This window comes from Lynx rufus, unplaced genomic scaffold, assembly GCF_022079265.1.
Source record: "Lynx rufus isolate CCGP_SWC_20201006 ecotype Redwood Valley unplaced genomic scaffold, mLynRuf1.p SCAF_24, whole genome shotgun sequence".
NCBI lineage: Eukaryota > Metazoa > Chordata > Mammalia > Carnivora > Felidae > Lynx > Lynx rufus.
In genome coordinates, this window is record NW_025814839.1 from 7044375 (window position 1) to 7116101 (window position 71727).

The following is a 71727-nucleotide window of genomic DNA, read 5'->3' on the forward strand; positions in this document are numbered from 1 at the left end:
ACGCAGCAGGTTAGGACATGATAAGACGGTGGCATAGATCAGGGGGCAAGAGGGTTTGTTCAAGAACAAAACGAAGACATCGCTTGCACCTGCCTCATGGAATTGCATGGAAATGATTTCATATAGGTGAAGGTCTGAGGACAGTTCTGGAACACGGCCCGTGCTCACTATCTACTATCAGATATTTTTATCATAGTCAAACCAGGCATATGTTAAATAGTCTACAGATATGATTATCAAGAACAATTCTTGATATTATTAGTAGTAATGATGTGTTTTTATTATGTTAGTATTTAATATTTATTATTATTTATAACTGTGTTTTTAAGTGTATTTATTCTGAGAGAGAGAGAGTGAGAGGGACAGAGAGAGAGAGGGAGAGAGAATCCCAAGCAGGCTGTGCACTCTCAGCACAGAGCCCGATGTAGGGCTCGAACTCACGAACCGTGAGATCATGACCTGAGACGAATCCAAGAGTCAGACACTTAACTGACTGAGCCACCCAGGCGCCCTTACGATTGTTTTTTGGTTTTTGTTTGTTTGTTGTACCTAACACACTGATCTCCACGCTGAGCAGATTTCTGTGTTGTTTTGTTGCAAACGTTCAGGTTCCCAGTGGCAGCCAATAGAGACAGAAGCTTCTTGGGGCTTCTCTTCCCTTTCCGATTGGCTTTCCACCTCCCAAACCCTAGATTTCAAAATGCCATGCAAAGAACTTCCCAAGCACTCACCAAGCCAGGTCTTCTAGGGTGTTTAGTCAAGAATCCGCCCACCTATTGGAGCAAAGATACCTTGGAGGACATGATAGCCTGTGAGGCGGCAATCTCAAGCAGAGAGCTCTGCTGTGTTTGGAAATGAGAAGGAAGACAATAGTAACTCACGGGTAATGTACTCATAACCGACAAGCCCCCCCCCGCACCCCCCACCCCGCGTTCCCACCGTATCTTCACCCCAGCTAACGACATGGTCTGCTTTTCAGGTTAATTTGAGACCAATGCTTTCCACACCAAGTGCTAGAAGAAGGAAGGTGATGGCTTCCTACCCTATTTCTTGGTGACCTACTTTCCACTGACCCAAGGGGTCCACATCTTTCAGCCATGGGTGAAGGCAGCAGAAGGGAGTAGCCTAAGTAAGCTTTTACCATCGCTTTATCCATGGGACCCTCCAAAATATATATATATATATATATATATATATATATATATATATCCCATTGAAAGGAAACCTTGGGTCCTCAACATGATCAGGGCCTCCAAACTGGTCTGTTAAAATCATTCCCACAGCAGAATGCCCTAGAATAGGGAAACACGTCTTACTCGCCAATTAGTCTATCTGCCGTGTATTGCCCCAGAAACACAATCGGAGAGAGAGCTACCTTCTGAGATACCGCAGGGTTTCTGGAAATAAGGGGGATAAAACCATCCCAGTGAAGACTTCAGGGTCTCCTTGTCTTCCAAAAAACGGCCTCTCAGGGCTGGACATTTCCATCCAATGGCTTCATTAGCGCTTCTCTCCTTTGAGAAAATGCTCCAGAGGGATTGGATTTCAGGCAGTGAAACGAGCAAGTGGCCAAAATTAGCTTGAGGCCTTCGTGTGATAGGCTAGGGGAAAAAAAGATCGAGAGAGGTAACAGAGAGCTCCCCAGGATGCAGGGGCCATTCCTCACCGACTCTCCAGGCCAAAGTAAACGTGAAACCTGATGCTCACAAAACCCGAAATGCCTGATCATTTCTCAGAGGGAAAAATACAACTGGTCTGGAAAAAGATAGCCTTCATGTTCCGGGGAGGGGGGGGGGAACTTGTAGATCCAAGGAGCTCTCACCGGGGCCCTGCTGTGTGTTAGATGTCTGCAATTGCTTTTCACGACCTCTCAGTGAGACACCGGCTACTTTCCTCCTTTGACAGATGGAACGCAGAAGTCAGCGTGCCCCAGATGGTCTCTCTGTTTTATCCGATGCCAAGATCGATGCGGAACGTGGCCACCTGCGACAAAAGCATCTGTGAGCCGTGGAGATTTTACTGAAGGTCCCACAGGGCAAAAGGAGGAGGGCATTTATATCAACTCCCAAAAAACGACCGAAATCTTCCCATCAGGCGCGTCCTCTCTCAAGTTGGTCCTCCCATTGGTGCCAATCCTTCGTCCTTTGTCAGTGTGCTTCGCGGCTCCTTTTTCCTCCCTTCCGCCTTTCCTCTGGTGGAGACTCAAATGCCTTCTCCCTCCCCATAGCGGACCTGCCCCCAAGCATGTACACCTACACTCACCACAATGGTCAGCCAACCCCTCACTCCCAGAACGTTCTCCCACCTTCCTTGGATAGTATGGGTGGGGGTGGGGGGCGCAGAGTAGAGCAAGTTCTCCTCTCGTCAATCTGAGCAAACAAAACCCAGGAAGAGTGATGCAATTTCCTTACTGTTGCCATAAGGAATGTTTGCAAAGTCAGACGTTTTCACTTCTAGATCAGCCTCTGCCTCCCACCGCCCCCCCCCACCGCCCCCTCCGCCCCACCACCCATAGTTTTGTGAAGTTAAGCGTTGGTTACGTAGAGATAAGGCACGTGAGCTGGAGAACCAAAAGCTTGGAGACACCAAGAGTCAGAGATCTGAAATGGGAGTCAGAAGTCAACGCTTGTCCACAGCGCCTCCAGTTCCCTTTGAAACATCCAAGAACATGGGCTCGTGTGCCTTGTCTTCGATACTTGGGTGAGAGAGAGCTGAGTCTCTCCCGACACAACCCAGCCCGTTGTCGGACATTTGTGGGAAGTGTTTCCTTTGCATTGAGTCAAAGTCCATCTTCTTATAACTTTTTGTCCCACCACTGTTGACTGTTCCTCCTGGATCTATCTGGAATAAGCCAAGCATCGCTTTGGCATTATGTCTTCTGAATGCTGGGGGCCAGCCACGCATCATCTCACTCAGAAGCTTCCTGACGTCAAGTGAGGGAGTGGACTTTTTCACCCCGTTTTACAGATGGGAGACTCATCTGTTGGAGGTGGAGAGCCCAGGCAAAGACATAGAGAGGGTCACAGGCTGGGCTTCAACTCAGCACCTGGAAAGTTGGGTCTCGCGGCGAGAGGCAGGTTGAATGGATTCTCTGTGCACCCTTGGAATTGGGTTTTGCCTACTTTTTAAAGTGTTTTTAATGTCTATTTATTTTTGAAGGAGAGAGAGAGAGAGAGACAGAGCATGAGTGGGGGAGGGGCAGAGAGAGAGGGAGCCACAGAATCCGAAGCAGGCTCCAGGCTCCGAGCTGTCAGCACAGAGCCCGACGCGGGGCTCGAACTCACGGACCGGGTGATCGTGACCTGAGCCGAAGTCGGACGCTCAACCGACTGAGCCACCCAGGCCCCCCCAGGGTTTTGCCTACTTTATGAGCACCTCCTGATGTCAGAAGAACGGATCCACAAAGGGATGCCCTTGAGAGCATTCAAATGAGAGAAGAAATAAAAGAACAAAATGGAAGGGAAAAGAAAAGGAGCAAGGCAGAGAAAGAAAGAAAGTCCAGGAGGTATAACATGAGGAGGAAGAACAGAGGAGGGAAAGGAGGGCCCCTGGGTGCCTCAGTCGGCTGAGGATCCAACTCTTGGTTTCAGTTCAGGTCACGATCTCACGGTTCATGGGTTCGAGCCCCACCCCGGGCTCCGCGCTGACAGTGCGGAACCTGCTTGGGATTCTCTCTCTCCCTCTCTCTCTGCCCCTCCCCTGCTTGTGTGCGCTTTTTCTCTCTCTCTCAAAATAAATAAATAAACTTTAAAAAAAAAAGAATAAAAAAAAGAGAGAGAGAAATATGATGCCTATGACCCGAATGCAGCTAGCTGCCTCTCTCTGTGGGATTCGGAATGGAACTCAGAGATGCTGGTCCGTAGACACTGGTTGGTTATACTGAACCGTTAGAGACGCCCAAGTTGTGAGTTAGCCACGTTCGGCCCTGGGAACGGGGATTCGGCCAAAGGGAACTGTCTTAGGAGTGGAAGGGAAGAATGCAAAGGAGGCGAGGACAGGGTGAGACCTAGAAGGTAGAGGTGGGGCGGGGGGAGGGGTAGAAAGAAAAGCAGAGAGAGACGGAAAGGTAACACAGCCAAATAACAAAAGTTCCCCGGGCTGGTGAGATCGCGTGCTTTCTCCTCACTTCCCCGTATTTCTCTGTCTCGTCTGCATTTTTTTTTTTCTAACAGCGGTCACAGATTAATTTTACCATCAGCACGCACGATGAATCTATTTCCATTTGGGGAAAATTTCCTTTAAGAAGAATGCATCTGGGGACACTAGCGTTTTCCCCCTGCAAAGCCCGAGGGAGAGACGGAGCTGGTGCTCGGGCCTTTGTAGTAAATATCTCCAGACCACACTAAATCCAATCTTCTCATTTGGGGTTATTTGCTTTCCGGACGGCAGCGCCGTGATGGATCCCAGATTCGGCACTCGTGGCATCTCAATCAGCTGTGTTTAGATGCCGCTGTGACACAAGATTATGACGTTTTGATGGGATTAGGAGATAACTTCGCTTTAATCTATAAAGCCCTGGATGCCTTGGGCTCTGATTACCCTGGCAATTCCCTTTCTCAGCCCCAGCAATTAAGATTAGCCAGAATGCTCCTGTTAATGATCCCCATATTGAAAGCTCAGGAAATCAGAAATGGGTGGCTTTGTGTTGTGTTTCTTTTTCTTTTTCTTTTCTTTCTTTTTTCTGGTTCTGCCCCTGCTTTTCCTTTTTTTTTTTTTTTTCCGCTGAAGGCTCTGGCTCTCCCTAAGGCCCTTGTCTTCAGGACGCCACGTTGGGTGTGCCTCTTTCTCCTTTAATCCAACGGAGTTTGCTTCTGTTTAATTTAATCAGCGATGCTTGTGCTTGGTACCATCAGTCCCCGCAGCGATGAGTGGATTTTTAAATCTGTCCAAGAAATGAGGGAGCTTAGAGTTACAAAGACTTTAATGAAACTCCTACTGCCTGAGGAAGTTTGGTTGGTTCCACCATAACCACATTGGCTCGAGGTCATATTTTCCAGAGAGATCTGCTCCCAGAATCCTTCAGCTGCAGAAATTTATGGTCTGTGGTCGCAACGTCGTTACATTCGCTCATGCTTTTATTCCCACTAAAATACAGTTGCATGAATACAGTACAAAGAAACAACCAAGGTTATTGGAAAGTACACAATCCATCTACCATCATTTAAATTAGCTGCATGGGAGAAATAATAGATCATTATGCTGGATGTTCCGGCTCACCCTGCCAGCCCAGCTCTCCACACTGACTTCTGCCCTGGAAGGCTGACATGGATGGTTAGCATCAACTGACCCCCTTGCCTTTGGGATTCCAGTTGGGTTGGACCAATGGGAGGCATCTGCAAGAGACATAAAGGGATGGAGGAGAGAGAGGTGGGGTGATTTAACCTCTCCATCCTTTCCTGCGGGGCCTGGGTTTGGCAATGACCCAGTCCCTGTACCAAGGCCACGTCTCCTGTCTGGAGGTCTTTTCTTACACCTACAGCTCCTTTCACCTTCTGGTAATTTCTCCCTCGCCATGCTTACCTCTTCTGCCCTATGGTGGGGAACACTTCAAGCTATTTTGCCAGTCTCGGGGTATTTCACTAGGCTCATTGGCTCCCTTGAACTCTGCTGACGCTTCTGCAAATGGCCCCTTGTTACACTTTCCTCCATTCTTCCGGTGGAGTGAGCCTTCTCTCTCCTGCGGGGACCCTGAACCAATACCAGCGCTGTGGTTGACAACTGGGTTTCTGGAGTCAGGGGCTCTATCCCTTCCTTGGTACGTGAACTTAGCAAGTATTCCGCCTCCCTGAAACTTCACCGCCTCACCGATAAAATAAACACATAAATAATACCCAATTCATACGGTTGTCGTGATGGTTAAGTCTTTTAAAATGGGACGGTGAGTTTGGCACATAGCGATCACTCGATAAACGTCAGGTTCCTTCCTCTGCCCCCCATGGCCAACGTTGACTTCGTAATAGGCCTCGTGTGCATTGTTTTTAAGGCTATTCTTCTCTGAGCCATTTTTCCCCCCAGTGGTTGACATGATTACGACTGGCACGGTTGAGTAGCACAGGATAAAAAATGAGGTGAAAAAGAGAGACTCCATAGCAAGGCGGGCCACCCAGAAGGCTATCGATTGTCCTGCCATCTTTGCGAGGCTTGTCAGGATAAACCCAGGTCTGGTAGAACAACAATGGCTGTTATTTATTGAATACCGCCCTTCCCAAACTGGATCATTGATCCCTATCTGTGTTCCCACAGCCTTATGGGGCATTGATTACAATGGGCCGTGATGTGTAGTTTTTGTTCTATTTGTCTTACCACGCTTTTATGATGGAGTGTGGCCTGGGAGTTTTCCTCTTGTGAGTGCTCAACAGAGTCCCTGACATTCATGAAAATGCTCACAAAGTATATTAAGAGAATGAGTCAACGAATGAATGAATGAATGAGGGCAAGAGATACTATGGGTCTCTTTTTTAAAAAAAATGTTTAATGTTTATTTATTTTTGAGAGAGAGAGTGCAAGCAGGGGAGGGGCAGAGAGAGAGGGAGACACAGAATCCGAAGCAGGATCCAGGCTCTGAGCTGTCAGCACGGAGCACAAACTCAACTCATGGCTCAACTCAACTCAAACTCAACTCAAGCTCAACTCAACACGCGGCTCAAACTCATGGTCCACAAGATCATGATCTGAGCCAAAGTCAGACGCTTAACCAACCGAGTCACCCAGGCGCCCTGATACTGTGGGTCTCTTGAAGCCTGTGGGAATGTTTCACCAAAGAGATGGGACTTAGGCTTTAAAGACGAACATAGCTTAAAATAGGAAGGAAATAACTCAGACTGTTCCAGACCGAGGACACACAAGCAGGGATGGGGGAGAGAGGACGAATGCAAATTTGTTGGACCAGAATAGAGATGTTGGGAACCAGAGTCAAGCAACAGGCAACTCAGTTCCAAGAGGTGATTCTGGAACCAGGTTTCTCCCATCTTGTGGTGCTCACGTCTGGGAAAGGCAGCCTAGGTGCCGACCAGGAGGAAGAGGAAATGTATTTGGAGATCCTGGCACAGATAAGGAAGGTTGGAAGACATCCTGGAGAGCCATACGTGCCAGACCGAATTCTGAGTATATTCCATGGCTGGATCCCATCAAATGAGTCCGTTGCTCCCAACGTAAGGTGACATTTTGGAAAATGGAAGATGATCTATGAAACACGATTATAGGTCGAGAGACTGCCAGGGAGGGGCTAGAGAAGGTTCTGGGGAGACGCTAAGCCCACCGAGGAGTCAGTCAGGTCCTGTGCATCTCAGACATTGTCAGTCTTCATCAGACCTGGATCGTCAGACCAAAAAAAAAAAGGCGCTGGTAGCCCAGCCCCTTCTGCAGTCGACCATGCAGGAAAGGAAAAGGAAGGAAAGAGAAGGGGGAAATCTTGTTCTTCAAAGCCGTTCAGAATTTGTAGTATGAGGGTTGGCCTCATTGCTTCCTCTGATGACAGGCCATGATGGGTCTCCCAGGCCTGAGGGCTTTCCCAGGGCTCTGCCCTTGTAGCACTAAAACCAGGAGAGGCCCAGGCAAACTGGGACCAGTCAGTCACGGGAGCTCTGGCATCTGAGAAGCCTGGGTTCGAATCCCAGCTCTGCCACCAGGTGAACCTGTGACTTGGGGCAAGTCCGTTTATCTCCATGAGCTTGGACTTCATCATCTTTAATACGGGAACAATGAAACAGCCAAGGCCTTGGGTTGGGTGCGAGGGTTGAATGCGATCGTGCCTGGGAAAACACTTAGCAATATGTCGGTGCATAGAGCACGCCTGGTCAAGGTGGAGTGGGGCTCTCTTCCTTGACTTACAAGGGACTGGTTTACCACAGAGCCCCCGAGAGGGTGGAGGTTCTTGCTGGCGGCGGTAGGGGTGAGGGAGCGAGGCGGGAGCGAGGCAGGAGCGCACGCCCAGGGTGGGAGACTCACTCCCCACTCTGGTCCCGCGGGCAGGGCTGGCCAGGTGGTGCTCAGATGCGTGGGGCAGGAGGGACTGCTTGATAAGACCAGGGCCATCGGGAGTCAGAGGAGCGAGGAGGGCGGCCCGCCCAGGGATCTGCGATCCCCAACTCTTGCCACCAAAGGAGGAAAGGCAAGGGGGTGAGGGGGAAGTGATAAGAAGGCCCCGAGGAGCGTTTTATTCCGGAGCTTTTCAAAGCTCACCCCTTCCTCTCACAGGAACCGAAGTTTAATAACCAGAGCCAGGGGGTGAAAGAGAAAGAAACCAGACAAGCAAACCGTCCCCTGGAAACAGGTCACGTTGTGTTCAGAAGTAGGCTTTGAAATTGCGCATGGGTAACCACAGCAGAGAGAGCTTGGGCCCCTCCGTTCCCGCCTGAGGGTGAGCTGGAAAAAAAAAGAGAAGAAATAAAAGGGAGGAAGAAAAGCGAGGAATTAAAGCAAAAGGAAGGGGACCCGTTGAGACCATCAGGAGAGACGAGAGAGGAAACAAAACCATTTTCCTGCACTTACGCAGGGCACAGAAAGGAGCCCGCCGTGGACCCCCGGCTTCGAGGACTTCATGGTCTTCCTGAGGTGGTTGGGATGGTGGGAATGCACAATTGTTTTTGAAGTGGTCCTCGGGGCTCTCCTTCCTGTGCCTGCTCATCCGTACCCTCAAAACCGGCCTTTGATTTCAGAGATGAGGACACCGAGGCTCAGAGAGGTCAAGTAACTCATCCGAGGGCACACAGCCAGTAGGGGGCAATGCCAGGGTTTGGACCCATTTCTAATGAGCATGGAGATGTGACCAATAACTGCTCCCCAGTGTCATCTGAAGGCGAAAGGGAATGAGGACCCCAAGCATAGTACGGGAATGCCAAGGAGGAGGACGTACAGACTGAAGAACGAGCCTGCTCGGCCTCAGCGCTGTTGAAACGTGCTGGTGGGGGCTGTCCTGTGCACGGTGGGGTGCTGACCAGCATCCTTGGCTTCTCCCTACCGGATGTCAGTAGTGCCACCCCAGTGGGGACAAAAACCCAAAAATGCCTCCAGACATTGGCAAACACCTCCGAGGGACAAACTCACCTCCCTGTTGAGAACACGGGTGTAGACAAAGGTGTAAAAACTAGTAGTTACTACGAACCGAGGCCCAACTGAATGCACCGTGGGAGACACTTGAGCTCCTTGAATTTCTCCGGGAGTCCCCAGAAGAACCCGACTCGGCGGGCGGGAGCACGTCCGTTTCACGGACGAGGCATCTTGGGTCTCAGAGAGCTTAGGCGAGACCCAGAGCTGGGACTTGAACTCAAGTCTGTAAACCGCTCTCCCCGACACCGTTCAGAGAGGGAAACAGCAGATGGGGAGGGGAGGAGCAGAGGAGAGACACAGAGCACCCCGCTGTGGAAAATGGGTCCACCATGTGGCCTGGCGGCATCCTGCCACGGCTGGGTGGGGATCCCCTTAAGCTGCTCTGTCCCAGACAGCCCCCAGGTGCTGACCTCCTCCCCCTGACGCGTTCCTTCCTGTGAGAGTGCCCTGCACGTGAGCCCAGCCTCTCTCTCTCCTCTCTCTCTCTCTCTCTGTCTCTCATATCTCATAACGAGAGACAACACATTCCAAATGCACAGTGATTTATGGGACAAAGCCACTTCCCTTGACCAAGCATCTCTCTTCACAGGAACGCATATGTTGGGGAGCATCTATTCTAGAAACGACCCACATTCATTGTCTGCCAGGAGCCACTGGCCTCGGGGAATTCCAGAAATGCCCCTAAATTACAAACGAACTGGGGGGGGGGAACCTTCTCCCAGAAACCTTTACCCAAAGCCTGAGCAGAGCTATAAATCACCCGCCCAGCAGCACATACTGCCGTAAACCACAGATGTGTGGAGAACGGCAAGGTGAGTGTCTGAAGACAGAAGGCAAGGTTGGCCAAGAACTTGGAAAGGGTGGCTGGTTGTTTGAGGAACTCATCCTGACCTTTCCCACTTGCAGCAGCTTTTAGCCTGACGTTTCATGGCCGATACCTTTAGAGCAGGAAGCAAATTTCTCCCAAGGAGTTTTCTTTTTTCTTTTTTTTTTAATAATCACCCCCCTCCCCCACCCTCCCCCCACCTTGCCCACCTCTCCTGCAAAATAGCACAGCTTTTGTTCTTAATCTTCCAGGGGGTGAAGATTCCCTTTGAAAATGTGATGACAGGCACGGGCTCCTCCCTTCGTTAAATAAATGATTATTTACTTGCACCAAAGGCTTCACAAATGGTTAAGACGGGTTTATGGGGAGGGGGGTTCTTTTTTCTTTTTTTTCCTAGAAAGATAAAGGGCTTTTTCTCTCCTGTCATATTAAAAAAAAAAAAACTTTTTTTTTTTGAGTATTGATTTTTTTTTGAACTTTTACGGACTATCGCATACCTGCCGAAGAGCGCACAAATCCTAAGTGTTCCGCTTAGTTTCACAAACAAACTGGTGTAACGTGTGCCCAGATCAAGAAAAAGAGCAGCGCTGTGGGTAGCTGGGGTTTGTTTCTTCCCATTAGCATAGAGAGTTCCAGTCTGCCCACGGGCCCCAGTTTATTTCCATCCTCCTCTCGAGAGGCCCTTGGGATTTGTTCATTCTTACCGAAGTTGACTGAAATCCTGTCCTTTCGCGCTGGAGCGTTAACCTTCCCTGTGTGTGTGTGTGTGTGTGTGTGTGTGCGCCTCACTCTCCAGTTGACGATAGGAATGCGTAATATATTCTTGTGGCAAAAAATAAATTCCATCATTTCAGGTGAGGACAAGCAGCGAAGGTTCTTTTGCCTTCCTTTCTCCTTCCCATCCCAGCTTAACTCAGCTCCGTTCTTCCTGGTTTGCTGAGTTTCGTTCAAGACATTTCTCTCTGCATCGGTGCACAGATCTAGGCAATGCACAAGGGGAAGCTTTTAAATTGTGTTTTTACACGGATGCAACTGCTGTGCCATTTGGTTTGGGGTTTTTTTTTTCCCCTCACTTATCAACATATCCTGGAGATCCTTCCCCAGATCACCTCTTTAAACTGCTGAACGCTTTTCCTGTGCGTGGGCAATGCCATGATTAACTTGACCAGTGTCCCACCGATGAGCATTTAGGCCGTCTCATGTTTTGTGCTCTTGCAAATACGATGGCAGCGACCATCTTTTTTTTTTTTTTAATGTGCTTCTTCACGACCATTTGCAAGTAGTTCTCTAGGAGAGAAACAGAGAGGTAGAATTCCTAGGCGCACACATTTGCCTTTAAGTGGTTTTTAGGAGGTCTGATGGACCGTCCAAGCCACCATGAATTCTGGGTAGAGCTCACGATATCTGTGAAGGCATTTGGCAGAATGACCCGAATTTACTCGGCTTTTTAAAGACTGGCAGATGCCCACTTTGGGAGGGAACAGAGGAGGAATTTCACGTAGATTCCATCTAGTGACAGTTTCCCCGCACCTTGGGCCCTCGGGATGGGACACCGTCCACAGACCCCATCAGGGGAAGAATCTTCTTACTGTCTGCCTGGGGTGGGGCTGGTTCGAAACGAATATGCCTGAGATTCAAGGGGGCAGCCCTTCAGGGACAACCACAATAGTTATGGTAATAACACGACGAACATGTGCTGAATACTTACCCCGTGTCCAGCGGTGTGCCTGGATTGCCCATTCAATTCTTGCCATTCTCTTAGGGGGAGAGTACTAACCTTTGAATCTCATCTCTCCAGCTGGATAAACGGAGCCTCGGACAGTCGCTTGCCCAAAGTCACGCGGATGCAGATTACTGGGAGACTATACCGTGGGGCTCTTGCCTACAGAAAGCTCACGAACTGGTGGGAGAAACAAAATAAACAACCAGGGGATGACAGTACCATTGGATGGGTCGTATGCAGCGTGCTTCACAGACCATCTCGAAGGCTGCCGAAGAAAGACCCCTTCTAGAAACAGGGAACCTAGAATCAGCCCCTGGACGAGAAAACCCCTCGGTCTCTCCGGGCCCTCCATGCTGCGGGACCAAGTGCTGACACCCTCTGAGGTTCAATCCAGATCTAACACAAATCTTTCCCCCGATCCAAAACCTCCGGGGGTCCGTGGGGCCGGATGTGCTTTGGTGGTGGATGGGGCCGAGAGCTCCTTTGGTTCCAACCCCCCCCCCCACCTTCCAGTCCCTCCCTTAACAATTAAAACTCTAAACTCATTGGCCCTCTGTTGGGTTGATGGATTGCAACTTTCTCCTTTGGGATTGATGCCTCCTGACTTTTGGACGCGGGAACAATTGATTATTACCCTTTTTAATTTTACGCCCCACCCCCCAAGTCTGCTAACCAGGCAATCGCTGACACGGTCCATACATTATGGGCCTAATTCAGCAGAGGTCTGACACACCCGCCCGGGGGCAGAAGATTAAGCTCTTCCAAATTGCATAGATCAAGGCGAGCCCAGACTGGGTGCTTGGAGACAGGGGTGGGGGTGGGGGTGGGGGGCACCCTTTCATTCCTGCCCTTTGGAGGCCTCCAAGACTAAACAGTTTAGGCCACATCTTGAAGAAAATTGCTTTATCCTTTCACCTTTAAGTGGATTCAGGCGCAATCGGTTGACTCAGGAGCGTGCGGAGGTCAGCACACACGCACGCCAGGATGGGAGGGGGGCGTGGGGGTTGTGGGCAGAGCTTCGGGAAGAGGGGAGGCGAATAAAATAAAGGAAGATGTGAACGCGAGGGGGGTCGGTGTCTAACCTCTAACATCTGGTGCCCAAATAAGAGTGCGGTGAGGGACAGCATCCAGGCTGGGGCCGGGAGAGTGCGTCGGGAAGGAGGCGCGGTGCAGGAAGCTTTCAAAGACGGTAACTGGGACGCACGAGGCCTCCTGCCCCTCTCAGATGTCACGGGAGGAAGTAGAGGGGGGTGGGAGGAGGAAGACGGTGGGAGGAAGAGGTCAGGTCTCCCATCCCCAGAGACAGGGGACACGCAAATGTTTTGCAGATGGAGGCAATGGGGAGCAGAGAACAAATCGCATCTCGTTGCCTGGGAGCACAGCACAGAGGCAACGGGGGTTACTGGAACTGGGACCCCTTTTTGCAGGAGGAGGAATGCACGGCTACGTCCCCTTGACCGAGAGCATCCTACCGCCGGCGGGCTGGTGCGGAGGGGCCCCGAACGCAGGGAGCTCCCCCTACCCAAGTTCCCAGTCTGAGCTGCGCTGGCCACGAATCCGCGGCCACTTCCTCCTCAGTGGGACCTGCCTGCCACCCCGGAATCAGACCTTGGGGAAAGACACCCAGAGAGAGACGGTTAGCTCCCAAGTTGCACAATTTGGCCTCCCGGGCACAGCAGGAAGGGTGCCTGTGCGGGAGCCAGAGGACCAGCTTCGAAAGCGCCATCCGCCAGGAGAGCTGTATGTGCTCAGAGCCCTCGTAGCTCTCTGTTCCAGCAAACGCATTCACCCCTTCTCGCTCCGTCCTCCCAGTACCACCAAATACAACTTCGTTGCCACATCTCTCCTTCTTCCTTTGTCGTTCTCAGGAAGTGTGCCGAGAGACCTCCCGGACGCTGAAGGGCCCAGGCGCTAAACTTAGCAGGGACACCAGTCAGGAACAGAAGGAACAGAAAAGCCCACTCGCCATGCACTAAACCTTAAAGATACTTCATTTGGGCATATTTTGGACATCCGTAGACAAGTGGTTATTTTCCAGGTGCGAGCAGCCAGTCAGCTGGGCACCAAAACAAGCTGTGCCCATCTGTCCTTTCTGGGGCTCAGTATGTTGACTTTTCCTGCTGAGCCACTCCTGCTTACAAGATGGCGGTCACAAGTCCAGGCGTCGTGACCTCAGCCAAAGGCACAAAGTGTAGGGGGGGTGGGGGTGGGAGTCTTTTCCTGGAATTACCTTTTCCTTTGATCAGTGTTTGTAGGCAATGTTTCCAGTCATCGTTGTTGCCCCATCCAAGTCTCATGGACAAGAATTGGGTCACGTGACCACCACTAGCCCACAGGCCAAAACACGAACAAAATCTACTGGTAGGAAATACAGGAAATGGCTCCTGGCTGGTCTGTCTCACCATCTCGCCCAGATTTTTCCTTCAGTGCCCTAATCTGGTGATTGGTTCCACCATCTACCCCATCACCCAAGCCAGATACGTGGGTCTACATCATCTCATAATCAAACCATCCCTGGGTCTGCTCTCCCCCTCACCTACTCTTCTCTCGAGCCCTGTCCTCTACACTGCTCTTTGACTCTAAGGAATCCCTCATACGGTGCTAGGCATATCACAAGCACTCGATAAATGCCAAGATTCACTTCGGTGGCTCTACAGTTCTGCAGCTGTGGGACCAACTTCATGAACAAGGAAGCTCCCACTGGAAAACTCAGGTTCCTGGGGTCCAGTTATTACTTAAGAACAGATTTGTGGTTGAATGTCCAGATATTGGAGTCACAGAGCCTGGATTCGAATTCCTCCTCCACTCCACCTCAGCTCGTGGGGCCCTGGGCAACCTGCTAAAGCACTGCGGACCTCAGTTTTCTCATCTGTGAAATGGAAATGATAATACAATTCATACATCCTAGGACGAAGCTATGGTTAAGCACGCTAATACATTTAGGCGCTTAGCACAGCATAAACAAAGGGTGTGACGGTTATAACAGGTATTTGTTTATGCAGCAGGACCCTTCGGCCAACATCTCCCCATGGCCCCGGCCTCCCTGCCCCTGGTGACCTGCCCACTTTCTGCTTCTACGGATTCGACTTTTTTAGATTCCGCACATCAGTGAGATCGTGTAGTATATTTCTTTCTGTGTCTGGCTTATCTCACTTAGCATTGCGTCCTCCAGTTCCATCCGTGTTGTCTTCAATGGCGGCGAGATCTCCTTCTTTTTTAAGGCTGAATACCGTAATGTCTTGATTCATCTGTCCCTTGACAGGTGGGTATCTCGGCTGTTGTGAGTAATGCTGAAGTGACCAACGCAGGCTTTTCTCCCCAGCCGGCCCTCGGGACACACGCTAGAGGGGCGCCGGCTCCCCGCCGCAGAGTGGGGATCACAATTCCACACTCGCCAGCCCTGGGGGCCGGTGGGGGGGCTCGGTGACCGAGGCTCACTTCCATTGCTTTAGACGGAAATGGGGCAAGAGAGCTCTCGACAGCTTTGCTGATATTTATTTCTGGCCAGATCAAAGGTCCTGTCGGCAACCTGTCCTGATGTCTTGATTCCTGTTTTTCTTAGCAAAAATTTTTTTTCCGGATGGTGTTCACTCCAAATAAGCTACTAAGAGGCCCCCAGGGAGCGAGAGAGAGAAAGAGAGAGAGGAGAGAGATGGGGCAAGTGGGACCGGATGGGTAGAATTTAGTTGTGTCTTGCATTAAATAAGACTGGTACAGATCCCCCTGGCCTGAGATCAATCAGCCACTGTCCTCCGTGGTGGGGATAAGACAAAGCTCGGGGTTCTTTCTGGGTTCCTGGTGGGAGGCACACAGCTTACAGGGCACCCAGGAAAGACTGGATGAGTAGAATTTTAACAGGGATCTTTTACTGAAAGGGAGCGTTACCTAATGGTTAAGGACGCACGACCCGGAGCCAGGCAACGTTTGAATGTCCATTCCACCACTTAACTAAGTGACCTTGGGAAAGTCTTCACCTCTCTGTCTCTTTCTCCATCTGTAAGATGGAGAGGCTAACAGCTCTTACCTTAGGCGGTGGGAAGAGGAGAGAAATTTATGAAGGTAGAGTGTTAAGAACAATGCCCAGCATATGGCTTCTTAAGTATTAGGGCACATGTATTTGCATCCAAGCCTTACAAGAGCCTTTGACCTAGACGTTGCCGTTTATAGACGTTAACTGTTTGCAACTCGTTTTGCAAGAAGAGGAAATCCAGAAAGAGGGACTTGAACAACTTGCTTTCTTTCAGCTACTAAGTAGCAAGGCCAGGGTTCACAGCCCGGGTTGCCTGACTTGTTTACCAGGCTAAGAGAACCAACAGGCGGGCGTTTATTCGCCGAGGGCGCAGAGAGCAAGGCTCACTCTTCACTCTTGAGAGGGTTATCCCCGACCGAGCAAGTGAGGTGCTTTGAGCACATCGTAGCGAAGGGAGATGACTCCCCCCTCGCCCTTTGCTTCTGGATTCCTGGTGATGCGGCTCAGGCAAGGTCTGGAGTTGGCATCTGGGATGATGTCAAAGCCCCCGTGGGCTTGGGAAGAGAAGGTTCCAGTTCGCTTAAACGTGCCTTGATAAAAATACAGCCCCCCAAGCACATTCACCCCGGGCACGTCCACGTCCCGCCCCAAATGTCCCCCATTGCCCTGCCTCGGCCAAAGCAGATGTGTTGGGGAGCCTGAAAGCTTGAGGAGCCTCAGGACCCTCCCAGGGAACACCAGACGGGGAACGGCCTGGGCTGCCTTCCTACAGACCCAGAAAAGGGCTTTGTTCTGTTCTGTTTTGCTTTGCGATTTCCTCTCCCTGATTTCCAATACGTGCGTCCCCTCTGACTCTCTTTTTCCTCCGGAGAGCTTCTCCCGGGCTCCCCGCGTTGCCGCGCAAATAGCGGCCACTGACATTGACCGAGCGGGTCCTAGGAGCCAAGAGCTGTGCCCCTTCCTTTACACATATCACCCTCTTTACATTCACAGCAAACATTCGCGTAAGCACGTGACCCCACACGCTATGATCTTTCCCGTTACGCGCCTGTTTCGCTCGCGAACAGTGAAGTTAATCCTCACAATCACTTACGAAGTGAGCCCTTGTGCGCGTCAGGCATTGTGCTGGAGCAGTTGCGCGCTTCTCCTTTAATCCTGCCGACAGCCCTCGGCGCTGATATCAGGTGCCCCATTACACAGACGAGCACATGAGTTCAGAGAGGCCAAGTGCATGGCCCCAGGACAAGGACCTGGTGAGTACGGGAGCCAGTTTGGGGAATCAGGTTTGATGGGTCCAAGGCCCAAGAGCTTTGTTCCGGGTCGTGGCGACTCCTACCGGGTGTCAGCTTCTCAAGGGCTGGGCCGGCATTCCAGGCTCTTTGTGCCCCCCTTGGCGTCTGGCTGTGAACTGGATGAACTGAAAAAAAAAAAAAGGGGGGGTGAGAGCGGTAGAATCAAGGAACCTGTTAGCCACGCGTCTGTCTGCTCAGTGTGGACGTTAGATTTGCAAGCTGGTGTACAAAAGGCAGAAACAAGATGTTTCTGTTTTTCTTTTGAAGTTTGTTTTCAATGTGTGTTCATTTTTGAGAGACAGAGAGAGACGGAGTGCAAGCAGGGGAGGGGCAGAGAGAGAGGGAGACGCAGAATCGGAAACGGGCTCCAGGCTCCGGGACGCGGGGCTCGAACTCACGAACTGTGAGATCATGACCTGAGCCGAAGTCGGACGCTTAACCGACTGAGCCCCCCAGGAGCCCCCCAAGATGTTTCTTTTTTTAATGATCAACCAAAGAAAATTGGAAATAAGAATGAAGCTACTGTCAGTCTCTTATGCCCAGGGTGACTTAAGTCCTGACAGACACCTGGTGAGCGAATGCACTTGTCTATTCAACTCACGTGGCACTTGAGACCATCGCTCAGATATTCGCCACGCATCTTGGACTTGTGTGTCCACAGCTAAGGTCCTGACCATTCCCCACCTTGCAGTTGCCCCCACCTTTCCCATCTCTGTGAAAGGAAACCCTCTCTTTCCAGGTCCTCAAACCTTCGCAAATATCCTTGACCCCTCTCTTTCTCACATCCCACACGAACCTACCAGAAAAATCTGCTTCTGAAATATCTCCTGAAATCTGACAACTTCTTGCCTCTCCCACTGCTCCTGTCGCGGTCTGAGCCGCTGTCACTTCTCACCGGGATTACAGCAACCCCGCCCCCCCCACCCCTCCGCCCCACCGATCTCTCTGAGACACCTCTCTCCTTCCCCCTCTGGTTCATTCTCCCCTCACCAGCCAGAGGGGTCCCGCTCAGAGCTAGTTAGATGATTTCACCCACCTGCTCAAAACTCTCCAGCAGGCTCCCACAGGGCCTTTGCACAGTGGTTCCCTCTGCCTGGGATTCTTTGCCCTTGGAAGCTGCAATCTTTTTGTTGTTGTTATTTGATTTTTTGCTTTTTGAGTGTTTTCGTTTTCGTTTTGTTGTTATTGTTTTTGGTTTTTTTTGTGTTTTATTTCTTGTTGTTTTTGTTGTTTTTGTTGCTACCTTCCTGCTGAGCCGACTCTGACTGCCCTTTATATACGCCTCTCGGGGTGCCTGGGTGACTCAGTTGATTAAGCACCCAACTCTTAATTTCGGCTCAGGTCGTGATCTCACGACTTTGCGGGCTCCAGCCGCGTGTCTGAGAGTGGATGGAGCCTGCTTGGGATTCTCTGTCTCCCTCTCTCTTCTCCACTCACTCTCTCTCAAAAATAAATAAACATTAAAAAAATAAAATAAAATAGACCCCTCTCCACTTTCTTAGCACCCAGCATTCTCTAATCTCCCTTAACCCGCTTCATTTTTCTCCAGAGCTAAATTCTATTTATATCTAAGGAACACTTTTTTTTTTTTAAATGTGTATTTATTTTCACGCAAGAGAGCAAGCGGGCTAGGGATAGAAAGAGAGGGAGACACAGAATCCGAAGCAGGCTCCAGGTTCTGCGCTGTCAGCACAGGTCCGGATGTGGGGCTCAAACTCACCAACTGCGAGATCAAGACCCTGACCGAAGTCGGACACTTGACCGACTGAGCCACCCGGGCGGGCGCCCCTGGACCCTTACTATTATATACCAGCATATAAGCTTCATGAGGACAGGAGCTGCCTGTGTCAAGCAAATCTTAATCCTGGCAAAGACTAAATATTTGTTGAACGAATGAATGAGTGAATGGCTATGAGGCATTGGTTTCCTTTCACCCCAGTCCAGAAAGGTCTGCTATTTACTAGACCCAAGTTCTCCAACAGAACTTTCTGTGATGATGGAGACATGCTACATCTGAGTTTTCCCACCCAGTATCCACCAGCTATATGTGGTTATTGAGCACTTGAAACAGAGCAAGGGAGGTACTGTACTGAGTTTTGATTCACAGACTTTATTTTTCGGAGACATTTTGGGTTAACAGGAAAACTGAGCAGAAAGTACTTAGAAGGGACTGCATTTTCCATTTGATTTCACGTTCGTTAATTTCCACAGCCGTCCAGCGCTCACCATCTTGGGCAGGGCAAGGCTAGCCTGAGACCTCGTCCTGCCGTCACCGCCCGTCAGCCCCCCGAGGGGTTCCCGCAGAGGGTCCCCGGGCAAGGCAGCAAGGGTTTTCCCCCAGAGGTATTCTCCAAAGCCCCGAAGGCTGGGTCAGCCTCCTAAGCAGAAAAGTTTGCGGATCGCGCTTTCGGAAAGAAGGAAGCCGGATCGCCCAGCAACTCGAAACGTGCGATGAAGACAAGCCGATTGCAAACAGAGAGGCCCCTGGCCATCTCGTGAGTCTTCTCAGGAATCCGCTCCTGAGCCTCCGGCCTGACCCACCTCCTCGGGGGCTGCCTCTTCTGTTTACACTTCCCTTCACCTCCTGTGCTCTCCTGGGGGCCCCAACCTGCCTCTTCTGCTGCGCACCCCTATCCAGCCGGGCCAAGGGCTACCTTGGGTCCCGCTGATCATTCTTCCTCTCCGGAGCCCCGCTCTGTAATCTGGCTTTTCATCTCCATAACAACCAGGAAAGCAAATACCCTCCCCCCCCCCAGCTACAACAGAGATTTTTTTTTTTCTAAAGGGTGAAGTGAATGAAGAGGAGAGAGAATAAAATCCAAAAAGGGGGCGGGGGGGAGGTAAATAAACCTTGCCAACAAATAAATAGAGACCTTTCTAAGGGAGAGCAAAGGGACACAGAGAGCTGTCTGTAATTAGCGGCCACCACAGCCCCAAACAAAATCAGACATTCAGCCTTTGCCACTTCGTTGCCATGGAAATGGGACCCGAGATCTGCCAGGCTGTCCTGCAGAAGTGGTTCCTTCCCTGACCGTGCCCACATCAAAGAGGGTCTTCCCATGCTCGCTGATGGCGTGGACCGCGCCCGGGACCCCACCGAGCCTCTAAAGAGGGCAGGCAGGGGAGGGAAACAGTAGGAAAAATTCCCAAGCGTCCCAAGCCAGACGCGGCAGGGGAAGGACCCAGCCAAGTGTGACCTTAGGGGGTTTCCATGCCTTGGGGCTGCGTGCCAGCCATCGGAGGCTTCCACTGGTCACACTACTTTTGACATCTGTTTTCATTCTTTTTTCTCTATGCTTGAAAAAAAAAAAAAGGTCCTCTTGAACACAGAGAACGGACTGGGGGTTATCAGCGGTGGTGGAGGGGCGCCCTCCGAAGTAGAAACTTCCAGTTATGAAATTAATAAGTCCCGGGGATGTAATGCATGGCATGGAGACTACAGTTAATACTTCAGAGTCCATTTGAAAGTTGCTAAAGGAGGAGATCTTAAAAGTTCTCATCACAAGAAAAAAAAAAAAACTGTAACCATGTGCGGTAATGGATGGTAATTAGGCTTATTGAGAATTATTTCGGGGCGCCTGGGTGGCTCAGTTGGATAAGTGCCCGACTTCAGTTCCGGTCATGATCTCACGGTTCGTGGGTTCGAGCCCCGCATCCGGCTCTGTGCTGACAGCTCAGAGCCTGGAGCCTGCTTCAGGCTCTGTGTCTCCTTCTCTCTCTGCCCCCTCCTCCACTCACGCTCTGTCTCTCTCTCTCTGTCTCTCAAGAATAAATGTTAAAAAAAATTTTTAAAAAAAGAGAATTATTTCACTCTTTATGTATCTATATATCAATGTCGATAGATATCTATCTATTATATTGTTTCAGGTATACAACATAGTGATTCATCTATTGATATCTATCGATATCTACATATTGATATATCGATATCGATATCTATATATCAATAGGTATCAATAGATGAATCACTATGTCGTATACCTGAAACCAATATAATGCTATATGTCAACATTCTATACATTGCTATATGATGCATATATAATGCTATATGTCAATAATTTTTGTAAATTTTTATTTTTATATATTTTTAAATGTTTATTTATTTTTGAGAGAGAGAGAAACAGAGGGCAAGCAGGGGAGGGGCACAGAAAGAGGGAGACACAGAATCCGAAGCAGGCTCCAGGCCCCCAGCTGCCAGCACGGAGCCTGATACGGGGCTAGAACTCACCAATAGTGACATCATGACCTGAGTCACAGTCGGACACTTAAGCGACTGAGCCACCCAGGTGCCCCATTTTTTTAAATTTTTAGTGAAAAAGGTGACTTTATCTATATATAAAAAAAGTGGCTAATGGGGCGCCTGGGTGGCGCAGTCGGTTAAGCGTCCGACATCAGCCAGGTCACGATCTCGCGGTCTGTGAGTTCGAGCCCCGCGTCGGGCTCTGGGCTGATGGCTCGGAGCCTGGAGCCTGTTTCCGATTCTGTGTCTCCCTCTCTCTCTGCCCCTCCGCGTTCATGCTCTGTCTCTCTCTGTCCCAAAAATAAATAAAAAACGTTGAAAAAAAAATTAAAAAAAAAAAGTGGCTAAGGAAAAGAAGATAAGGTTCTGGTCATATCGTTCTTACGGTTTTACTTCCCGCTTTTTACCCATTTCATAGTAGAAAGTAAACAAGGTCACATGTTATTTATCTTTCACATTGCTGGTCAGGGTCCAGGCTGGAGACAGAAAGCCTACGGGTTATTTTAATAGAGATAATCTAATTGAGGTATATTATGCATCGTGTTGTTTGTCCTCGCTCTGGGGGGGTAATTAGCTCATTGGCTATCACTTCAAAATTGCTTCACAAGCCATCTTTCTAAAAAATTTTTTCTAATGTTTATTTATTTTTGAAAGAGAGACAGAGTATGACTGGGGGAGGGGCAAAGAGAGAGGGAGACAAAGAATCCAAAGCAGGCTCCAGGCTCTGAGCCATCAGCACAGCCCGACGCGGGGCTCGAACCCACGAACTGCGAGATTATGCCCTGAGCCGAAGTCGGACGATTAATCGATGGGAGCCGCCCAGCCAGCCCATTTCACTCGCCGTCTTGCAGGATGAGGGTCATGCTAAGTGGTGACCAACGACGGTAAAGAGAGAAGACAGAGCGTGGTGAGGCATCACATGATGGTAACTGTAGAAAGACGGGGAAAATGAAAGGAAGAGATTGAGATCATTCAGCTCAGTTGGGAAGTCCCGGCAGAGCCCAGACCCGGACCCCAGAGGACAGGTACCGCCCGGCTGGCACGGGTACCTTTGAGGGAGCGCAGAGAGAGCCTGGCTCCGACAGGGTAGAAAAGTTGCAAAGCGGACCCACAGGGCGCCTGGGTGGCTCGGTCGGTGAAGCGGCCGACTTCGGCTCAGGTCGTGATCTCGCGGCCGTGAGTTCGAGCCCCGCGTCGGGCTCTGTGCTGACGGCTCAGAGCCTGGAGCCTGCTTCGGATTCTGTGTCTCCCTCTCTCTCTGCCCCTCCCCCGTTCATGCTCTGTCTCTCCCCGTCTCAAAAATAATTAAAACGTTGAAATGAGTCACTGCGGCCGGGGTGATCTGATAGGGACAGGAGGCAACCAGGAAGGAACGAGTTCCTCCCTCCTCCCGCCTTCCATCATCTCTACCAGCCACCTGCTGGTAGAACGTTTCACAGAGTCCCAGCCTCCGCATCACAAAGCCAAGCCTAGAAGGATGGAATTGGAGCCGAAAGGCAACGACGCCCTGTCGTTATGTGGTCGTTACCTACTTCGATGAGTCCCCCACGCTGGACGTTAGGGTGTTGCCAATCCTTTGCCCTTATAGATATGGCTTCGGTGGTGGTCTTCTGCACCTGCAGCTTTGAGTGCCCGCAGATGACTTTGTGAAACATCCGCCAACGTGTCAGCAGCTTGCTGAACACCGTGGGCCTTTTTAGGGGTCCTGATGCCTGCGGCCAAAACGTCTCCCTTAAAGACCGCATCTGTTTCAGGGCTCTCTATCGATCAGCGTCTTAAATCCACCTCACTGATTGTGAAATGACTGAGTGTGCCTTCACAGATGCGGCCCCCCCGAGCCCCGAAACTTACTTTCCGGGTCCTTCTCTGCTCATCGCCAGACAGCAGCCCACGGTCACATTTCCTCTCCTCTGATTAACTAGAGGGCCTCTCATTCATCGGCCGCTCACCTCATCCCCTCTGGTCCCACCTCCCTTCTTTCTCCAAGTGGTCAGCAAAGCGTATCGGGTAAGAGAGAGGGCTCCGGGACAGACTGCCCACATCCACACCGGACTCCATCAGTGGCTAATGGTGTGAGCTGCAGGGCAGTAGCCGGGTCTCCCTAAGTCCGGGTCCCTAATTAATCCGATGGCAGTGACAACCCTGGGTACTAGAGAGGGCTGTGAGGCTCAGCTGTGCTCCTGCAAGGGACGTGGTCTATACAGCATGAGTTCAGAGCGTGCTAGTCATTGCTGTTGCGATTACTGGCATCATTTTGTTTAGCTAGTAATCTCATCGAGGGCAGGAATCGTGTTCCTAGAATTTTTTTTTTTTTTGACCACTTTTCCTATATTTCATGAGGATGCTAAGAAGTAGATACCCAGACAAGTTAGCTAACGCAGAAGGGGATTATGAAAATCAGGAGAATCTCAACAAAGTCGACTTGAAGAAGTAAAGCCCAGCCCCACGGGCCTCCAGCCCCTCTCTCTAAGGACACATACAGCCCATCTCTGCCGTATGCTACCTTGGGTTCTCTCCCTCTGACCACCAGCTGTGTTTAAAGACTCGAGCAGCTCCTTCTGCAATCAGGGGGCTCTGGTCCCAACCCTGGAGACCAGACTGTCCCTTCCCCCTTAGACTCATGCTTCTTGGATCAATTCCCCAACATGAAGAATTGGGTTGACTGTGCCTCTGGACTACACTTGGACGAATCAGATAAGGGTCACAGGGCCCCTAACGCAGGCATGCCTGCCTCAGTTTACTGCTTCAGAAAGGGTGGGAGGGAGGGACAGTTCTGAGGAGGAAGCATGAGCTGAGATGCTCACGTATGCCTGCCGTTCTCCCCATGTCACAATGCCCGGCAGAGACCTCTGCACGTAGAAGGGACACAATCAGTATTTGTTGATTAATATCCAGTGAGGGAGTTTCACGCCCATTGTCTTCAAAAGCTCATTGCCACCCCTTTCCTGATAGTGCTTTTAAAATTCTCCCCAGAAATGTCCCCAAATGTAGAGAAGACCCTTCTGGTTTGAGAAGTAGCCCCAAGAGGCCTATTCAAGAGGAAAGACCTTCGAAGTCCTGCACTTTACCTTGGAAGTTCTAGTGACCTCTGAATTCTACTTTATAGTCAATCTCCTTTACAATAAAAACAGTATTTCCCCTACTTACTATTGAGTAAAATCACGTGCCAGAAAGCTTTGCCATCTTTTTCGCGCAGAATTTTCTACTCCGCGAGAGCCTGTGAATTACCTGCGCTAAACGGTGAGCTTCTTTGGGGAAGAACCTGTATCCGTTTTTGTCACTGTGGGATGGTCTAGGTCATAGCACGAAGCTGATTATAGAGCAGATGCGCCACAAATGTCCCTTAAATGGAAAAATGGATGAACTGACGAGTGAGTGAGGGAGTGAGTGAATGAATGAGGAATGAGTGGGTGGATGGATGGATGGATGGACGGACGGTACAGTAAATGGATACCTAAGTGGATGGACAGATAGATGCAGGGATGAATGGATGCATGGGTGGATAAATGAAGTTCTATGTGTCCCATCTTGAGAGGCAGCAAAATGAAAGTCTAGCCTGCTCACCCTCTCAATTCTCAGGTCACTTCTCATTTTCCATGAGTTGAGGCAAATAACATCTGAACCAAGGAACAACTGTCACACTCATCAACCACCTCCCAAAATATAAATATCCTTTCAAAGGAAGAACTGAACTGGGCCGCCCCCCATAGCACTGGTTTCTACTGCTGAGTTTAACCAGTTCTCCCCAGAAGTGATGATCCCCTGATCTTATGAAAAGAAAGAAACGTGATGATACATAGGCTGGACAAGCCAACAGCAAATCAGAAACCCGGTAGTGAGAGCTGCTTTCTGGTTTCTTCTTTCCAAACCCAAGAGCAGATACTAGAGGAGAAGGGTGAAAAAGAGGGGGAACGGAACAGAGCAGGGGAGGAAGAGCAAAGAAGAAAAGAAAGAAGGTGGCCGCCATTTTCTAAGGGCCATCATACGCTGTATACATATGTCATTTATTTATTCAGCAAATAAATAGCGAGCTAGGCAGTTTCCTAAGTCACCGGGGACACAGCCGTGAAGGCTTTGCCCACATACCTGCCTTCCTGGGGCTTGTGTTCGGTAGGAGATCAGCCTTGGCTCCATCAAGAGTTGGGTTCAGACTGATGTGTGGCATTCCAACCCTCACACGGGAGGAAACCAAGGCACGGAAAAGTTAGGCGACGTTCTGGGATGATCATCAAAGCTTTTCCAAGTGATTTCTATGTAAGAAGGAAAAGACAGCGTGGATGCATAAATGAAGGGAGAATGAATTAATGCCCCCCCAAATAGAACAAGCCCGCTTAATTTCATGGTCCCCCCACGCTCACATCTTGCAATACTCCATCTCTCAAGTCTACAACGGGATGGTAAAGGACTTCATACATTCACAATAAATCCATATCGTTTTGAGCTCTGGCTCTATCCCCAGGGACATAAATAACTTTCCTCCGATAAATGTGCAGCCACACTCTTGAGTGTTTTCAGATGAAATAATTAGCAGCAATAAAATGACATGGAGATTTATTCTACAGCCAGTCCTTCTTCACACGCTAATCAAATGTCTACATAGTGTGTTAATCGTGCTCAGTAGCCAGGCACATCCTCAACTGCCTTGCTCAGGGAGGTCAGAATGACCCAGACAGAAGCTGGGATCAAAAGACTGATTTCCGCTGCCGTTTCGAATCTTCCCAGACTCATCCAGAATGTTCTGGTTCCCTTAAAAATAACTCTAACCGTAAACCTTTTTCTCCATTTCGACAGATGATTCTACTTCTCGTTCTCCCTGTGTCCACTCTGTCATCAAACCCTGGCCCTCCCACCTCCAAAATAGCTCTTGAAAGTGTCCGCTTCTCTGTGAGTCAACCATCAACTCTGGGCTCAAGCCACCGTGGCATGTTTCTTAGTCATCCAAGGGGGTCTCCCCACATCTACCGGTGCCCCCCTCCATTCCATTATCCACTGCAACCAGAGTGGTGTTCTCAAAGGCAGATTTCATCAAGGTCACCGTTGCGAAATTTTCACTGACTCCCCAGAGTTCCCAGGATAAGTGCCAGAATCTGTTCCGTGGCTTCCGTGGGCCTGTGGGACGTGGCCTGGGCTAACCTTCCTGCTTCACAGCTCAGCACACTCTTGCTCTCATGTTCACTGCGGTCACACCAACATGCTTGTCCTTCCTCCAGCGCTCGGACTGTCTTTATTTTACCCCCTTTTGCATATATGGTTCTGTCTGCCTGGAATAAATTCCTGTTCCCTCTTCATATCAGGGCGCTATGCCGTATAACAAATTAATCACGAACTTAGTGGCTTAGGGTCAAAATACATTTATTATCTCCCAGTCTCTGTGGGTCAAGGGTCTGAGCCTGGCTTAGCTGGGTCCTCTGCTTTGGGTGTCCCATGAAGCTACAACCAGCTTCTCACTCAGGGCTGAGGTCTCATCTGAAAGCTCAACGAGGGAAGAGCACAGTTCCAAGCCCACTGGGCTGTTTACAGGATTCAGCTCCTCATGGGCTGTTGGACTGAGAGCCTCAGTTCCTGGCTGGCTAGCGGCTGGAGGCTGCTTTCAATTCCCTATCACGTGGAACTCTCCAGCACGGCCCTCTCATCTGCGCACGTAAGCTAAGACAGCAAAAGAAAGGGTCGGCTTCCGAGATATCAGTTACAGTCTTACATAATATAATAATGGAAAGGACATCGCATTGCTTTTGCCTTAAGTTATGGAGAAAGTCACTGGTCCTGCCCACCCTCAAGGGCACAGACACCAGGAAGCAGGGATCATGGGGGCCATCCTGGAGTCGGCCATATTCTTCCCCTAGCCTGAAAAAACAAAACATAACAAAACAAAACAAAACAAAACAAAACAAAACCATGTCCCCTCAGATCTTTGCTTACATGTCACTTCTTTAGAGAAGCTTGAAACTTCCAACTGAAATCCCTCCCCACCCCTTTACATGCCCACACAGTAACCTCCATTTCCCTTAAATTACACCTGTGCCCTTCTCTTCACTTGCCTTAATGGTTGTATTCACCAATAACCCGTTAGGTTCCATAAAGGCAGGGAAAACATTCGTTCATAGCTGCAGACCCAGAGTCTCGCACAGAAATTGGCTGGCCTATTGGGATACACGATAAATATATTTTTGAGTGAATGCTTGAGTGACCAAACAGAAGTACCAGGGGCACACCCTTGTCCCGGACGGGGCGACTTGCAAAACTACCCAGCCCCTCAAATGTTGACCCCCTCAATCTCTCTCCCTGATTTTACCCTTCCTGCCCCCTTATCAATGCCGAGGTGACAGGAGCTCCTGAAAAGTTTTAAGATCTCTCCTGGGAAAGCTGAAAACAGTCCCTAGGAAACAGTCCCATGCTTCACCCTAAAATGTGTATTCTTTTCCTGCTCAGTGACATTTATTCATCAACCCATAAATCCAAAGGAAAACTGAACCCTTTGTTTACTTTCAATATTAGTTCAGGAAGGAGAGAGAGGGCTGGAGAGGGAACTAGCAATTCCTGAGCACCTGCTATGTGCCAAGCTCCATTCTGCGTCAATACTTGGGAAATGGTTCAAGATAAGGATTTTTATTCCTGTTTTTCAGATAGGGAAAGGGCCTCAGAAAGGGGAGGTGAATTTGGTGTCAGGGTGCTGGATTCTAGTGTGTGCTGACTTTCTCGATATATATGCTCCCACCGTGGCCAATCTCAAGCCACTGATGGTTTAACAAGTGGCTCACGAAATTCCTAAATGCTTATCAATCGGCTCTCGCCAGCCCCTGGCTGCTGGCTCGGGCACACCATGGCGCTTTCTCAGGAGCAGGCCCGTGGCTCGGTTTTCTTTCACCATCCCTCCGCTTCCAGCAGATAATCACCCCACTGAGATCTTCAGCCCCCGGAGGTTGACGCCTGGTCCAGCCCAGAGCATTGTTGGGAGAGTAATGCTCAGTAAATATTTGTTGTGTCGCTGTGATTGGGATTGTCAAGGGCAGCCCGGGAGGAGCCACATCACCCCCCTGGCAGAGCCTAAATGAGAATAGAGGCAGATGTAAAGGCAAACATTGGGAGGGACTAGAGACCTCCCACGGAGATGACTGAGGAGGCAGGAGGCCGTGGTGATGGCCCCCCTCTGGCTAAAGCAGCTGAGCAGGAAAATAACCAAAGCGGGGTGACGCCGGCTTGGTGGGGGACTGGCGGGCACACCTCTCATCCCTCTGCCTTCCCAGCTCCTGCTGCTTCTGAGCTGTTGCCCAGCAGATGGATATGTGGACCTAGGATCTTGGGAGTCCCAGAGAGAAAGCTGGTGCCTGCGAGGTGGAGACACCTGGATCTTTCTCACCTGCCCCAAAGCTCCAGGGACGAAGAACCGTAGGAGGCCAGAGCTGAGCAGGATTCTGGAGGGCACCTGCCTCTTTATGTATTCATTCCACAACCACCTCCTGAAGGTCATGTCCTAGGCAGAGTGGAGCAGTGATGACTTAGACAAAATCCATCTTTGACTTCATGGAATTCGCTGTCTGGTGGGAGGGAGACAGAAATAAACACAGCACAGCATCAGGATACTTCTCATGCCTGCTGACCCCGGGGGAGAAGGGGAAGAACACAAAGAGGCATCTAATTCAGACTATAACATCAGGGGAGGCTTCCTGGAGGAGGCGATGTTCAAGGTGAAGCCAGTTTTTTTTTTTTAATTTTTTAACATTTATTTACTTTTGAGAGACACAGAGAGGCAGAGCATGAGCAGGGAAGGGGGAAAGAGAGAGAGAGAGAGAGAGAGAGAGAGAGATACAGAATCCGAAGCAAGTGCCAGGCTCCGAGCTGTTTGTTAGCACAGAGCCCGACGCGGGGCTCGAACCCACGAACTGCGAGACCGTGACCTGAGCTGAGGTCGGACCCTCAACCGACTGAGCCACCCAGGCGCCCCCAGGTGAAGCCAGTGTTATTGAGGCCAACAGAGGGGAAGGAACATGCCTACTATACGCGTCATCTAATTCCACACATCGAGCTACTTTTCATCAGCCTCGCCTTTTTTTTTTTTTTTTTTTGACTAAGAAGAGCCTATCTTATTTTCTGTTACTACATAGCAAACTGCCCACAACTCAGAGGCTTCCAACCATATTTTCCTATGTCTCACGATTTCATGGTTCAAGAACTTTTTTTTTTTTTTTGAAGTGTAATTGACACAGTGTATCCTATTAGTTTCAGGTGTACATGAGAGCGATTCAACATTTTTAGACATCACAGACTGATCCCCCGCGATAAGCCTGGCTACTGTGGGTCAAGAACTTCAGCAGGGCTCAGCCGGGCATTTTTCTGCCCTGTGTGGTGTTGATGGACGTCACTCGGTGCTCATCAGCTGGAGAATGGGCTGGTCTGGAGCTTTACTCCCCTGGGGCTGGCAGTTTAGCAGGGACGGATGGAAGGCCGGGTTCATCCGGGCTCATTGACGAGAATGGCCACACCCGTGGCTCAGGACTTCTCGATCCAGTGCAGGGAGACAGAGGCAGGGAGGCTTCCAGGTTCTCGAGATTCGAGCCTGCGATCTGTCCTACACGCCCCCCGCCTCCGATTCCATATGTCATTATAGAGCCTTCCCAGATTCAATGGGAGGAAACAGAGATCCCATCTTTCCACTGGAGAAGCATCAAAGAATTTGAAGGCCGTTCTTTTTTTTCCTGGTAAGACTCGTAAGAAGTTGCAAAATAGTACAGAGAGTTCTTTACTCTTCACAAAGCTTCCCCCTCCATGATAATATCTCACAGAACCATAATATATTGTCAAGAACAGGAAATCGGCCACAGGGCTTAGTAAGTCGGGTCCAGACCTTATTTAGATTTGGCCAATTCTCACACGTACGTGTGTGTGCCTGTGTGGTGTATACAGAAGTCCATGAAATGTTATCACGTGCGTGCATTTACGTAACCGGCATCCTGGTCAAGATAGGGAACTGTTTCATCAGCACAAAGGGCTTTCCTCAAGAGGACAACCTCAGCCCACGACAAGGTCTAGCGCTGAGATCAGAGAGTACTCAGGTGGAAGCCAGACCCTGCCACGTGACGGCTGAGTGACTCCGTCACCGATTCTCAGTTTCTTTATCAGGAAAATGGGTCACCACCACCACCCCGAGGGCTTGTGGCGGGAATTCAGGGAGAGGAACTCAGATTTGGTTTGACCTGAGCCCCAGCTTCCCTGCGAACCCCGAGAGATGGGCTTCAGCTCACCGTAGGGCGGCTCGTCGGCCAAATCGGAGCACGACATCGCACGCACCGTGAGAAGTTGTTGAGCGGCACGGGAGAAAATGCGTGTAAATCCTTCAGCCCAGCGCCTTGGAGAGACTCTCAGAGTCTGTCTGCCACTCGTCTGTGTCTCTCCACTTATTCATAACCCTGGCGTCTCGAAGAGTCTGTGTATTTACATACCGGGCTTTGTGGTCAATTGGCTTGGTTGGTTGCGTAATCGGTGAGGTCAAACCCGACGTTGATTGTGTGCCGTGTGTTGTTTAAAATAGTCCATTTTTCAAATAATTCCAAATCAAAGCGTCCTTCTCTCGTTACTTTGAATAATTACAGACCAGGCGGAATAACGGTCCCCGAAAGGGTCTTAACCCCATTAGAGAAAACCCAATGCCAACAATCCAACTGTCCAGTTTCCACACGTCTTTAACGAAAATGCTACACGCAACTCTCAGCCCTGAGTATCCAAGTCTCCTACTTGCCCGCAGTGTCGCTGAAGGAAATGGGAAAATGGAACATGAGAGCAATTTTCCTCCCGAGACAAAGGAAGGATCCCCGCCCCCCCCCCACCCTTTTCTTTCGTGATGCTGGCACTTTCTCATTCTGAAGAATTCCCGCTCGGATCCCTCACACCTCCTCTCTCTCGTTTTCAGCCCGAATCCATTTCCGAAATGGACACGCATTGGGTCTGGAATCAAAGCAGAGTCTTGCCGAGGTCCTAAGCAACGGGTGTTGGTCTGAGAAGTCCCCCAGGCTGTCCCCCTTCCTCTCGCCTGCCGCCTCCTTCCTTCACACGCTCCACGTGTGTGTTCCTAGACTCACAAACACGGCATCAGTGTGGCTTTCCTCAGGGAGAACTTGGACAGAAGCAGCCACCTTGTAGGACTTAAAAAAAAAAAAAAACAAACAAATCAGCTTCTGAGCTTCTGAGTGCCTGTGATGTCCCCAGGCGACACTGCACAGAAATCAAATTAGGACCGTTTTGAAGGAAACACGAGTATTCCTTTGTTCATCCACCCTTTTGAGGGAGCCTTGCTCCGGCTCCTTTCCTAGAACACCGTGAACTTCTCTCTGTACGTGTTTGCTGGAGAAAACACACAGGTGTGTGGTTTCTGCTCGGCCTGGAAACAACATCAAGTGACTGCTGAGCCTCATGGGCGTCACGAATCAGACCCCCAGCACTGGTGACCGGGGGACACGCATTCTGCTTTTGCCTGCCTGCTCACACTCGGACCCACCTCTGGTGTATTTTTAAAAAGGGAAAGACAGGGGCGCCTGGGGGGCTCAGTCGGTTGAGCGTCCGACTTCGGCTCAGGTCATGATCTCGCGGTTCATGGGTTCAAGCCCCGCGTCGGGCTCTGTGCGGACAGCTCGGAGGCTGGGGCCTGCTTCGGATTCAGTGTCTCCCTCTGTCTCTCTCTCTCTCTCTCTCTCTCTGCCCCTCCCCCGCTCATGCTCTGTCTGTCTGTCTCTCTCTCTCTGTCAAAACATTAATAAACCATAAAGAAAATTAAAAAGGAAACGACCATCCCATGCTCTCTCTGAGGACTTCTGGAGAGCTGGGCCCGTGCCGTCAAATCTCTAAAACGGCGCATCACAAACTTTAGCGCACACATCAGTCTCCTGGGCATCTTTCGACCATGCAGACCCCTGACTTGGTGTGTGTGGGCCGGGCCTTGAGATTCTCTATATCCCCTGCTGGTTTGCCCAGAGGATACGCAGCTTCCGGTCTGGGGACCACACTTTGAGCAGCAAGGCTTTGAAGCACTTCGATGAGGAAGCACAGACAGGCCCTTCCCAATATCTTCTCGTGAGAAACATTCTCTCCTAAATATCGAGGCCATCTTGGGTAGAGCTTCAGAAGCCATTGCAACCAGCTTCCAGGTTCGGGCTGCCTCCGAGGGAACAGCCCGTCCGCAGAGTTCTGAGGGCGGCCGCGCGGAGAAAGTTCGAGAATCAAAGGCAGCGGAAGGTTCTGGAAGGCAGAAGTCGGAGCGCGGGGCTCACTGAATTAAGAATCAGGACAGCGCTGTGTCCCTTCTGGGTGCTCTGGGGTGGGGGGGGGTCTATTGTGTGCCTTTTCCAGCCCCCACAGGCCACCTGCATTCCGGGGCCCAAGGCTCCGTCCTCATCATCAAAGCTAACTGTGCCGTTGTTGGAGAGGGAGCCTTTGTGATCTGCTTCTGCCAACACCTTCCCTTCTCTGACTCTGACACTCCTGCCTCCCTCTGATCATCGCCCATCTCGAGATGGGCGCATTACAAAGGCCTTTGTGTGTCAGGGAGCCCTGGTCCCCTGTGGCAGGGGTTACGACTCGGCCATATTTGGGCGGCCATTTTGCTACCTGCTGCGCCTTCTACCCCTTTGTGAGTCTCGGTGGGACGATCTCACACTGGACGGAGCTGTGGTGCAGATGGTTTCTCCAGGAGGCGGTCTTAAGACTTTGATTCCAGGAGTGCTGAAACAGATCTGTCTCCAGAGCCAGAAACTCCCTCCCAGACCAACTTATTTGGTTGAAGTTGGACGGTAGGTTATACTTTCCAATGAGACCATGGCAATACCTCGTATCCCATGTGCTCCTTTTTTTTTAAGCTTATTTTTATTTATTATGAGAGAGAGAGAGAGAGAGCACATGCGCACGTGAGCAGGGGAGGGGCAGAGAAAGAGGGGGAGAGAGAGAATCCCAAGCAGGCTCTGAACTGTCGGCGTGGAGCCCAGCGTGGGGCTCGATCTCACGAACAGTGAGATCAGGACCCAAGTCGAAATCCAGAGTAGGACGCTTAAGCGACTGAGCCACCCAGGCACCCCATCCCGTATGCTCTTCGACGGTGCGGCCTTGCCACGGTCCCCTCCGGCGGTGGGGTCTGAGCCGCCCCCCACTCTGAATCTTGGTGGGTTGTGCGTGCTTTTGGCCAACGGAGTTCCAACAGAGCGTGGCGGAAGTGAAACCGTGCGACTTCAGAGCTTGGGTCTTCGAGCAATCCAGCTGGCCCCCTGGGACGCTCACACTGGGACCCAGAGAGCCCACACAGGAGGTCCAGCCAGCCCTGAGGCCACCAGCCTGTGAGGAAGCCCGGGCCACAATGCCCAGCGAAGGCATTTCTAAAGAAGCCCGGCTCCCCACCTGTAGAGTCACTCCCAGCCATTAGACTCTGCCCAGTTAAGACATCAGATGACCCCGAGCAGATATCTGCTATCAGCACCGTCCTCAGACCAAACCCTGACTCACACAATGTTGCCAAATAAAACGGTTGGTTTATCCCCCCGAGTCTGGGGAGGCTTTGGTGCCCGACGAAGACCACAGGAACAAAACACCTTTACTCGGAACACAAATGGGCGCTGGGTAGGCGACACCATCAGGACTGTGGCTTCTATTCACTCGTTCATTCACTCCCTTCCTCGCCCACCATTAATAGGCGCAGGCTCTCCTAACTGATCTACGTCATTCTGAAAAAGCGCGTTGAGTTCTGCAGCCATCGGTACGTGACTGCTCTCCACGAGCTGGTTTCTTTCGCAGTGGAGGTTGGCTCGTTCATTTAATAGACGTTGACTGATCGGCTGGGAAGGGCCACGGACGACTCTCGTCCAGGGGTCAGCGCACGACCCCCCCCCCCCCCCGGGCAAATCTGGCCCTCTCCCAGTTTTATCTGAACACAGCCACACGTACTCATTTGCATGTTATCTGTGGAGGCGGTGGCTTCGGGCTCTGAGTCACTGTCCTGGCCGACTTCGCAGGGGGACCGAGTGGGGAAGAGAGAGTAGAGATTTCACCAAAAGAGGATTTCAGAAGGCCGAATCCGCCTGAAGCGTGTTTAGTGCGTCAGGGGAGGTCCTGCGGCATGCGGCAAAGCCAAGGTCGGAAACCAGAGGCGTAGGGCAGGGATCGTTTTTAAGGAAGAGGGGGACAAACCCGGGGCGGGGTTCCCTTTCCGGGGCACGAGCTCTCCCAGGTTGCCCACGGCAGCGGGAGTGAAGTTAGCATGAGGTTCCCAAGAGGTCCCTGCAAGAGTGAGGCAAGGAGCCGGACAAACACTAAGCAGATACCCCGGGGCGACCTGAGCCCGGTGGTTACAAGCCCCGGCTCGGGTTTCCAGTTGCGGTTCTCCCACCACCCGAGCTGGGGGACTTTGCACCTGTTACTGAACTTCTCTGTGCCTCAGCTGCACCCTTTATAAAGTAAGACTAGATAGATGCAGATGCTTAGACTGATGTCGCCCCTCGGAAGGGCTCCGAAGCCGTGGGCGGTCACCTTCGTTATCTGTGCCCATGCAAGGTCCTGACCCATCCAAGTTCAAATCCGCTGCTCCCTCCCTCTCTGCTGGGCTGCTTCTGTGCTAAATTCATCCCACCTGCTGACCTGTGTTTCCCTGAAGCCGGTCTGAGCCCTGGAGGCTACCCAGCCCCCCCCCACCCACCCAGAGACAGCTCGCCAAACAAATCTCCCCAGATCCAACCTTCCAGGGACTAAAGGAGAAGAAAAAAAATACACATCTAGGTTTAGGACTCACTTGCTTTCAGAAAAAGCAACAACAGAAGCCCCAGTACACATTAGAGCTGTTTACGCATGGTTCCAAAGGCCAGAGAGGCATTATCAGGATAAGGGACTTGTGTTCTCTCAGCTGACCGATAACCAAACACTCCTCACTAGGGTTGTGAGCGCCCAGAGGCTCACCTTTGAGAACAAGGATGTTTCTTCTCCACCCCCACCCCCACACCTACATGTAGGATCTTCCAGGCAAGCATTTTATCACCGAGATTTTTCTTAAGTCGTCCTACAGCAGAGATCCTGGGCCAGGGCTCAACATCCTTGCCCCACACGGAGGCGAATCATTCGTAATGAGGTGAATGCTTCGTGTATCCCCGTTACCATGCCAGCACCCGGGGGACATCATTCTCACCCTGAGAGAACGCTCCGTCGTCGTTGGCACGTTTCTAGAAGAAAACTCTAAGCCATCCGGAAATCACATCCTCCGACAGAAAGAAACCCAAGGAGCACAGGGGAAAAGGCACCGGAACCAGGCTGGGGTGTATTCTGGTGGGGGTTCCCAAAACCCGCTCCTCGTAGGGCGGCGTTGATGTCTCAAAGTCAAGGCTGCTTCGTACTCTAGGCCACCAGACTATCCCAGAATTAACCGAAGCCTGAGGGCCTTGAGTTATAAACCAGATAGGACTTGGCAAGGGCAGCGCATGGGCCAAATTCGGCCGCCACCTGTCTGGTCAGGTGTTGTCTCTGGCTGTTTTCCTGCCTCAGCGGAGAAATCGCGTACGTGTACAGATGTATCTGAAAACCAGTCTCGGTAAGGACGAAACCCACAGAGGTGAAGGCCTGGCCACCTTGCACGCGTAACAAGTATGCGTTTAGAATGTGCCGGGTCACGTAAGCGGTAAATAGGTGAGGAAGGTCCCTTCCTTCTAAACCTCAGCCTGCCCCCTCCCCTTGGTTGCGTGGCTTCCAACTTTATACCACGGGACCCCGGAGAGGGGCGCTGGGATGTTTGTACCCAGACCCACCCCACTCCACGCAAGAACCAGAGAATCAGGTGCCTGCTACCCAGGAAATCCCCGAGCTTTGGTGAATGCCTGATACGTTATTAAATGCCCACAGCTCCGTGTGGGAGCAGTCTGGCTTCCTTCAGAAGAATGTGAGTCTCGGGGTGCCTGGGTGGCTCAGCCCGTTAACCGTCTGACTTCGGCTCAGGTCACGATCTCGCAGTTTGTGGGTTCGAGCCCCGCGTCGGGCTCTGTGCCGACAGCGCAGAGCCTGGAGCCTGCTTTGGATTCTGTGTCTCCCTCGCTCTCAGTCTGCCCCTCCCCTGCTCATGCTCTGTCTGTCTGTCTGTCTGCCTCTGTCTCCAATATAAATAAAAAGAGTAAAAAATTAAAAAAAAAAAAAAGAAGAAGCGTGTGAGTTTCATGATGACTTCTCACTTTTCTGGCCCCGCCCTCAGCAGACGTCCACTCAAAGTAGGGACCTTCCTTCAGGAAGTAGCCACACTCGGACTGTCTCTACTGTCCTCGTAAGCCTAACGCCAAGAGCTAAGGGTCATGGGCACACGTCAAGGCCAGTGGATCGGAACTGAACTCTTGGCTCATCATCTGCCCCTCTCCATCCCGAGCTCTGACATTTTTGCTGAAGGCAAAGGTGCACCTGTTATCGTGTCACACGTCTGCTCCAAGCACAAGGGTGACCCTTAGGATTCGATCTCAGATTTCCAGTGCAGCCCAGTTTTGGCTCATGTAACCTTCCCTAACGCTGCCCCAACCCACACCCCCCCCCCCCATTTCTGAGCTCGGGCCACACTGAGCTTTTGAGAGCTCTTCAGTTGAACTCTTTTCTGCCTTAGGGCCTTTGAATGTGCTGTTCCCTTGACTTAGAATACCCTTTTCCCTATTCTTCCCTTGGTGAATTCCTATTTGGTTTTTGGCAGAAGGAGACCTTTAGACTCTCTCGTCTGTTAGTCACTTAAGACTCTCTCTCCCTCTCTCTTTGGAATGGCAAGTAATTTTTTTTAAAATACAATCTAATTTATGGAAAACAAGACCTAAGAAGGAGATTGCCAACTCAAAAGCACACAGAGCCTAGGCAGCTAATGTCACAGGGTCCGAAAAGGCAAAATATGTGAAAATACCCACTCCCACACACATAATACAAAATTACTCGCTTTAACAGAAGTATCCTGCGTAGGCACATAAGATACTCCAACCAGGGATCTTATTAGATGATATTTAAGATTAAAAAAAAATTTTTTTTTTTACATTTTATTTATTTTTGAGAGAGAGAGAGAGAGAGAGAGAGATCACAAGTGGGGGAGGGGCAGAGAGAGGGAGACACAGAATCCGAAGCAGGCTCCAGGCTCCGAGCTGTCAGCACAGAGCCCGATGCGGGGCTTGAACCCACGAACCGTGAGATCACGACCTGAGCCAGTCCGTTGTTTAACTGACTGAGCCACCCAGACGCCCCTAAGATTAAAAAAATTTTAATGGGAAACTTAAAATAGCCTTGATGATCAAATTTTTCATCCTTCACTGCCGTTACATTGATTTTTAACTGGAAAGCTTACACCTTTTTTTTTTTTCCTTTCTTTCTCCCATCTTATTATTTAGTTATTTAGGTAAGAACACTTAACACAAGATCTACTCTCTGAGCAAATGTTTAAGTATTACAGTTTGGTTAGCGGCAGGCAGTGTGCTGGACGGTAGACGGCTGGGGCTTCTTCATCCCGTGTATCAGAACTTTGTACCCTTGACCGGGACCTCCCCGCTTCCCTCTCCCCCAGCTACTGGTAACTGCCATATTTGCTCCAGTAAGTGTGGCCCCTTAAGGCGACATTTAGTGGCATCACGTAGGAGCTGTCCTTCTGTGTCTGGCTTATGGCACTTACTGGGATACCTTCCAGATCCGTCCATGCTGTCACAAATGGCAGGGTTTCCTTTTTTTTTTTTTAATTTTTTTAACGTTTTTTTTTTTTATTTATTTTTGAGACAGGGAGAGACAGAGCATGAACTGGGGAGGGTCAGAGAGAGAGGGAGGCAGAGAATCCGAAACAGGCTCCGGGCTCCGAGCCGTCAGCACAGAGCCCGACACGGGGCTCGAACTCACGGACTGCGAGATCATGACCGGAGCCGAAGTCGGCCGCTTCACCGACCGAGCCACCCAGGCGCCCCAGGGTTTCCTTCTTTTTAAGGCTGAAGAATCTTCACTGCACGTGACTACCACATTCCCTTTATCCCCTCAGCCACTGATGGACATTTAGGTTGCTTCCGGGTCTTGGCCGTGGTGGATACTTCTGCAGGGGCCCTGGGAGTCCAGATAATCCCTTCGAGGTCCTGATTTCCACTTCTTTGGAGACATACCCATGAGTAGGGCTGCTGGACCACAGGGTAGTCCTATCTTTACTTTTTGAGGACCCTCCATCCTGTTTTCCCACCGTGGCGGCCCCAATATCCATTCCCACCAACCGTGCACGAGGGCTCCCCTTTCTCCATGTCCTCGCTGACCCCTGTTACCTTGAGTTTGGTTGGGGTTTTGTTGTTTTTGTTTGTTTGCTTTTAATTAATAGCCACCCTAACCCGTGCGAGCTGGTATCTCCTCCCCCTACCTGATTTGCACGGCCCTGACGATTTGTGATGCGGAGCACTTTCCCGTGTAGCCGTTTGGCCACATGTGTGTCTCTTTGGGAGAAAGGTCTCTTCGGTTCTTTCGGCTCTTTTTAAATGGAGTTCTTTGTTTTACTGTAATGGAGTTCCTTATATATTCTGGATATCCGATATACGGTTTGCACATATTTTCTCCCGTTCTGTGGGCTGCCTTTTCATTTTGTGGATCATGTCCCCCGGGGGGGGGGCAAGAAACTTTTTAGTTGGATGTAGGCTATTGTCTGTTTTTCCTATCGCTGTCTGTGCTTTTGCGGTTACATCCAAGAAAGCATTGCCAAGGCCAACATCAAGAAGTTTCTCTCCTGTGTTCTCTTCTGGGAGTCTTACAGTTTCAGGGCTTATGTTTAAGTCTTTAATCCACTTTGAGTTGATTTTTGTACGTGGTGCAGGATAAGGGTCCAACTTCATTCGTTTGCACGTGGCCACCCCGTGTTCCCAGCATCACGTATTGGAAAGGCATGCTTAGTGTACCTCAGTTTTCTCCCCTACGATATGGGATGATATTCTTTGGTGAATATTGTGCTATATTGCCCTGTGGGCATACCTGAGTGAGGCGCATACTCCAAAGAGTCTGGCACGCAGGACCATGCCCCCGGTAAATATTAGCTTCTGTCGCTTTCAGAAATAAAGGAAGAAGGATGGTGATGAAGAAGCATAGAAAGGAATGGATTGAAAAGACAGGCTGATACATCAAGGTGAAAGCCAAGGGACGTCCTTACGCAAAGCTCTGCAGAAATGCTACGGACACCACGGTTCCTGAGCGGCTCAGTCGGTGACGCATCCAACTTTGGCGCAGGTCGTGATCTCGCAGTTGGTGAGTTCGAGGTCCGCGTCGGGCTCCTCGCTGACAGTGTGGAGCCTGCCTGGGATTCTCTCTTTCTGTCTCTCTCCAACTAAGGAAATACACTTAGAAAAAGAATGCCACAGATACGAGGTGTCATGGAACAGAGAGGTTGAGAAGCAGCTGAGGGCTTGATGTAAATGGACTGCTCCAGGACATGGGGAGTCAGCTACGAGGCAGGGAGAGATTTCTGACGACTTTGAAACGTTGATAAAAGCCACACGCCTTCTACCAAATGAAGTAGATACAAATTTCCACGTATCATTTCACGGGCTTCATGGTCTCTTAAAGTGGATTCACATCCACGAATCCCTCCAAAATCCATAGAATGCAGGACAGGAATTTCTAATTGAGGTGGTTTGTCAAAGCACGTGTACAAACTCGCAGTTACCCTTGCCCTTGACTTGGACCTAGCGCGTTCTTGGTAATAATAATACCTAGTGAATGTGGACCGGGTGCCAGTGAACATGTTAGGACCTTTACCTCCAGCATCTGAATCATCCTCACGGCAGCCCCATGAGCCAAGGACTATGATTATTACTAAGGCCATTTTTTAAAGCAAAGTTGTACGTTTAAAACCACATTGAGGGGGAGCCACAGAGATTTCCCATTATTACCCTCTATTTTATTGAGGAGAAAGCTCAGGCACTGAGAGATTACATGACTTTCCAAAGGACACTGTTTACTTCTAACAGTGGACCAAGGATTTAATCCAACTGGTTTCACTGAATTTGTGTGTTTATCAATGACATCATGCTTCTTGACTGTCAAGGTATGAATGGCAGATCAGTCAAGACTCTCGGGTTGCTTGCAAGCGACAGAAAGCCCAACTGAAGTTAGCTTAGGCACGAAGGGAAATGCACCGGAAGGCTCACCCAACTCAAGAAAGGCAGGCATAATGGGGAGCCTCAGGAAAAAGCAGAAGCAGGAAAAGTCAAATGCCTCCTCGAAAATTCTGTCTTCATTTCTGTTCCCTTGTCCTGTAAACCAGTTCCTTCCATGGGGTGGAGAACATCTTACCCCTCACAGATTCACCAAAATAAGGACAGGATGGTTTTTTTTTTCCTGCTTTGGCTGAGAAAAATCCCAGGGAAGTGCTCTCATTGGCCCTCTGAAGTCACATGTCCAACTCTGCACCAATCAGCTAAGACAGGATGGGGAGGAACTAGGATGGGCAACTTCCATGCAAGAAAGGAGGCAGGACTAATTTATCAAAGGGGAGGAGCTACCTATCCCTAACGAAGTGAGAATGTTAGCAGCCCAAACAATGGCAGGCAGCCCCTTCTAGAAGATTCCTTTGTCCTGCCCTTATTATTGTGGTCATGCACCGTCTTTTGTGACTACCAGCTGTTCGTTCATCCACCTGTTCTGGACTTAGCTTCCAAACTCTAAGGGCATCTCCTGATACTTTGAAGAAGATGGAGTAGGAGAATTTTTAAAAATTTTTACTCCGCCAGGGAAGAATTTCTTAAGCAAAAGGACAATTGCTTTTCCTTTAAATCGACCTTAAAGGAAAAGACTAATAAAATGTAGGGGCATTTGGCCGGCTCAGTCAGTAGAGTGTGCGACCCAGGGTTGTGAGTTCAAGCCCTACATGGGGGATGGAGCTTACTTTAAAAAAATGAGTAAAAAAAAGTCTAATTTAAAGATTTCTAATTGTAAAGAGACCTCGTTAAGAGGTAAGTCACAGAGTCAAAAGTTACCTGTAACATTTATAACCTGGTAAAAGTTCATTTTCAGAATATAGACAGCTTGACAAGTCAGTCAAAGGAGAAAGAGTGAGAGAGAGAAATAACATGATAGGAAAATGGGCAGAAGACTCGAACAGGCATTTCATAAAAATGAAAAGGCCTTCCGCCTCAACAGTAGTCATTAAAATGCTAGTTTAAAACACAATGAGGGGTGCCTGGGTGGCTCAGTCGGCTAAGCGTCCGACTTCGGACTTTGGCTCAGGTCGCGGTCTCACCGTTTGTGGGTTCGAGCCCCGCGTCGGGCTCTGTGCTGACAGCTCAGAGCCTGGAGCCCGCTTTGGATTCTGTGCCTCCCTCTCTCCCTGCTCCGTTCACACTCTGTCTCTCTCTGCATCTCAAGGATAAATAAATGTTAAAAAAAAAATTTTTTTTTAAAAACACAATCAATTCGTTGACCATAAAGAAATAAATAAACGGTGAAAAAAGATTTAAGACACAATGGGATACCCCTGCACACTTACTAGAACGGTGACCAGTCAGAACGACCGATGATAGCACGTGTTGGCAAGGGTATGGAGCAAAGGGAGCTCTTACGCATTGCTGGGCGGGGGACAGAATTTGCTGCAAACACTGTAGAAGACGGTCTGACATATGTAGGTTTTCATGCCGCAATCCCAGTACCACACACGGACCTGACAGAAGTAAATGCACCGTGAGACAAGGAGAGGAACCTTCGTGGTGCCATCACAGCCAAGACTCCCAAACTGGCGACCCACCACATGCCCACGAACGCTGGAATCCCTCAACGCGTCGTAACATACTCGCGCAATGGAATGACACCCAACAAAACACGGACAGCTTCGGCCGCGGCAGGGACAGAGCCACGACCAGTTCTGCACCGGAGAGACCAGCCGCGGGAGAATACGTGTCAGTAAGAGAACCAGGCAAAAGTCAAGACGGGGGTTTCTTCGAGGAAGGGGTCAAGTCTAGCGGCTCGGGGGGCACAGAAGGGAGACTGCTGGGGGGCGCGGGCGACGTTCTGTTTCTCGGCCTGGGTGTGGTTGGACGAGCGTTCGCTTTGTGATTTTATGAAGCTGTACCTTTAAGTTTTATGGGGTCCTCCCCCACTGATACACTACAATTTATGAAAAGGTTTACAGATATCGGGGGGCCTCCCCTGTTGCTTCCTTCCAACATCAGCGGGCAATGTCCTCCCTGCAGCCGAAGCTTCCCGGGATCACTGTTTGCCTTAGCACTGGGGGCATAAGTGCCCCGGAGCCCCCTGTCAGACCCCCCTCCTCGGGCCCAGCCCCTCGGGTACCTCCGGTTGGCCTCAGGCCAGCTTCCTCCACCCCTGGGGTCTTTTGTGCTCCTCAGGTGGATGTGTTTTCCCAGCATGCTCCGGTCCCTTCCGTCAGAGGCCTGGGGGGCCTGGATTCTGTTTCCTCAGCGACACCCCTCCCTGTGGGCTGCCTCAAATGAATCCTGTGGAAGACAGAGAAACGAGAGAGTATTAAAAATGTCAACGGCAGATCCTGAGATGCACAGCTGGGTAAACAGGGCCGGTGGAGATGTTTTTATTAGTGGCTTTATGGTTATGCTCACTTAGAGTTGTGGATTTAAGGTAGGGGGCGGGGTAGGGGAAGCGGCCTGAGGGTCCCTCCGTCAGTTTCCGGACCTGCTTGGCCCAAGGCATCTGACGCCCTCAGATTGCGGGGGGGGGGGGGCTCCATCAGTTTGGGGGACCCGTCCCATTTGGGGAAATTGCATTCCTTGGAGTCACCTCTTCGTAACGAAGTCCCCCTGCCCGCGATGGAAACTTCCTTTCTCTCAGATTTCTCCGGGGAGCTTTACCCCCTATCCCTACCTCTGGAAGAACTGATACTGAATTGTTGCTGCGGCACAACTAGCTTAGTTTTGGAATGGGAAGTAGGAGGGGGGGGTGCAGAGGAAGAAAACATCCTATCAAGTGTCACAGTTCGTGTCGCCACAGCCACCAGAAATAAATGCTGTCTCTATAACTACAACGTCCAGCCCGGACCTGCCACGAACACTCATTATGCGGGTCAAAGAGAGGAGGGTTCAAATGCAAGTTTACCAGCTTCGTGGCTCCGTGGCTTTGAGGAAATTATTTACGTTTCTGTTCCCTCATCACTGAAATGTAACTAGAGTAGTACCAACCTCACAGTGCTGTCGTGAGATTAGATGACTACAGACCCATAAAGCTCTTAACACAATACCAGGCATACAGCAAGCACTGAATAAATGTCAGACGCTATCAGCGTGAGAACATGTCTTCCCCACAAAACCATCATGTTGCAGAAATGTCTGCATTCCCACGTCCGTTGCAGTAGTATTCACAATAGCCAATGTCTGGAAGCAAACTAAGTTGTCCATCAAGGGATGAAGGGATCAAGAAAATGTGGTGTATATGGGGCACCTTGGGTAGTTCAGCTGGTCGACCATCCGACTCTTGGTTTCAGCTCAGTCACAATCTCACGATCCGTGAAATCGAGCCCCGCGCTGCGCCGGGCTCTGTGCTGACCCAGAGCCTGCTTGGGACTCGGTCTCTCCTTCTCTCTCTGCCCCTCCCCGCCCCCAAATAAATACACTTTAAAAAAGGAAAGAAAATGTAATGCATACACACAGTGGAATATTAGTCAGCCTTGAACAAGAAGGAAATCTTGTCATTTGGAACGACATGGGGGAAACTGAAAGGCATTATGCTAAATGAAATAGACAAGATACGGAAAGACAGATAACGCACGGTGTCTCTTACATGTGGAGTCTTAAAAAGCAAAAGCCAAACTCGTAGGAACAGACAGTAGGGGAGTGGGGGAAATAGGGAGAGGTTGGTAAACGGGTACGCATCTTCGGTGATAAAGATGAATACAGTCTGAGGACCTGATGTAGAACGTGGAGACCATAGCTGTTAACGCTCTGTTGTAGAACTGGAACTTGCTGAGAGTAGAAGTTAAATGTTCTCACGCACGTGCACTCACATGCACACGCACGCACACACACACATCAGAAAAGATACATGCGTAAGGTGATGGATGTACTAATTAAATCAGTGGTGGGGGTCTTTTCACGATGTACCCATATACCAAATCATGAGAGTTTACAATATATACATCTTACAATTATGTTAGTTACACCTCAGTGAAGCTTAAAAAAAATGTCTTCCCAGAAGACCTAATATTTGAGTGTCGCCTCAAAGGAGCAGAATAATACTAGTAGTTCAGGGTGCTCTATATCACTACTGTAGAACGTTCTACCTCCAGACATAGCGGCATGGAACCACAACTGTTCCATCGTGTTCCTTTATTCCGTGAGTCAGGCCTTGGGACAGGCCACAGAGTGGGTGGCTGGTCTCCGCTCCATGATGTCTAGCGTCAGCGGGGAAGACTTCAGCAGCTGGGACTAGACAGCCTGTTTCTAAGTGTCTGGGACCTTGGAAGGCTGGGTTCAGACAGGCCTGTTAGCCGCCCCGCCTTCCAGAGACTTCTCCAATATGGCAGCCTCAGGGTAGTTAGGTTTCCTTCCCAGTGACTAGTGTCCTGGTCAATAAGGCAAAAGTTGCCTTACCGTTTAGAACGTAGCCCAGGAGTCACCCAGTGTCCCTTCTGCCATACTCTCCCAGTTGAAGTGGTCACAAGCCTACCCAGAATCAACCGGAAGAGTCGTAGATGTTATTTCCCCACGGGAAGAGTATCAAAATATTTGGGGGGCTCAGTGTGTGTGTGTGTGTGTATAAACAAGGTTTACTCTGTGTCAAGTCCCGAGCTAAGTTCTTTGTAATGTGTAGATAAGAAACCTGAGCTATCAAGTAGTGAAACAGTTAGTCATTCGAACACCCATCTGTCTGAAACATGTTATTTAATTTTGGAGTCAATTAACCCCTTAGTATTGAATCCCCCCATAAATATATCAATAAATGAGTGAGTAAATAAGTGATAGATATGAGAGGTAGACAAATGATATATAGAGATAATAGATTGATAGACAAATAGAAGATAGATAAGATAGATAGATAGATAGATAGATAGATAGATAGTTGCCAGACCTACAGTGAACAAAACTGAAGCCCAAATTCCTAGGTTCCCTGCAAGCCTGAATCCATATTAACTCTCTGAGAGAAAGAGGAATAGAATCCTTGGAAACCTAAAAGAACACAAATACCCCTGAGAAAGCCACCTCAGAGCACTGGCAAAAGCCTCCGAAAGGGTGTCTACAAGATGGTAAACATCTGTCTACTTCCAAATATTTGGATGATGGACTACCATATTTTGTCCAACTTTTCTTCCATTTGTTTGATAAACACAGCTGGCTTAGAAACGAGTAGTGGATCTAAATGCAGGGAACCCTTAGAGATTTTCTCACCCAAACCTCCTCTCTATACCAATGAAGGGAACCACAGAGAGCAAGGGGCTTGGGCAAAGTTACCCACCAAGTGGCTTTGGTATCTTTACTTCAACACGAGTTAAATAGAATCTATCTTGATTTAAGTACGATGTAGCTTAAGACCCAACAGTCTACCTCCAGGAAAAATCTGACACAGATCTCTACCGTGCAGGTTGTGGTGGAGAATCGGAAGTAAGCTAAGTGTCCAACTCTAGGGGAACGATAGAGAAAATGGGGGGCAGGTGCACTACGGAGCCCCGTGCATTAGAAACAAATACACACACACACACACACGACATACACACTTGTGTCTTAATATGTTCACATGGCGACAAGGAGGGTTTTCAGCCACATGGTGTTGAGTTAAAAAAAATGAACAAAATGAGATCATTAGCTCACTGACTCTTATGTAAAGTAAGTTCATGCACAAAGACCTATTACATATATTTTTCTTTATATATATATTTTTAAGTCTAACCCTTCTAAGATCTGTCTTTTTTTAATTTTTTAATTTTAAATTTTTTTATTTTTGAGCAAGAGACAGAGAGAGCCAGTGTGGGAGAGGCCGAGAGAGAGAGAGAGGGTGAGAGAGAATCCCAAGCAGGCTCTGCACTGTCAGCACGGAGCCTGACACGGGGCTCGAACCCATGAACTGTGAGATCGTGACCTGAGGCGAAACCAAGAGTCAGACACTTAACCGACTGAGCCCTGTCGGTTTTTAAAGGGAAAATATTTAAGGGCATGTTCAGACATGCATGTGAATGCCTTTAGATGCCTTTAGCGGGAAGGGAGATAAGAATGGGGAATAGAACAAAGAGGGAAAATACAATGTACACAACACAACACAATACAATACAGTGCTTACAATAGGATACGATACGATACGATATGATACGATATGATACGATACGATACAGCAAGAGGAATGTTTGGCATATTCTAAGTTGATAAAATATGATCAAAGGAGGAGCGTAATTGCTTCTACCCTGCAGATGAGGCGAAAAGAAATTCCTCCTATGTTTCAGCCCGGTGACATCACAGGAAATACCAGAAATTCTCTGGAGGCACACACTACCTCCAGCTCTTGGCCAAAGGTCCGCTGAATGAGGTTGAAGGGGTGAAAGAAACATGTCCTTTAAAAATCCTGTTTTCATCAGCCATAATGGGCTTAAGCCACATGTGAACTATGGGACCAGTTTCACCTTTCAGGACTCCGGGAACCTGGTTTCCATTCACATGTCTTGGGGATTTACGTACATCTCAGCGGGCGATCCCGCTGTGGTCAGCTGGGGAGATCACCTTTCGGAAATGACGGATGAGTTTCCATCTTCCCCAGACGGAGCCCTTTCTTCAGCCCTCAGACATGCTTCCTGGATGGCACCGATCCTCCTCCAAAATACCACGGAGGAAAAGCAGTCCCTTCCACGTCTAGACTGTTTCTTTATCCTTTGCAAAGCGCTCGCAAAATCATCACGTAAAAAAACACGGGTCGCTGAGAAATTACCAGCCCTGCATAAAGAAAGCAAAGGACGAGGGGCGTCAGTGGCATTCAGCGATGTGCCCCAAATCACACGTATGCCTTTTGAACCCTCTCCTCCAGCTTTTCAAGCTATTCCTTCTCATGTAATATTTGTCACGCTACTGTAACGAAGAATGATCATTCCTCTGATTGATTTAAGCCTGTGTGGCACGTACTTTACACAGAGGATGTCACTGAATCCTTCTCTGTGCGGCAAACTCTTTAACCCGTTTTACGGACAAGGACACCAACCTGTAAGAGGCCGGGTAATTTGACACGCGGCAACAGCTACTATGCTACCCCGGTAGTATTTGGATCCTGCTTCTGAGCTCTGGAGTCTTGACCCGAAACCACTACCTTTTGCTGTCTCGTTCCTCAAATCGAATTTGTCCTGTGCTCTGATCCTGAGATCTGAGCATCTCATTCATTTATTCACGCGCTCAGAAGTGTTCATTGGGCACCTGTTATGTGTGAGACACTGTGTGTGGCCCGTTAGCGGGGCCTACACGTGCGAGTGGCGGTGGGGACGGTCCAACTCCCAGACTCTAGATTCAGCCCTACTTAAGCCTGGGGTCCGCGGGAAACTGAGGCCAAGACGTTTGCATTAGCACACCGACGGCGAGTATGATCCCAGAGAGCACGTGAAGGAAAGAGCCAACGCAAGAACGCGTTACCGCCGAGCCACCACGAGGCTGCCATCGTGTCTGAGAAACCACACAAAATGGACCTCGGGCCCATTCGTCTGCAAGGAGGTGGAGGGGAGTCTCATCTCACGCTCCCATTCCCCCTTCGTCAAAAGGGCCATCCGAACGGGTCACGAATTCCCCCCGTCTCCAGGACGATGCGTCCTCTGCCGCGTCCCACGCTGTGACACCCAAAGGACAGGCCTGCAGCCGGAGGCGAGAGGTGCAACAGGGCGGGCGAGGTGGGGGGAAAGCCACGTGCATTGCACCTGCGTGGAATGTGGTCAGACTCTGCATAGAACTGGACCCCGAATGGTGGCTGGAGTCAGACAGGCGAGGCAAGGGGGCTGGAAGCGTGCATCCGAGGTCTCTGAGTGAGTTCCGGAGGCAGATATCAGATAATAATAATAATGGCTGTAGAAATAACTCTGTTGTTCTGCACACGGGACTTGCCACCGAGGACAAATACACCGCAGGCCGCATATATGCGTACCTTAGACCAAGTGCTTCTGCGTCTGCAGACTGGCTCCTTCCTCTTCATTGTGATCACAGGAACCAAATGGAGACGGGCGCGTCTACACCCGCGGATGAGGACAGAGGCCGAGGGGCAGAATCGGGCCCCGGGGTTACCCAGAGCGTGACGGATGGGCCGGGATTCAAACCCAGTGCTCCAGCTCCGAGACGCTTCCCCCGCTCTCTGTGAACATTTCTAATTCTTTCCCGATCCTATTTCAGGAAAGGACAGCTGGGTGGGGGTGAGAACAGCTGCCATCAGCCTCATAAAAGATGAGTTTCTTGCCCCCCACTGCTACAGAAAGAAGGGAACGAATCCTTTGGTTCTGACCAGAAATTTTAAAAAAAATTTTTTTTCCTAGCTAAAATATTGTGGGACGGGGGGCGGTGGGGGTGAGGGGGGATATTTTGCTCAATTTCATCCTGAAATAGATTTAACCCGTTCAGGTATTCATTACCGCTTACGGGATGTTTGACCCTGGGCGCGTTAACGTTTTTCTCCATGCCTCAGTTTCCCCCACGGCTATAATAACAGCACCTCGTTCCAAAGCTTGCTCAGAGGACTTAAAAAAAAAAAACATCGGCACCAAACACGATACGGGAACATAAAATTTCGTTATAGAGCCTAGTTCACTTTCCCCCTGTCACTGGACTACTGCTGCCTCTATCCGGGTTATACGAGCAACTCACATCATTGCCATTTCCCTTCTCACATGCCTTCAAGGCCTTGCATTCAAGGGCATCCAACATAGGGTCTTTTCTCCCTCTTCGTTCGTTTTTACAGCCTGCGTGCTGTTCCCAGGCCACACGCGGCAGTGCCCTGCTTCCAGGATCCCGCCTAGCCCATTCTTCCCAGCTGCCATTCCCCCTTCTCGGCCCTCATTCCTTCCTTCCTCCATTCAGGGGTTCTCGAAGCCATCCCTGAGCCAGGCCCACGGCCTCGCCTTTCACAAGATACGCATCTGCTGAGGCCTGCTCTCTCATTTAGGGCAAGCAGACAGCGTTTATCCTGAAAGCCAATTTTAGTGCGCCGCAGGTGGTTGGGCCCCCGGGAGCCCTGTTTCGGGGTGGATTCTAGGGCCACCTGCAGGCTCAGCTGGTCTGCTGGGCCGAATGCTGGATCTCCGCCATCCGCAGAGGAAATGGAGTGGTAAGAGCCTCCCAGTTGCCACTCCTGGTCAAGGGTTGGCTCCACCGGACGCGATTCGACATCCCCTTTCGCGTTCTTCTCAAATCCTACCTCTTCCATCAGGATGACCGGCGTTCATCCAGCCCCACCTCCGGGTAGATGTGTGTCGTCTTTCGGGAGCCCTGATTCTTTTCGGCGGTTCACGAAGGCCATTTTCTTTTGGCCAAATACCGTAAACTCTTGAGTAACCGACCGTCCTGTTCTGCTTCCGAGGAAAGCTCAGGTCGGGTACTGAGAGCTTAGAGAGGATCCTTGCAGGCAACACTGCAGTCGTCCCGTTTAGTCCTCGCAAACACCCTGGGGTTGGGTCTTATTTCACCCATCTTACAGAGGAGCAAACTATGGCCCAGAGACACTAGGGACTCTGCCGTGGAGCTTCACGCGGGTCTGTCTCATTCCAGAATCCACGGTACGGTTCTCTTGGCCACAGGGAACCACAGCACCTCAGAGGCGCTTGGACCCTGGAGGGAAAAAGACGGACCTACTTTGGGTCTCCCTTAGAGCGTCCCACGGTGGTCCCAACGCTCCAGGCCACCCGTCTGTTGCCATGCCGAAGTCCACGGTGATGATCTCAGGTCACACCCCTGGAACCCCGCCCCCCTGCGTCACACCCCAGCGGCCTCTGTGCCTCCGGTCCCTGATGAAGCCTCGGCGGGGCGCACAGCTGTCCAGCTAAGTCACCGACCACAGCACACTCTTGCCCATAGTAAGCCCTCAGTAAATAGCTATAAAAAGAGAGGAGGAAGGAAGGAGGGGGGAAGGGAGAGAGGGAGGGAAGGACACACGGGAATGGACAAATAAGTATGACTAAACAAAGGATTCAGACACAGCCCTGGGCCCCAGGAGCTCCCAGAGGAGTCCCAAACCAGTTCCTTCAAAGGATCCCCTGTCACTTGACCTCCACCTGCCCTGCCCCCCCACCCTTACAGCTCCCTCCCTTCTTTCCCCTCCCTTTACTGCCCTCCTCCCTCCCACCCCCACCCCTGCCCCTGCCTCCTTGGAAAACAAGAGCCACGCTGACCTTTACTGACTGTCAAACACCTCCGTGAGTTTCCTCAGAACAAACCGACTCGGCCGACTGTTCGGTTTGTTTTCTTCCTTTTTCTAAGCTGCTGAGTTGTCCCTGGCCATTGTGCAAGAGGTCAGATGGAGGGGGGGGCTGTCAACAGCTCCCGAAGGTAGGCTTCTACCCCAGAAAGGGGGTCCGGGGTTTCACAGGCCTAAGTGGCTGGGCTGGAACACACACACACACACACACACACAGAGCAGCTGTTTGTTTTCACGGACAGGTCTGGTATTTCCCCGGTGGGAGAGGCGAGCTTGAAACACAGAAGGTCCTCCTTCCCTAACTGGATGCGAACAACAATTTGGGTAAACAGACCCACGTCACCCCAGGTGTGTGCGCCCCTCCCGGAGAGCGGGAAGGCTGAAGGCTTTGAGGGAAATACATTTTGACTTTGTTTTTCAAGTTTACCGTTCGTGTATGTTGTATCGTAAAATAGAAGCCAAAAGTCCCCCTCCAAAAATCTTGAATCGCACACCCCGAGGTAAATAGTGACCGCTTGTTGCTTTCATCATCCATTCATTCGCTCAGCGGATATTTATTACATGCCTACTATGTGTCGGACACTGTTCTAGGTTTAGCGAGGAGAGGCGGACCCCGGTTCTTCTAGAAAGTTTCCCTCCGCAGCCCCAAACATCGGAGCGAGCTGCTCTAACGAGGGAAGGGCCCTGGTTACATCCGGGCATCTCACACCTGCCCCCCGGAATGACTGTGCCAGACACACGGGTCAGCAGCTTAATTTTCTGTATTTAAAAAATAGTTATTGAACCCTTCGCTATCAGCCCAGACACTTCTGCCCTTTGCATTTCAAAAGTTGCACATACCCTACCCTACTGTTTCGATGTACTGTGACCCATTTGAACAGTTTTCTGTGGCTGGAGATGTGGGTTGTCTCCGAGCTGATTTCTAGAAGTGAGGTTGCTAGAAAAGGGAACCAGTTGAAAAGCCAACAGACGTTGTAAAAGGGGCTAAGGAGTTTGAAGGGACAAGTTAACTTGCCGTCTTCCCCCAGTTGTACGTGCTGCGTCCCTTTCTTAAAAGTAAAGGAATCTGGTCCACCAGCTTGTGGAAAACACAGATGAAATCCACTGCAGTGGATAAGGAGGCCCTCTCTGATATCTGCTTCGGAACCCTAAAACGGACCACACCCACCTCGGGGACTTCAGCCTCCTGGTGTCAGCCACCCTGAGTAGGGGTACTACCTGCCTATGCTTCCCTGGGTTCGATGCTGACCTGGGCAAGCTGGCTCTCAAGGTGGTCCCTTCCCCACGCCCGCACCCCTTCGTGCCCAGATTCACCCCAGTCCTGGGCCCTGACAGTGCCCCAGCTCACCCCACACATGGTGGGTACCAAGAACACAATGGCCATCTGTGACCTTCACCGTGGCCGCTACCTGACCAGGGACATGTTTGGGGGCCGCATATCCATGAAGGAGTTGCACAAGAGGATGCTTGACACCCGAAACAAGAACAGCGGCTATTTTGTTGAGTGGATCCCCAATAATGTGGGAACAGCTGTCTGTGACATCCCACCCGGGGGCTAAAAACATCGACCCCTTTGATCGGCCACAGTACAGCCATCCAGGAGCCGTTCAAGCACATCTCAGAGCAATTCGCGGCCATGGCCATTCTGCCCCAGTGCACAGGGCACGGACGAGATGAAGCTCACTGAGGCCGAAAGCAGCATGAACGACCTGGTGTCCAAGTAACAGCAGAACCAGGAGGCCGAGGAGGAAGGCAAGTTTGAGAAGGAAGTGGCCTAGAGTTTTCTGGTATCCGGCAAAGCATGGAAGCCGTGTGAGCTCTTTATCACTCACAACCATGTCTCTGTGGGTTCTTGTGCTACCTGTCCTGATGTCACGTGCTGTACAGATGCCACTATTGAGGCATTTTCATAGTAAGAAAAAAAAAGTGAAAGAACCTGTCCTAGGACACTCAGAGAGTGACATTTACTTGGCATAAAGCTGTGCCCAGCCTTAAGAAACCCAAATCTCCCCCCATCTTGCTGGATGTCATATCTGGTGATGTGTTGGTTCTTCCTGGAGACCACGTGCTCCCTGAAAGCTAGGGTCTTATCTTTCCAATGCACAGAATGAGACTAGGGACATAGTAAGGACTCTGTAAAAGTCCACTGGAGGAGTAATTAATGAAAGAATAGAGGAGAAAGTGAGTGAATGATTGAATGGATCCTTGGTGGTTAGACAGATGCGGGGGGTGGGTGGATGGATGGATGGATGGATGGATAGATGGATGGATGGATGGATGGTTGAATGGATAGATGGTTGAATGGATGGATGGATGGATGGATGGATGGATGGATGGATGGATAGATGGATGAATGGATGGATGGATGGATGGATGGATGGATAGATGGACGGATGGATAGATGGATGAATGGATGGATGGATGGATGGATGGATGGATGAATGGATGGATGGATAGATGGATGGATAGATGGATGGAGAGAGGGATGGATGCATGGATAAATGTATGGCTAGTAAAATGGATAGATGGAAAGGTAGATGGGTAGATACACAAAGTATGGAGGAATGGACGAATGGAGGCTAGATGAACGTGTGAATAAATGGATAAATCAATGGGCAGGTGAATAGGTAAATAAGGGAAAAGGTGGACAATGGATGGATAGATGGATAATGTGCAACCACCAAATTTATAAGAGTGGCAAATTATAAAGAGGGTTACTCAGCAAAATAATTAATTGGTTTCTGCAGAATTCCCGCATAAGACTCCTTTTAATAAGCTCCCTGGATGCATTCAGCATTATAATTCAATTTGCGCTCTGCTTATGAGGGGCGCACCAACGTGACAAGTGAACCCAGCAGCAACGGTGGCCAGGTCTTGGTGCTGAGTGCACCGAGGGAGTTCAACAGGTAGTAATTAATGAAGGTGATGAACAGGAAAGAAGAGGTCGCAGGCCTGTTGGGGCCTGATGCATCCCGTGAAGCCCCATCATCGGCATTGGCCATCCAACATCTGGAACAGAGGATCCCACACCAGGACCCCTGTGGGCCTGCAAATCGCTCTCTACAGCTGCCACTTTCATGAATATACTTCCTCTTGCATATTCTTGTTTAAATGCCGAGCCATCAACAAGGAACGAAAAGGCCTCCCCTGTCTCCATAGGTGGCACACAGAGCCACCTTTCCAAAAGCAACAGAGATTAGGCAGTCACTCCTCTTGGGATCAGTGCGTCACCAGGCTTCTGCCCCAGCTTGTCTGCCAAGCCCCTTTGACCTGAACAGGAGTCTCTGGGTCTCCCGGTCCCTAGACCCAGCCCTCAAAGGCCAGGAGTTAAATAAATCACCTTGGGAGCCATCGGCACATCTTCCAAGGGAAACAAGCCTTGGCCCCCGTGAGGTCAGCAGCCAGGAGGGCGAGGCACTTAAGCCAGTATGTTTGTCTGAGGCTTGTCTGTCTTCTCGACAGACAGCAATGTGGCGAGAGTCCAAGCTGCATCTGAGGAGAGACGAGCAAGTGTCCACTGAGCACCTACTATGTGTCGGGTAGTATGCTGGGCTCCGTACAATGTCCCAATTTCTCCTAAGAGGGAGGGAGCAATTTTCCGAAGAGAAGGCTAAGGCTCAGAGAAGCGAAGTGGCTTGCCCAGGGTCGCACAGCTAGCAGGTGGAGGAATGAAGATTCAAAGTCACGTTTGCCTTTCAGCAAAGCCATTTTTTTTTTTAAATATATTTCAGCTTTTTTTTTTTTTTAATTTTTTTTTTTCAACGTTTATTTATTTTTGGGACAGAGAGAGACAGAGCATGAACGGGGGAGGGGCAGAGAGAGAGGGAGACACAGAATCGGAAATAGGCTCCAGGCTCTGAGCCATCAGCCCAGAGCCCGACGCGGGGCTTGAACTCCCGGACCGCGAGATCGTGACCAGGCTGAAGTCGGACGCTTAACCGACTGCGCCACCCAGGCGCCCCAATATATTTCAGCTTTTGACTGAAAGGGTAAAGCAATGGGATCTGTTCTCCACTTCTGTGTCTTCGTAATGGAAAATCCTAAACATCAGAACCTATGAATGCATTTTGAGGGGGCGGGGAGGGTCAGAATAAAACTATGCCAAAGAAGGAAGTCTTCTATAACCCAGTGGGAATAGGGAAGAGGAAACCGATCATTCTGGAGCACCCCTAAGGACCAGGTAGACACGGTGGTCAGCCCTAGGCCCCCTGGATCCTGCCGTCATGGAGCTTTTAGTCGCATAAGGAAAAGAGCCATCAAGGAAAGATGCACACAAAAAAACGCTGAAATTGCAAATGGTGAACGGGAAGTACATAGGATACTGCTTGTACAAGAGAGGGGAGTCTGAACGTATCTGAGTTTCAAGGAAGGCTTCCAGGAGGAAGTGACATTGGAACTGAAATTGGAAACGCAAGTCGACGCTGGTCAGGTAAAAACAGGCAGAGAGAGCATTTCAGCTATTGAATGTGCAAAGGCCCTGTGGCACAAAACGGCATGTGGCACCTGCCATGACGGGAAGTCCACTGTGGCTAAAGGATAGTGATTGAAGGGGAAATTAAGTGAGAAAAGACTGGGGAGGTCTTTCGAGCCAGATCATGCAGGACCTAGAAGGCCACTGAGGTGGACAGAGACACGCTCTCTAGATCCCTCTAAGGAAAAATGTGTCACCCCAGCTGCCCGAAATACTGTGAGCAGTTGGGTTGACCTGCAGCCATCAGCCTCTTCAAGGATTCCTCCAGTAGCAGAGAGCCGCCTAGCCCGAGGTCACACCCCTTCTCAGGGGGACCTACGTCCAGCGACCGATTCCTTTCGAAGGAATATAAAGGTCTGGTTGTGCCAGCGCAGTGCAAAACAACGCTGGAGGGCCTTTCTGGCTCCAGGGTCCTCCATGGGGTTGGCCAAGTCCAGGGTCAGGCCCGCGTCTCCTCTGTCTGCTCCCGCGTCCTTCCTCCCCTCTCCACCGGTGCTGGCTCCAAGAGGACCCCTGAAAATTCATGCTGTGCACGTCACTCCACACAGAGCCCGCTTCCGGGGGAAGCCAGTGTGCAATGGCAGTTCCAGAGCTCAGCTTCTGTCGTGAGAGCAAAAGGAGACACCACGGGAGGCTCTCAACGAGAGGGCGACAGGACCCCAGCTGCATTTTCCAACGTGGGAAAGATGCTTCCCTTCTGCTGTTGCCCGACCAGACGCCCTGGACCCCAGAGGCTCTCTCGAATAGCAACGCGAACACAAGAGAGAGCAGAGAAGTCTGTGCCTCTTGGTCCCAAGGCTTCAGGTCACCTACATGCCGAAGCCCAGGTTAGCCAGTCCCCGGACTTGCCAAGAACGCGCTGACGGGGGACCCGGGGCGAGGAGGCCACAAGTGGGCCAACAAAGCCCACCCCCGGCTCCCCATCCTTCCCTCGATTAGCTCCGATCTTTCATGCCTGGGCCAAACGCCCCATCACTCACGCAGGCGCACAAAACCACTTTGACGCCCCCCCCCCCCGCCCCAGCAATCCTCACCTGTCCTGCCACCAGAGCCATAAGGATGCCAGCTAACTCTACCAGAGTGCCCACCATGTGCCACAACTATCGCTCAAGAGTGGCTTCATACGGGGGCGCCTGGGTGGCTCAGTCGGGTAAGCGTCCGGCTTCGGCTCAGGTCACCATCTCAGGGCTCACGAGTTCGAGCCCCGCGTCGGGCCCTGCGCTGACAGCTCGGGGCCTGGAGCCCGCTTCGGATTCCGGGTCTCCCTCTCGCTCTCTGCCCCTCCCCCGCTCACGCTCTGTCTCTCAAACATAAATAAATGTTACATGAACCGTGAGACTATGACCTGAGCCAAAGTCAGACGCGTAAACGACGGAGCCACCCAGGCGCCCCCAGAATTAGCATTCTAAAGTGAAATAAAACATATCTAACCTTATGTCCTTCCCGGCTTAAAAATCTTTGCTAAAGAGCCAAATTACTATGGAGGTAAGAGAGAGATACTGACAGATGATGCTAAAGACATGAGAAAAGGTTCCAGAATACATGCTTAAGGGCATGTGTTTTACTAGTGTCAGATTAGCCATGGGAATCACGTGAAGGGGTGGAGAAAAATGTCCTAGGAGATTATGAGTGTTTGTGGGGCGGTGTCACTGGGGTTCATGGAGCAGGGACAAGACCCACAAACCATCCCCAAGGCAGATGTCCAAAGATACGACTTACACAAAGGAGTGCATACGATTTGGATTCAATACAAGTTAGATGAATGAATGAATGAATGAATGAATGAACGAACAAGTGAATGAATAAACTTTTTTTAAGAACGAGTGGCAGACTGCACTCAACATTTAAGAAAGAGCTAACCAAACTCACCACTCTCCTGAGATCATCTGAACCCCACTTGTTGGAGGAAGTCACCTATGGACCTTATTAAGCATATAGACCTTATTAAGCAGAAAATACCACCTGTGCCTTGGATGAAAGAAGGGAGACCAGGGCTCGTTGATAGGAGGCCCTGAAGACCTTCCAGGGTCCCCAGCCTCTCCTGTCCTGCGGCTGCCAGACAGTATATCCCCACGGCGACAGGAGATGGGAACCAAGCCAAGGGCATCCTTCCTTTTACTCTTGGGCGTCTGTTCTCGGCTAATGAGACAACGATGTAGGTGAGGATCTTGGTTGTTAGTCCCCTACACATCCGATATGGTCCTTGTTTCTAGAAACTTCTTTTCTATGTGCTTTCCCACGAAACATTCATGTGCCTGGCCAAGTGTTAGGTATCTGGGAATCATGTCTAAGACGTGGCCCTCGCCCTCTAGCATCTCCCCTGAAGATGGGTGATTATTTCTGAAAAGATAATTTAAATACACCATCGTATGTGCAATTTGTTTCTCAGACATTATCTCACAGGTTATCTCTGAACACAAGGCAAGAGTAGACTCATCACTCCTTTTAACTGAAATACAGTATGTGCAATGAATTTCTCAGACATATCTCATAAATGATCTCCAAACACATATGAAAAGGGTGAAACCATCACTTTCTTGAATTAAGTCGAGGCGCAAAAATGCTCAGCACCTGACCGGTGGTTGACAAGTACTGAATGAATAAATGTTGGAATGCTGAAATGAATAAAGAGATGTTGAGTGAATATGGAATAAATCAATTGAATGCACTAACCGTCTAGGGCAGAGACAGACTAGGTGCCTACCCAACCCCCATCTTTTTCCTCCCCAGTAAAGGGCTAGACTGTATTTCCCAGACGCCCTTGAGGTTAGGTGTCGTCACGTGACAGAGGTGTGGCCAATGGGATGAAAGTCCTGGCGGAGGGTCAAGCCACCAGATGGAGGGAACTTGGGTCTCTGAATGACCACATGGAAACACGTCCCCACCAGGCACGTCTGATTGGCCTTTAGCGCGACCGGGACACCGAAGTCTGGGGATCATTTGTTATAGCATCGAGCCGCGCCTGTCTTGAACTGCCCAGCTGCTGCCAGCTTTCAGGCTCAGAGCCCACGGGCGAAGCACCTTCGTGTGAATCAGAAAAAGGCGCTCCCGCCCCACGCTTCCCCCGTCTGCCAACCCTCCATTTCTCATCCAGAACGAGATCTCCCGAGACAAGGGTCGTTCCATATTATCTTCACCGTGGTAGGTAACGTCCTGTACCTGTCCCTCCTGAAAGTCTCTCTCGGATCAAGAAATCGTGTTCTGGAAGATCATTGAGATGAGCGTTGGCCTCGGGGATCTAAATATGTGGTTGGGGTCCATGACACCTGGAGGCTCTCTGCCATTTCTTGTCCCCCCCCTCCACATAGCCTGCCCCGTTTCTCCCAGCCCTGGCACACAAGCTTACGGAGCCCCGGGGGCCCGCCCTGGGTTGGCCGCAAAACTGAAATGCCACTTCCCCAGCTTTTCCCAGGCAGAAGCACCCAGCCCATTTCTCCGTGCTGCGCCCATGCCCAGCCCTCGCCATTCGTCAGCTTTCTCGATGACTTCCCCCTGCTCGTCCCAGCCACACTTCTTTGCAGGAAACTGGAAGTCAGAACGTAGTAAAGACGATTTGCTCCGGGACACAGATGCCCCTGACCGCCTCGCCTTTGAGAGCTGTCCAAGGGGCAAACGGAAACACACACACACACACACACACACACACCCCAAAACCCCAGAGCACTGCCCACGGAAGAGGGATGTGTGTGTTTGTGGGTGTGAGCGTGTTGTATGTGTATCTGTGTTGAGTATGTATGTTGTGTGTGCATCGTATTGAGTGTGTGTGAGCGGGTATGTGCTGCTCTCAAATACCCCTGCCAGTCTGCTTAGCAAGTAGTTATTAGTTTTTTTAATGTTTCTTTATTTTTGAGCAAGAGAGAGACAAAGTGAGAGTGGGGGAGGGTCGGAGAGAGGGAGACACAGAATCCGAAGCAGGCTCCAGGCTCCGGGCTGTCAGCACAGAGCCCGACACGGGGCTCGAACTCACGAACCATGAGATCATGACCCGAGCCAAGGTCAGACGCCCAACCGACTGAACCACCCAGCGGCCCCAACAAGTCATTATTATTTTAATGACTTTGCAACGTGATTCGCACAGTGCACACTTACAAAACTTCCCCAAGGTCTGTTGCAATTCTTAAAATAATAATAATTTAAAAGATTTTAAAAATATACAATTATTATTTAAATAGGAACAATGCTATAAGAATCTTAATAATAATTTAAATATTATTATCATAATAATTTACAGCTTTAAGATATGATAACAATTCTACAACTCCACCAGGAAGTCTGCAGCTAACAAAGCTATGCGATGTCTGGTGAGTTGCTTTGCCTCTGTGGGTCTTGTTTCTGGACCTATGAGATTTTAGCCAGATACTCCTCATAGCCCCATCTAGCCCCAAATATTTATGACTTTTTTAAAAATTGTTTTTAATGCTTATTTATTTTTGAGACAGAGACAGAGACAGAGCACGAACAGGGAGGAGAAGAGAGAGAGGGAGACACAGAACCCAAAACAGGCTCCGGGCTCCGAGCCGTCAGCACAGAGCCCGACGCGGGGCTCGAACTCCCCAACCGCGAGATCATGACCTGAGCCGAAGCTGGACGCTCAACCCACTGAGCCACCCGGGCGCCCCCCAAATATTTACGACTTGATAATTCCATAAAGTACAACTGACAAAAGCCACTGCCAAGCAGAGACAGTACAAAGCTCTGTCATCCTTCAGCTGTGTGTCCTCGGGCAAGTGACAGGGGCTCACTGTGCAGTGGCTATTATTACTCATATTGTTGTTCCCACACAGGGTCCCAGGGCCAGATGAGGTGACTCCCGCAGATGAGAGGGCTCCTCTCTGCAGGGGTCTAGATTCTTTCCAACTGGAATGTTCAGGAATCCAGAGATAGGTGGGGCTGATTTGCAAAACCACTGCACAGGGGTCTGCCCAATATCCACCCACCTGACTTCCCCGGGCAGGAGGGAGGAGGGGGGAGGAAGGGAGGATCTAACCTTCGAGCAGGAAGGGCCTTGAGTTCACCACCGCCAACCACTCCGAAGATCACAGGAAGGCTCCCAGGGCCCCCAAGGCCTCGGAGCTGAACAAACACAAGCCTTGTGGCATGCCTTGGTTGAGTAACTAGGGCAAATTCTGTGTGTGTGTCTGTCTCCCTCCCTTTTATTCCACTAATGAAAGAGAATGAGAAGAAAGATTTCCCTTTAGAAAAGCAGGAGACAAGAGCATTAAATGCTGAAACCCCAGAGGGCATCTTTGGGATCTAGCCACATAAGGCAAATTCCTTGTCTCTCTGAATCCTTGCGACTGTTCAGCCGGCCAGGTGTTGGCAGCTAAGTTAAGGACTGTCACACAGGAGATGAGCAAGATCAGGTTGGCTCGAGGCCCTGTGGGTATCGGAGCCAGAGAGAGTGAGAGAGAGAGAAGTCTCTTTACTTGGGGGACGGCACGTGAGGTCGGCCGGGAGAGGCGTCTGGGGACAGGGAGGATGGGACACATGAAGCCAGGTGGCATCTCGTAGCAAAATCCCTGGCCTGGGTGTCTGAGTTTCTTCTTTCAGATCTGGCACTCATCTGCCACATGACCTTGGGCAAGTCCTTTCCCTCCTCTGGGGTTTGATTTCCGCATGTCTGGGATCCCTTGTGACCGTATCATTTCGTGCTGAGGAAGTGGGGCCAAGCTTTGGCCCGGTAGCCCCGAGGATACCCTATTGAGAAGGCATTTAGCGATGATTCTAGTGAACATTTCTGCAGTGAGATTGATCCGTATCATTTTAATACGGTGCCACCCTTCCCCGGGCCTCCTTTTAAGGGCCGCGGAGTAGATTGTTCTAGTATGTTCTTTTCCCATGCTTGGGTTCAGACAAAACATCAGCGGTAAAGATTTAGAAGGCGAATAATGTGCTGAGTGCCAGAACACTCGAGCACTTGCCAGAACTCGAGCAGTTGCTCAAACGATCACTCATTCATCCTTAAAACTATCAAATCACCCGTCCGCTTATAGATGTACGCGTGTTTCCATCATCTGTCCCTTAATCAATCCATTCATCAGTTTATCCCTGGAACCACACATGCATACATGCGCCCATTCACACACACACACACACACACACACACACACACACACACACACACGTATCCATCCATCCAATCATCCAAACTTCCATCCAGCCACTGATCTATTCACATATGCATACGCCCATCCCCTCACCCGTGCATTTACATAATAACCATTTATATAATCCATCTATCCATCGATGCATCCATCCAAATATCCATTCATCTATTCATACATATACCCTTCCCTCCATCCATCCATGCACTCATGCATTCATCTATGAACGCGTACACGCGTACATAAATACGTATCTACCTATATACACGCATCCACACTTACATACAATATTTACAGCCTCCTATCCATCGCCTATCTCTCCACGCACCCATTCATTCACTTACCCCCTCAGCAATGCATCATCTACCTTTCACCCAACCATGCGTCCACTATCCATTCATCCATCCCTCTGCTCTTTGCGAGACCCTCAGAGAAGGAGGACCGTCGTTCGTTCCTTCAAGGGGCTCACGGGCAGTGACAGACAAGAGAACGGCCATTTCAGTGGGGTGTGCAAACTCCCATGATGCAAAGTAAAGAGACACAGGTGAGGACGGGGGAAATACGTCCATGACAACCACCTCCTGTGCGCCTGGGTCATTCTTATATTGCACATGGAATTCTCCCACGTTCTTGCAACGAGTAAGTAGCACAGCTAAGACGCAAATACTTGACCTGAGAGCCCAAGACCCTCATCCACTCTTCAACCAGTTCCAACGGAAGAAGTAGGAATAAATGCAAAGAAAGGCAGAAACGAAAAGAACTCATCAGAAGCACCAGGCCAGAAGGGACCTCTGAAAATCTCCTGTCTTGTCACAGAGAACAGGTGAGGGACCACTTCCCTTTTAAAAGGATGGCACGGGGCGCCTGGGTTCCTCGGTCGGTTGAGCGTCTGACTGCGGCTCAGGTCATGATCTCACGGTTCATGAGTCTGAGCCTCACGTAGGGCTCTGTGCTGACAGCTCGGAGCCTGGAACCTGCTTCGGATTCTGTGTCTCCCTCTCGCTCTCTGCCCCTCCCCCCGCTCACACTCTGTCTCTCAAAAATAAACAAACATTAAGAAAATTAATAATAAAGGGATGGAAACGCTAACATCTTGTGCGAGGTGGAATAACGCCCCTTTAAAGATGCCCACGTCCCCAGAACCTAGAAACACGTTACCAGACATGGCAAATGGGACTTTGCAGAGTTTAGCATCTTGAGAGGAGGGAGATCATCCTGGATTATCCTGGTGGGCCCAGTGTGTCACCGGGACCTTAAAGAGGAGTTTAGAGGGTCAGAGTCAGCGAAGGAGATGGAAATGGAGGTCAAAGTCATGCCAAGATGCTCACGGGGGCCCTGAGCCAAGGTGGATTCTAGAAGCTGGGAAGAGACAAGTAAATGGAGTCTTCCCGGGAGCCTCCAAAACAAATACGCACCTGCCGACACCTGGGTTTTACCCAGTGAAACTGATCCCAGACCTCAGACCCAAAGAACTGGACAATAATAATTAGCGTGCATTGTGTTCAGCCACCAAGCTTGTGGTCACTTGGTACAGCAACAACCGGGGTACATTTGGGGACATATAACCATGATTCAGGATCTTCTCCAAGAACCAAGAAACTCTTTCTTGTAGTTGACAGCAATATCCCTTCTGATTTTGTTTCTTAGAGCATAAGCACCGAATGGCCATCTTTATAAGAGCTTTATTGAGACAGAACTCACACACCATAGAATTCATCCACGTAAGGTGCACAATTTTGTGACTTTTAGTACATGCACGGACGTGAGCCACCATTACCACAGTCAACTTTAGAACACTTTTGCCACCTCAAAAAAGAACTCTGTACCCATCAGCTGTCACCTCTTTAAACCCCCAGCCCTTCCCCTCGCCTTCAGCAACCACTAAGATACTTTCTGCCTGTATACATTTCCCTGTTCTGGACATTACAAACCAATGGAATCACATACTACATGGCCTTTTTTGATGGGCCACTCTCTCTTAGCATGATAGTCGTAAGGTTCACCCATGTTCTAGCACAGATCAGTGGTTCACTTCTTTTCAGAGCTGAAGAATATTCCAGTATAGGGACAGACCACATTGTGTTTATCGGTTCATCTGCCGACGACCACGTGGGTCGTTTGCACCTTTTGGCTGTTATGAATAAAGTCGCTACAAACATTTGTACAATTTCTGCGTGGGCTTGTGTTTTCACTTATCTGTTCGCTCCTCTTGGCTTTTCTCATTTCACCTCATTCCCTCCCAATGGCCAGAGGCGGAAGTCCTGGTTCATATGGTAACTGCGTTCGGTCATCTGAGGACGTGCCTGTCTGTCCCAGAAGCTGCATCATTTTATATTCCCACCAGCACTGTACGAGGGTTCCCATTTCTCCCCAACCTCACCAACATTCGTTCTTTTCTTTTCTTTTTTTAATTTTATAGATAGAGTGAGCGGGGGAGGGGCAGGGAGAGACAGAGAGAGAGAGAGAGAGAGAGAGAGAGAATCTTAAGCAGGATCCATACTCAGCACAGAGCCCAACACGGGGCTTGATCCCGCAACCCCGGGATCGCGAACTGAGCCAAAATCAAGAGTCAGATACTCGACCGACTGAGCTTCCCAGGTGCCCCGACACTTGTTATTTTCTGATTTGCTGGACCCAGTCCTTCTAATGGGTGTGAAATGGCATGTCTTTATGCTTTTGATTTGTTTCCCTGACGATTAAGGACCTTACACACCCCTTTCTTGTGTTCGTTGGCCCTTTGCATATCACTTCCTTGAAGGAATGTCTATTCAGATCCTTTGCCCACTTTTAATTGTCTTTTCTTGAATTGTTTTTTTTTAAATGTTTTTATTTATTTTTGAGACAGACAGAGACAGAGCATGAACGGGGGAGGGTCAGAGAGAGAGGGAGACACAGAATCTGAAGCAGGCTCCAGGCTTGAAGCTGTCAGCACAGAGCCTGATGCATGGCTCGAACTCACAGACTGCGAGATCGTGACCTGAGCTGAAGTCGGACGCTGAACCGACTGAGCCACCCAGGCACCCCATGTCTTTTCTTGAATTGGAAGAGCTCTTTATATGTTGTGGATACTGGTCCCTTATGGGATATATGATTCGCAAATATTTTCTTATTTATCAATTATTTACATATTTCTATTCTATGTTAATATTTCTTATGTCTTAATTCAGTATGTCGGATATTTCTTCCTAGCCTGTGGGTTGTCATTTCACTTTCTTGATTGTGTCCTTTAAAGTGCAAAAGTCTTTGGGGCACCTGGGTGGCTCAGTCGGTTAAGCGTCCAACTTGGGCTCAGGTCACGATCTCACAGTTCGTGAGTTCGAGTCCCGGGTTAAGCGTCCAACTTGGGCTCAGGTCACGATCTCACAGTTCGTGAGTTCGAGTCCCGCGTCGGGCTCTGTGCTGACAGCTCGGAGCCTGGAGCCTGCTTCGGATTCTGTGTCACCCTCTCTCTCTGCCCCTCCCCCACTCGCGCCTCCCTCTCTCTCTCTCTCTCTCAAAAATAAATAAAAACGTAAAATCTTTTGAAGTGCAAAAGTCTTCAAATTTGGTGAAGTCCGATTTCTCGAGTTTTCTTTCTGTGGCTGGTGCTTTTGTTGTCACTTGAACGATTATTTAAATGACAGAATAATAGATTTAAAATATACGGCACAGGGTCTGGCACGTAGTTCGAGAATGACCCCTCCTGAGCTGCCATCAACAACGTAAGAAGACTTCAATGCAGCGTCTGTTGAGGGCACTGACATGTTCATTGTCCCCCTGCTTCTAACCACCTTAGAAAGGCAGGGATACTTCTCTCCTATATGTTGAGAAGGACCCCAAGGCCTGAGAGGTTGAATGAGGGTAGGTGGTCAAGCCAGGATTCCCTCCCCAAGCCTGGCATTCCTCCCAGGATCCCACAGCGGCCTCAGCACTTTCCTAAGCCCTCTGGGCCAACGGACGATGAAGTCTAGAGATTGCTGTCTGATCCGGGACAGGACTATTTCTCCAGAACTCGGGCATACTCGTAGCGTGCGGAGCGGTGCCTGATGGAGGAGGCCATGATGACTCTCTGGCAACTGGGCATATTCATGGCAGCGCCGGGTTCTGTGTGGGGCTGCCTGATACAGGCCAGAGTAACTTGCAGAGGGGACAGAAATTCATGAGACCTGGGGAAACCAGGGGAGGCTTCATGGAGGTGGTAGCTGTCAAAAGACGGTAGGATTTAGGGGTTTGAGGGCAGGAAGTAAGTAAAGTTGGGTCGACGGAAATGACCAAGAGACAGTGCCGACTCACTGAAAAAGTTCGCGGTGGACACACAACTTCTCATGAGGAGCAATACCAATAATGACAATAAATGTAACCATAATCATTGCTCACACACCAGGCATTGTTCTAAGGTTCATCGGAGCCCATCTGGTCTTTACGATAATTCTCCGAAGCGGGCAACGTTATCAGCTCCATTTTAAGTCCAGTGGAAATTTAAGTCCAACTCAAAGATGGGAAGACTGAGGCGCGGAGAGATTAAATAATTTGACCGAGACTACAAATGAGAAGTGAATCCAAACTCGGCCAGCGGGGCGGATGTGGGTGGAGGACGCAAGAGAAGAACAGAGCGGCCGTATAACACAAGAACGAATTCCTAAGTTGAACCGAATCACGTAGGGGTTCGCTCCACCCGCTTCCTGGCTGTGGAATCCTATCCGTGTCTTAACTTTCCCGAGCCTGGCTTCCCCAGGCCACGGAAATGGTTAGTTCGGGCCCCTGAGGGGAGGATTTCCAGAAATCAGAGTCATCCAGGAAGGGACTCAATACATTTTAAATTAGGGGATGACATTATTTTCTTCCGGGGGGGAGAGCCTTAGAAACACAAGCTGAGGGGCGCCTGGGTGACTCGGTTGGTGAAGCATCCGACTTCGGCTCGGGTCATGATCTTGCGGTTCATGGGTTCGAGCCCCGCGTCGGCCTCTGCACCGACAGCGTGGAGCCTACTTGGGATTCCCAATCTCCCTTTCTCTCGGTCCTTCCGCCCTCCCCCTCAAAATAAAGAAACTTTTAAAATTATGTAAATAAATAAGGGACACCTGGGTGGCTCAGTCGGTTAAGCGTCCAACTTCGGCTCAGGTCGTGATCTCACGGTTCGTGAGTTCGAGCCCTGCATCAGGCTCTCTACTGTTAGTAAAAGAGCCCGTTTCGGAACTTCTGTCTCCCTCTCTCTCTGTCCCTCCCCTGCTCATGCTTTTTTTTCTCTCTCTCTCTCTCTCAAAAACAAATAATAATTTAAAAATCTTAAAAAATGGGACACCTGAGTGGCTCAGTCGGTTAAGCGTCCAACTTCGGCTCAGGTCATGATCTCGCGGTCCGTGAGTTCGAGCCCTGCGTCCGGCTCTGGGCTGACAGCTCGGAGCCTGGAGCCCGCTTCCGATTCTGTGTCTCCCTCTGTCTGCCCCTCCCCTACTCTCACTCTGTCTCTCTCTCTCTCTCTCTCTCTCTCAAAGAATAAATAAACATAAAAAAATTTTTTTTAATCTATTTTAAAAAAAGAAACAAGCTGAACGTCGGGCGAGATGTGTTATGTGAGCAAGTGGCTCATATACGGCACAAAGTAACAGCAACAAGACCCAGCAAAGGGGAGTTCACTGTGAAGGTTCACTGTCATTACTGTAAGGGGCCAGGCTGAGGGCACCCCCCAAGCCCCAGAGCATGCCACGCGGGTGTCTTCCAAGGACCATCAGGCCCAGTGCGCGTGGCGCCCACAGCGGGCAGGCGGAGTCAGCTCGTCAGCTATTACGATGCTACGATGGGTGTCGGGGCCTTGGAGCCTCCTGCCTCATACCCCAGAATCCAAAGTGTCACCCCCGCGGGCATGCAAGCTTTCAAGAAACGAGGCAGGTGGCCCTCGTTTGTCCAGTGCAAGACCTCCAGCCACCGCCCCCAGCTCCTCCAGTGCACACACGCACATGCACACACACACACACACGCACACACGCACTCCCCCCAGGAACCGGCCATTGTGTCAGTGCTGTTGTTGAAATGTACTCCGTACATATTTGAGGCCGCACAAGGGAACGATTACTTCCCAAGTCCTATTTATGGCAGTTTTGTTTTGGAGGAGTTAGCAAGGGTGCGGGGGGCCGGCGGATATTGTTGGTTTTTTCAGAAAGGCTATTTAAAAAGCAGAATGCCGTGGCTGGCTGGGTTTGAAACAATGAGGATGAACATTCGCGGGCGGTGATGCTTTTCCCTTCATTCGCTCGGACTTCTGTTGAAACCTGAATCCCAAATGACCCTAGACACAGACATCCCACGGTGGAGATGGGTTTTTTTATTATTATTATTTTAAATCTTTAACGTTTACTTATTTTTGGAAGACAGAGTGTCAGTGGGGGAGGGACAGAGAGAGAGGGAGACACAGAATCCGAAGCAGGATCCAGGCTCCGAGCCTGACACGGGGCTCGAACTCGGGAACCGCGAGATCATGACCTGAGCTGAGGTCGGACGCTTAACTGACTGAGCCACCCCGTGCCCCTTCCTTTAATTGTTAAAAAAGATAAAGAGATCTTCAGACAGACCCTGAATATTTGAATCAGCTCCCTGGTGAAATCTCTGGGGGCACACGCACCTGAACTCTTATAAGCAGCTCTTATAAACTCATGATTAGTTCATTCCGTGTGTAATTATGTGTGGCAACCCCGCCTTTCTTCGTGGCCAGGTAGAGGGGTCGTTACCTCAAAAGGGCCATGTAGCTCATGGGGCGGGCAGCACAGGGCTCAACCTTGGCTCTGCCTTTTACTGGGTGTAACCCGTCCTTTAACCCCTCTGAGCCTCAGTTTCTGGAAAACAAGGGATTGTAACGATTGTTTTTATTCATTCATCCTGGCACTTGTATATTTGTTTTTGAGCACTAACTTTGAGCTAGGCACTGGAGACAGATCAGCAAATAAACACAGACACAGATCCTACCCTCGCTTTTGTGCAGGATGATCAATCACAAGCACAATAGGGAAGAAAATCGCATAGCAAGTTCAGAAAAACCAAAAAAGGGAGGGGGGATTGTGTGTGTGTGGGGGGGGGGGAGGTTGACAGAATGATCCAGAAAGGCCTAAGATGATGTTTGGGAGAAGATCCAAGGTGAGAGGCGAGAGAGCAAACCATGAAGATACCTGGTGAAAAGTGTTTCAGGCAAAGGGAATAGCACGTGCAAAGGCCCTGAGGTGGGAGTGGGTCCAGTGTATTAGAGGAACAGTAGGAAAGCCAGGAGTGGGGGGTATGTATGCATAAGGAGTGGGGAATAGATGAGGTCAGGGACATAACTTTATAAAGTGGTCCCGAGAATTCAACCATCGGCTGGCCCATTTACCTAATAGATTCGCAAGGACAGATTTTAGATCGCGGACCCATGCAAGTGAGTGGGTCAGTCAACGGAGAAGTCATTTATCCATCAGGACCCTACCACTCGGAGGGGTCTGTCGACTTGCCCAAGGCCACTCAGCTGGTTTATGAAGCACTTGCGGGGAGGCTTCAGGACCCATGTTACTAGCCCAAAGTTTCACCCTCCCCAAATTGACACAGATAAAAATCCTGAGCAACGCCCTTCCCCAATCCAGCTCTAAATGCTAGTGTTTGCTGCTGTGAAGTGAGGGTGTCCCGCTCTCCACCCTACAGGGCACTGAATAGCCCCACATCACAAAGACGTCCCCAGTCCCCAGCGTCAACAGTCGGTCGGTCGGTCTCGGGGAACAGCCCCAATCTATTGTTGTTGTTGTTTTTTTCCTCTTCGAACTCTCATTGTTTTAAACCCTACTTGGTGATTCTCAAGGGCGTGTGGGGAGCTGATAGTGAGATTGAATGGGGGGTGGGACCCGCTAGTCCCTCCACCCACTCCGGGGTGGGGATATTTGGGGTGGGGCGGCGGGGGAGGGGGGAGAGGAATAACTCAATCCTATTTCCCCTTCCTGGGATCTTTGTTGAAGGCATTAGCATGGACTGGGGGGGAAAGGGTGGAACTAGGAGCTAGAGCAGTTTTCCAAAATAAAGTCATAGATGAGAGATCAAGATCCAGGAGACTGTTTAGCTCTACTATTCACAGCACAAAGGCTTGACCCAGGGCTTCTCCCTGGCTTGGCTGGGACAGCAGATATTATCAGGGTGACACATGAGAATAATAATACCTTAGGTCAAGAGGGTGCGTCCTTTCTTCCACAGGGATCTCGGCACACTTCTATCCACACGAGCCCGTGTCCTTTCACAAAGACCAAGCTACAGGGACAACTTCCTAAGCCAACTTGAACCCAGGGACCGGAACCAAGAGCAAGGCTAATGGCACTCCCAGTGACAGCCTGATGAGGGCAACGTAGGCGACAGACCAGTTTTCTTGAGCTCACTGCCCGTTCACTCATTCATTCTTGCATTCATACATTCAACAGGTAATTACTGGGTGCCCACAGTGTGTCAGGCTCCACTCTAGACCTTGGAGGCACAGCTGTGGACAAGACACGGTCCCTGACCTCTGGAGACTAGCGAGCTAGAGGGGAAGAACGACAAAGACGTAGGTTGACACGCGGGTTCTTCACGTGGAGTCCAGAGACCACACGGGGTGATGGAGGCTTCGACGGACAAGATCAGGATGTCGTGCCCCCCAAGGGGCATGTCTGCTCAGGTCCAGGGATTCAGGAAGGCTTCTGGAGGAGGCGAAAGCCTACACCAGTTTCTCAACATTGACATTATTGACACTTTGGACCCGTTGACTGTCACAGAGGCCGCCCTGGCCTTTATTCATGAAACCTCAGTAAGTAGCACCCCCCCCGAAAATTGTGATGACTGGATATCGCCAAATTGTCCTCTGGGGGACAAAATCACCGTCCCTTCAATTTCCTCCCTCCACCCCTTGAGAACCAGACAAAGGTGCAAAGAATATGCGGAAGGCGGGGCGGTCGAAGCTTCCGGAGTCCCGCACCCCGGGCCCTGGTGCTGTGAGCGCCATGCGAAGCCACTGGAAGGTTGAAAGCTGAGCGACACAACCTCATTTTCAAAACCTACCTTGGTTGTTGGGGTAAGAGGTGTGAACACGGCACGGGGAGACCGGAAGGAAGGGCTTCCCCCAAAACGAGCTGGCCTGCCAATGGCCCCAGGGGACGGACTGCAGAGAGGAGCCCCCCCCTGCCCCCCACATCCTCCCCCTCCCGCCTCCGCCGGGGCAGGCCTGGGCACCCAGGCTGATACATCCTCTCGGGCCGGGTGCTCGGGAGGGGTTCCTCTCCCAGGTCCGCTGGCTCCGGGGGGACAATGCCGACATCCCGGGGCAGCTCGGTGACTCACAACAAAGGGCCTTTCCCTTTCTGGAAAGATAGCCCGGTTCTTAAGGAGGATTAGGTGTCAAAGAGAGACCACCGGGAAGGGAGCACGTGCCTGAAACCCCTCAGCCTGCGGGGACCTCGTGTTTAAAACACACAGCGTGTCCCCCGGCCATCTCACCTGCGACGCGTGAATGACCGCTTCTCAAAGAATTAGAACAAGGTGCACTGAACGCTGCGACTACTTAAAGCTCATTTTCAGCGACGTTCCTTCTTGATAGCCATTGTCACTGTGCGGAAAAAAAGCAGTGCCGTCTTCAAGAGGAAGAGACAGGCCCGGAGTGCTGTGAAAGGCCCAAAGTCACACAGCGAGGAGGCTGGAGATCCAGGAATTCAAGTTCAGTCTTACCGGCCTGTCAAGTCTGAGGTTCTGTCACTGCCCGGATTTTCAAAGGTCCTGAGAGTTTACCCACAATTATTTAGGATATAAATATCCTAAATGGATAGAGATTTAGATGTATAGATTTTAAACTTAGATTTAGAGATATTACATAAAACTTCTTTGGCGGTGGGGGGGGGGGGGGCGCCTGGGTGGCTCCGTCAGTGAAGCATCCGACTCTCGATCCCGGCTCAGGTCGTGATCTCGCGGTTCGTGAGTTTGAGCCTCACGCCCGACTCTGTGCTGACAGTGTGGAGCCTCCTTGGGATTCTCTCTCCCTCTCTCTCTCTGCTCCTACCCCGCTCGTGCTCTCTCTCTCTCTCTCTCTCTCTCTCAAAAAATAAAATAATTTTTCTTTAAATTAAAAAAAATTTTTTTTTTCAACGTTTATTTATTTTGGGGACAGAGAGAGACAGAGCATGAACGGGGGAGGGGCAGAGAGAGAGGGAGACACAGAATCGGAAACAGGCTCCAGGCTCCGAGCCATCAGCCCAGAGCCTGACGCGGGGCTCGAACTCACGGACCGCGAGATCGTGACCTGGCTGAAGTCGGACGCCTAACCGACTGCGCCACCCAGGCACCCCAAAAAATTTAAAAAATTTAAAAATTAAAAAAATTAAATTTTTTAATTTAATTTTTTTAAAAATTTAAAAAAAAATTAAAAAAAAAAACAACTTCATTGCATTCTAGGTGTTGGAATTACCCAGAACTATCATCCTCTTTCTACTTTATTTTTCAAATTCCTCAAAAAAAATTTAAAAAATAGGAGCCACTCATCTCGCAGCTAACGATAGCAGCGTGTGCCCGTTATCGAGGGACTGTGGTATATGCCGTCCCTCTCTCAGGGCTCAGACCCGTGCTGTAAAGTCAGCACTGTTGTTATTCCCATTCTGCGGATGAGAAAATCAAGACTCGGTGGCTCGGAGAAGCTTCCCAGCTGGGAAGCGGCAGGGCCACAGTTCAAGGTGAAGTCTGGCCACCTCCAGAGCAAGCAGAGGGCGCAGTACCTTTCTAGCCGCCGCCAACACTGCGGGCTTCACTTCCTTGGGG

General features: G+C 50.3%; 1 long non-coding RNA gene and 1 pseudogene across 1 annotated transcript; one reads left to right on the forward strand and one right to left on the reverse strand.

The window, feature by feature from the left end:
• Positions 1-27098: 27098 nt before the first annotated feature.
• LOC124518365 (uncharacterized) lies at positions 27099-49527 on the reverse strand. The gene is made up of 5 exons (XR_006963661.1): positions 49399-49527; positions 42361-42524; positions 41561-41731; positions 28457-28634; positions 27099-27239 (listed from the first exon to the last, which is right to left on the reverse strand). It is a non-coding gene; the product is annotated as an uncharacterized LOC124518365 (long non-coding RNA).
• A 966-nt stretch (positions 49528-50493) lies between these two features.
• On the forward strand, positions 50494-52172 carry LOC124518488 (tubulin beta chain-like; annotated as a pseudogene).
• The last annotated feature ends 19555 nt before the right edge of the window (positions 52173-71727 follow it).